Here is a 72,089-nt window from a genome sequence, read left to right as displayed (position 1 = left end):
ATTCATTCTAGGATTCTACGCTAGCACAGGCGCACACTAGTATTCATTTGTAGGGTACATGCTTTGTTAATTATTGAATTGGTTATATCCCAATTGAGCTAGTAGTGCATTGAAAGCTTTCATTCTTGATAAAGGTGGATAACAACTCCTTTTCACTAAGTAGCCGGGATTCTAGCCTCATCAAGCACTGAACTTCTTGCGCTGAAAGGTGGAGGGCCAAAACTCTAGGTTAAAAAAAAAAAAAAAAAAAAAAAAAAAAAAAAAAAAAAAAAAAGAAAAGAAAAGAAAAGTTGCAAAAGCAATAAAAAGTGAGGACTTCTCCCAAAAGGTGAGAAGTGGGAAATGATTAGATGGTTATTGTCTTAATTTGTAGCCTAGTTGATTTGAGCTTGTAAGTCCGTAGGGGTATTTGAATGTCTAATACCCTAAAGCCGTCTGGTTTGGAAGTCATTGACCTAACGCTCGACCTCATGAATCGCTAGAAAGCTTAATAGATCAACGCATTGCACCATGCTTCCATCTTTGATCCTATAAAAAAAATAATAATAATAAATAAATAAATAATAAAAAATAAAAAAAAATATCAAGTGAAAAGAATAAGTGCACCTAGAATAATAAGCTTTAAAAAAAGGTCCACTTTTTGTCTTAATGATCGGTACTAGATTTGTGTACTAGTTTGAGGGTAAGGATGTAATTAATTCTTTAGTTGGCTTAGATAGCAACACATTTGATGCCGGTCCACTCAAAAGGATTTTAGAGTTGTTTTGATTTGCATGATCATTTTCTTGATGTGTGGAGGACCATATTTGCTTGCTTGATGTTGAAATTTTAGGAGATTGCTTGGAAATGTTTGAAACATTGCATACTTGAGGTAGTTTTCTCCCAATGCTTGTTTGCAATATTGGTGCCTCTTTTGAAAGAATGAGCTTAATGTTTGTGGGTATCATTTCTGAAAACCCTCATGAGACTTCATTCGTCCACTAGGGGTAACCTGGGGGTTTAAAAGGCTTATTGCATATGCTAAGTGCAATCGTGTTCCCTATGAAAGTGGCGTTATCCATTTATTGTTTTCTAGTTCATAGTTGTATAGTTGTTCATTTCATTCCTTTACTTTCTAGTTCATTGCTAGGGACTGGCAATATTTAAGTTTAGGGGTGTGATGAGCGCTAAAAAGTGCGTATTTAAACCCCTTAAGCTTAGGCATTCTAGCACCTTTATCTATCTTACTTTACCATTTTAGATTGATTTCGTATTATTTCCATTTTCAGGCACTTATCCCGAAAATAAGCTAACTCAGCCAAATAAGAGCTTAATTGAAGCAATTCTGAGATTAAACAAAGAAATGAGCAAAGTGGAGAAAGAAGAAAGCAAATGAAGCCAAAGTAGGAAGCAGCGAAGTTCGATCGATCCAAGTTCAAGGTTCGATCTATTGAACAATGATCGATCTCAGCACTTCAAGATAGATTCAAGCCTTGTCCCAAAAGCATGAAGTCCAAAAGTTCGATCGATCCAACACCACTCTTTGATCAATGATGCGACCCTAGCTTGTGCACAAAATAATGCACAACACTTTGGTCATTCAAGAAGATAGTACTAATTGTAATTAGAAGTATAGATTAACATAATCAAGCACAAATTGCCTACTTTACTACAGTTAACTAATGACAATAAGCTAATTTGTAGAACAACCCATCAAGATTAAGACTTTATCCATCAAATTAATTAACCATTGTATCAACTAAGTCTCATGCTATAGTCATTAATAAACACAACTAAAAGAAGTATCTAGTGTAGAGTATAATTCTAAATCAATCACACATAGACATGCAATTTTCATATAGAATCAATGGAAGAATTAATTTTCAATCATCTAATGAAGAATAAAATCCCTAATTAATCATATATAGACATACAATCAACTTGGAGATTTCAATGGAAGAATTAATCAATACAAGCCCTGATTTGTCAAATCAAGCATGTATATATAAATAAATCACAAGGCCATATATTTAATTACAACATAATAATTCCCCAAGAAAAGAAAAACAAAGGTTTAGGTTACTTGAACTTAGGGCTCATCCAAGCCCTAAGTGAAGAACTAGCTCATGGAAAAGATAATCATGGTGTCAACAAACTCCATCTCCATCTTTTGGCTCCTTCTTCTTCTTCCTTTAATTGTAGACAAAGCCTCTGTAAAATATTCTTCAAACCCCTAGCTTTTCCTTTTTCCCCAGAGAGAACGTGATATCACGGTATAGAAAAAAAATAAAACTTCATAATCTAATAAATTAAAAACTCCCTTAAATAAAATAATACTAACCCTAAACTAATGGCTCACTGGGCCTTAAGTAACAAACCCTATTAAAGCCCATAAATTACAAAAATAAGCCCAAAATAAGAAAATCCTGTAATGTTGCCAAGTCCTGGGGGATCAATCCCCCATCCTAGGGATTGATCCCCCAAGAGTTAGAAATTTTCTTTAAGCCTTATTTAGCTCCATTTTGGCCCCAGGCTCATTGGTTTGCTTCTTCATCTTTGAGAACATCATTAAAGGCCCGAGATTGACCGTTTTTGAAGAATAAACACACTATATGAGCAATGGGCTGCGACCTCTTTTTGCCATTTTTTTGAACTTTTTCTGAATGTCTTTGCTTGACTCCAAAGAGATTTTAATGGACCATTCTTAGCTCATTTTAACTTTATTGCCCTGAAATACACATAAACATAAATTAGGACTAAAACATGAAATTAAGATAGATGCAAAGACTAAAATACACTATCTTAGGTGCTGAAATGTGCAACATTTAAGCACATATCAATTACTCGAAAACTTTTTTTCCTTATTCAAATGATTGATCCAATCCACAGCTGTACCACCCACTAACCATTTTTATCCTTTTCCCATAAATATCTCCCAAAATATCTCGGATTTGTCTTTTCCCAAAAAGCTCAACCAGTTGGATCGATCCAGCCTAAGTTTCGATGGATCTCAGCCAGTTCGATCGATCCAAGTCCAAGGTTCGATCGATCGAACTTCCTCCAGTGCGAAAAAGTTAAATTTCCAGCTTGTGCAATCTGTCATCTATCCAATCATTAGAGAATGTTCTTTACATGACCCCAGCTCATTTTGTGTGCCACTTGACCTACCTATAAAAGGAATATGATGCACTTTCTGAGCATATAGACTATTCTAGGGTTTAATCTCTTGGAGGGGAAGTTGAGAGGAAGAGGAGGCTAGAGACACCATTGGAGACTCTTCATCAACCAAGGAGCAAATCTCTTCCATGGAGTTAGCCCTTAAAGGTTGGAGCAATATCACCATGAGTAGCTAAACATCCTCTTAGGGCTACAGTTAGCCCCAAGCATGCTTTCTATATCTTAATCTTGTGTATTATTGAGGGATTAGTGTTGTAATTGATGTTTTGACACCTTGATATATATAGATCTTGTTTATTCAATGATTTATGTGGTTTAATGCTTCCAATTGATCATTTCATTCTATCCATATGTCTATGTATGCTAGAATAGATGTTTATATGCTTGTCTCTAGATTTTGTGTTATTGATGCATGTCTATGTGTATTGATGCTATAGATTTGGAGATTGTCAAAATATAGTGCTTAAAGGAATGCTATTGTGATTCTTTTGATGGTTCATACTTATTCCTTGATGGATTGTGCCTCTCCCCTAGTTTATTTTCATGCTAGTAGTGTAGATGTAGTGTAGTGATAGCATAGTGTTAAATGGGAGGACAATCCATGCTTATTGTTTGATAATCCAAGCTTTTAAATGTAAGTAGCATATGTCTCTAACCTTGTGTTGTATTTGGATTGTGAGCTTAATAAAAGGATTAATGACCTATTTTAATCTATTGTGCCTTTCACATGTTGTTTAGACAATATATGCTTCATTACTTAGATATATTGTGCATTTCACATGATGTTTAGACAATACATGCTTAGACAATATATTGTGCCCTTGAGAGAGATATAAGAGACAATCCATCCTTTTCTGTGGCCTTCTCCTCTTCTTTTATAGTGGAGAACAAGTCTCAATCCCCTTTGGATTGGTTTTCTAGCTTTTGGTAACAATTGGGCCTATAAGGAAATAAAGAAATATAATTTTTGGTCATTCCCACATGTATTTATGACTTCTAGGACGTCTAGGCTCGAACTTTAGAGTCCCAGGCTCAAGCATTTAGGTTCAGGCTCGAGCATTTGGGTTCATGCTCGAGCATCACCTGCCAGCAACTTTGTCCGACTTTGCAACTCGATTTTGAACCATTTAGAGTGCGAATTTGGAGATGGCTATTAGAGACAAAAACATCAGGCTTCAAGTCTTCTTTCCAAATCCACTGTTACTCAATTTGGAGTTCTGAATCAAAAGTTATAGCTAAATTACTAAAGTGGGTTCAGAGTTTTTAGCCATGCTCGAGCCCAAAGTGTTGGTGCTCGATCCTCTCTTCATGGTCCTCGATCTCAATGTGTTGGGCTCGAGTTTTGGGGCTATAGGCTCGAGCTTTAGGTGTTAGTGCTCGATCCCTGAGGCTTGGCACGAGATTTGGGAGCTACTCGTCAAATTTCGACGCTTTGTGCTCAAGCTTGGAGGTCAAGGCTCGAGCATCCCTTGTTCAGGCTCGAGCCTCAGGGTGCAAGGCTCGAGCTTCAAAACTTAAACTCTTCCAAAATTCACCATTTTAACTCTCGGCTTGCTCTGAATGACCTGTAACGACGCGGTAAACTTTATTAACATTCTTTTCATCATAAAAGCCCGGTTTTAACCGTTTCCTTGGAAAATCACCTAAAAACACGAAATAAACATAAATCAATATAAAATAGGATAATACCAAAATGATGTGTGTTTTTATTTATCAATAATAATAAAAAACTACTCGCAATAAAACGAATCCTTATAGGATAGGGCTATGTTGAGGGTATCGAACCTCAAGAACCGTGGTGGTTTATCGAGTTTTCAATTAATACTATTTTAATTTAAAAGGAAGATTTGTTGTGTGTTGTGATTCAAAAACCATAAACAGAAAATAAATAAAATAAAGGGATTGAGATCAAGAGAAGAGATACTTAGGGATTGACTTCACCACGAACCTCATACTATAGTCAACTGTTTAACCTTGGGATTTCAATAATTATATATCGTATGGAATTAAACTCAATAACATTCATTTAATTCAGATTAAAGAAAGATGTTTCATGAATTTCAGTTAATAATAACCTATCTTCGGTTGGCACGAATTATCTACCTACCTACTTCTAACTAATTTTATATTATAACTCATTTTCTCTAGGCATAGACTATGAAAACATTCATTCAAGAAAAATGTTTGAACACCATTGCATCATCTCCATTCTTATGTCCGACAGGGCTTCGCCAAATATCGTCCAATAAGAATGGGTTAAATATAATTTAAGAATAGTTAAATCTAAGACAAGGTATTAATCATTCAAAAACTATTCAATAATTAAAACACCAATTGAATTAAGTAATTGCCCAAAATCATGCAATCAAAATACATAATATATTAAATTCCCAAAGTATAGAACAATTAAACCTTAAAATTCGGATTCAGGCTACATCAATGCCCTAAGATAAGAATTAGCTACTCATAACGACGCAAGATATCATCTGTGTTGTTATGGTCTTCATCGCTATAGACCACCAAAACTTTTTTTGGATCCTCTTCTTTAGAACCCTAAAAGCCACCATGAGAGAGATATGAGAGACAATCCATCCTATTCTGTGGCCTTCTCCTCTTCTTTTATAGTCGAGAATAAGTCTCAATCCCCTTTGGATTAGTTTTCTAGCTTTTAGTAACAATTGGGCCTATAAGGAAATAAAGAAATATGATTTTTGGTCATTCCCACATGTATTTATGACTTCTAGGATGTTTAGGCTCGAACTTTAGAGTCCCAGGCTCAAGCATTTGGGTTCAAGCTCGAGCATTTGGGTTCATACTCGAGCATCACCTGCCAGCAACTTTGTCTGACTCTGCAACTCGATTTTGACCCATTTAGAGTGCGAATTTGGAGATGGCTATTAGAGACAAAAACATCAGACTTCAAGTCTTCTTTCCAAATCCACTAAGTTTACTCAATTTGGATTTCAGAGTCAAAATTTATGACCAAAATACTAAAGTAGGTTCAGAGTTTTTAGCCATGCTCAAGCCCAAAGTGTTGTTGCTCGATCCTCTCTTCATGGTGCTCAATCCCAAGGCATTGGGCTCGAGTTTTGGGGCCGTAGGCTCGAGCTTTAGGTGTTAGTGCTCAATCCCTGAGGCTTGGCACGAGATTTGGGAGCTACTCTTCAAATTTTGACGCCTTGTGCTCGAGCTTAGAGGTCAAGGCTCGAGCACCCTTGGTTAGGCTCGAGCATCCTTTGTTTAGGCTCGAGCCTCAAGGTGCAAGACTCGAGCTTTAGAACTTAAACTCTTCCAAAATTCACCATTTTGACTCTCGGCTTGCTCTGAATGACCGGCAACGACGCGGTAAACTTCATTATCATTCTTTTCATCATAAAACCCGATTTTAACTGTTTCCTTGGGAAATCACCTAAAAACATGAAATAAACATAAATCAATATAAAATAGGATAATACCAATAATGATGTGTGTTTTTATTTATCAATAATAAAAAAAAAACCGCTCGCAATAGAACGAATCCTTGTAAGCTATATTGAGGGTATCGAACCTCAAGGACTGTGGTGGTTTATCGAGTCTTCAATTAATACTATTTTAATTTAAAAGGAAGATTTGTTGTGTGTTGTGATTCAAAAAACATAAACAGAAAATAAATAAAATAAAGGGATTGAGATCAAGAGAAGAGATACTTAAGGATTGACTTTACCACAAACCACATACTATAGTCAGCTGTTCAACCTTGGGATTTCAATAATTATATATCATATGAAATTAAACTCAATAACATTCATTTAATTCAGATTAAAGAAAGATGTTTCATGAATTTCAGTTAATAATAACCTATCTTCGGTTGACACAAATTATCTACCTACCTACTTCTAATTAATTTTGTAGTATAACTCGTCTTCCCTAGGCATAGACTATGAAAACATTCATTCAAGAAAAACATTTGAACACCATTGCATGATCTCCATTCTTATGTCCGACAAGGCTCCGCCAGATATCGTCCAATAAGAATGGGTTAAATATAATTTAAGAATAGTTAAATCTAAGACAATGTATTAATCATTCAAAAACTATTCAATAATTAAAACACCAATTGAATTAAGTAATTGCCCAAAATCATGCAATCAAAATACATAATATATTAAATTCTCAAAGTATAGAACAATCAAACCATAAAATTCGGATTCGGGCTACATCAACACCCTAAGATAGGAATTAGCTACTCATGACGACGCAAGATATCATCTGTGTTGTTGCGGTCTTCATCGCCATGGACCGCCAAAACTCCTTTTGGATCTTCTTCTTCAAAACCCTAGAAGCCACCGTGAGAGAGATATGAGAGACAATCCATCCTTTTCTGTCGTCTTCTCCTCTTCTTTTATAGTGGAGAACAAGTCTCAATCCCCTTTGGATTGGTTTTCTAGCTTTTGGTAACAATTGGGCCTATAAAGAAATAAAAATATATATATGATTTTTGGTAATTCCCGCATGTATTTACGACTTCCAAGACGTCTAGGCTTGAACTTTAGAGTCCCAGGCTCAAGCATTTGGGTTCAGGCTCGAGCATTTGGGTTCATGCTCGAGCATCACCTGCCAGCAACTTTGTCCGACTTTGCAACTCAATTTTGACCCATTTAGAATGCGAATTTGGAGATGGCTATTAGAGAAAAAAACATTAGGCTTCAAGTCTTCTTTCCAGATTCACTACGTTTACTTAATTTGGAGTTCCAAGTCAAAAGTTATGGCCAAAATACTAAAGTTGGTTCAAAGTTTTTAGCCATGCTCGAGCCCAAAGTGTTGGTGCTCGATCCTCTCTTCATGGTGCTCGATCCCAAGGTGTTGGGCCAAGTTTTGGGGCTGTAGGCTCGAGCTTTAGGTGTTAATGCTCGATCCCTAAGGCTTGGCACGAGATTTAGGAGCTACTCTTCAAATTCCGACGCCTTGTGCTCGAGCTTGGATGTCAAGGCTCGAGCACCCTTGGTTAGGCTCGAGCATCCTTTGTTCAAGCTCGAGCCTCAAGGTGCAAGGCTCGAGCTTCAGAACTTAAACTCTTCCAAAATTCACCATTTTGACTCTCGGCTTACGCTGAATGACCGGCAACGACGCGGTAAACTTCATTGTCATTCTTTCATCATAAAAGCCCGGTTTTAACAGTTTCCTTGGGAAATCACCTAAAAACATGAAATAAACATAAATCAATATAAAATAGGTTAATACCAATAATGATGTGTGTTTTTATTTATCAATAATAAAAAATCACTCGCAATAGAACGAATCTTTGTAAGATAGGGCTATGTTGAGGGTATCGAACCTCAAGGACTGTTATGGTTTATTGAGTCTTCAATACTATTTTAATTTAGAAGGAAGATTTGTTGTGTGTTCAAAAAACATAAACAGAAAATAAATAAAATAAAGGGATTGAGATCAAGAGAAGAGATACTTAGGGATTGACTTCACTACGAACCTCATACTATGGTCAACTGTTCAACCTTGGGATTTCAATAATTATATATCATATGAAATTAAACTCAATAATATTCATTTAATTCAGATTAAAGAAAGATGTTTCATGAATTTCAGTTAATAATAACCTATCTTCGGTTGGCACGAATTATCTACCTACCTTCTTCTAACTAATTTTGCAGTATAACCCGTCTTCCCTAGGCATAGACTATGAAAACATTCATTCAAGAAAAACGTTTAAACACCATTGCATGATCTCCATTCTTATATCCGACAGGGCTCCGCCAAATATCGTCCAATAAGAATGGGTTAAATATAATTTAAGAATAGTTAAACCTAAGACAAGGTATTAATCATTCAAAAACTATTCAATAATTAAAACACCAATTGAATTAAGTAATTGCCCAAAATCATGCAATCAAAATACATAAGATATTAAATTTCCAAAGTATAGAACAATCAAACCATAGAATTCGGATTTGGGCTACATCAATGCCCTAAGATAGGAATTAGCTACTCATGACGACACAAGATATCGTCTGTGTTGTTGTGGTCTTCATCGCCATGGACAGCCAAAAATCCTTTTGGATCTTCTTCTTCAGAACCCTAAAAGCCGCTGTGAGAGAGATATGAGAGATAATCCATCCTTTTATGTGGCCTTCTCCTTTTCTTTAGTGGAAAACAAGTCTCAATCCCCTTTGGATTGGTTTTCTAGCTTTTGGTAATAACTAGGCCCATAAGGAAATAAAGAAATATGATTTTTGGTCATTTCCACATGTATTTACGACTTCCAAGACGTCCAGGCTCGAGCTCTAGAGTCCAGGCTCGAGCATTTGGGTTTAGGCTCGAGCATCACCTGCCAGCAACTTTTTCTGACTTTACAACGCGATTTTGACCTATTTAGAGTGCGAATTTGGAGATGGCTATTAAAGATAAAAACATCAAGCTTCGAGTCTTCTTTCTAAAACCATTGAGTTTACTCAATTTGGAGTTCCGAGTCAAAATTTATGGTCAAAATACTACAGTGGGTTAAGAGTTTTCAGCCATGCTAGAGCCCAAAATGTTGTTGCTCGATCCTCTCTTCATGGTGCTCGATCCCAAGGTGTTGGGCTCGAGCTTTGGGGCTGTAGGCTCAAGTTTTAGGTGTTAGTGCTCGATCCCTGAGGCTTGGCATGAGGTCTGGGAATTACTCTTCAAATTCCGACGCCTTGTGCTCGAGCTTGGAGGTCAAGGCTCGAGCACCCTTGGTTAGGCTCGAGCATCCTTTATTCAAGCTCGAGCCTTAAGGTGCAAGGCTCAAGCTTCAGAACTTAAACTCTTCCAAAATTCACCATTTTGACTCTCGACTTGCTCTGAATGACCGGTAATGACGCGGTAAACTTCATTATCATTGTTTTCATCATAAAAGCCCGGTTTTAACCGTTTCTTAGGGAAATCACCTAGAAACACGAACTAAACATAAATCAATATAAAATAGGATAAATATATCACTTTAAGTCTTAACATACATATATTAAGGGGCTCGAATATGCAATATTCAGCGCTCATCATGTAGCGTGTCTCTGTTGCTTTACCCCTATGTGATTGGTAGCATATTTGATTGCCCTTGTACACTATGTGCTTAGTTGTAAGGTGCGATATGGTTCATGTGATTTGATTTTGCGAGTGTGTACATTTATTACGAGTTATGACATTGGTCACCCTATATATGTAAGTTTTATGACTATTTGTTTTAATTAGTTCATTCTTTTTGTCATTCCTGCACTGTGTTTAGGGTTGTGTGACCTTAGTTGTCGGGATTGTGTTATATGAGCTATGTGGTGGATTGATGTCTTTGAGGATGTGGTCGTCTCTGATAAGAAGTTTGATTTGATGCTTTGTTTCCTGTGAGTAACCTTATGGTAGTTCTACTTTAGGATGGTGTGTAGAGTTTTCGGTGCAATGTCCTGTAGTGAGAGTCGTTGTGCCTAAGGCAATGATGATGTTGTTGGATTTTGTAGAGGCCGATCCATTGGCTTGAGGGCACAGACTTGTTAGGCTTTGGGTTTGTGGCTATTGCTGTTGACAACGGTATTTTGAGACGTGTGAATTATCAGTTTTTTGTATTGAGGATTTAAGGCCTTAAGCATAGTGGTACCTATGACGTTGTTGTCAGAGTTTAGGATTGGCCAGGATGGTCTGGCCAAACATCTTTAGATCATATCCTAACTCTCACAAAATGCCTGATTTCCTTGGTGCTTTTGGTAATGATCATTTTTGACATTGATGTCATTTGTATCAAGGGGTTTCACGGGTAAGCTTGTTGGGGGCAGGTGATGAATTGGTGCCTTGGACAGTCATGCTACCATATAAGTTGTGTGTGGTGGGTGAGTGCTAGTTACCGTTGATGCTACCTTACATTACCTAGCTAGTAATGTAAGTGTGGGTGGGCACCAAATGCTATCGATCCTGCCGCACCTTGGGTACGTTGTAGGCGGGTTCTAGTCGTTAGTCGTGATGCCATGTTGCCTTTGGTCGTGTGCCTTGTTTCGACGTGTGGTTGCCTTGGTCTCCTTTGGGTGGTTGGCATTGGGTTAGCGTGTCAATTCATTTGGAAAGGTGTATCACGGTTTACAGTTTCGTGTTTCTTTGTTAATCTTGAGGCTTTTGGAGTTGTCCTTTAGTACTTTATGATCAATTCCTTGGTGTGACCTTATGTTCGGTCCTTGCTCGGTTCTTCTTGGGATGTTCCTAATTTCGGGGACGAAATCTCTTTAAGGAGGGTAGGTTGTAATGACTCGGTCATTTTCCTTCCTTTCTTTTTTCCCATTTTTACGGATTTTCTTTTTCCGTTCATATTTTCTTTTACGTAACCTCACTTTTTGTGTTCGGAGTTGATTTTTGGCCTCACGTGTTTTCATTCCATTTGGTTTCCTCGAAATGCGTAGTTTTACTTTTGTAGAAAAGTTTGTTGGTTGTCTCTTTTTCCCGTAGGGGTGTGATGTAAGGTTTTTTCAAAAACATTTTCGTTTCTTGGGGTGTTTTCATAAATATCTTTTGAAGATATTTTGTTTCAGGGGTTTTTAAGAAAGCATCTTTTGAAAGATATTTTCATTTAGGGTCACTTGTACAGTTATCCTTTTGTATATGAGCCTTTGTGCAATTAACGAAAGTTAATTGCAAAGTGTCTCTTTTGAGCTTGGATCCTCGTATAGGATTCATTTTCACATTTCGTCAAGTTGCATACTCTTAGAATTGTCTTCTGGTCGTTTTTCCCAATTTTAGGGTTTTTGACCCTGGTTGCCGCCGAACTTGCTTGGGGCATATCTTCGTGTACGGGACTCAGTTTTTTACACCATTTCTTTCGTTGTTCATTTTTTGTCATGACGGTGCTTTTTTGTTAACGGACTATTTCCGTTTGAGCACGTCTGGACAGTTTTCATTTTTTGGGGCCGCACGAGACCCGTTTAGGGCATTTTTTAGGATTTCTATTAATAGGGAGTAGGAGAGAGAAATATCCCTTCCCATAGCTGCCACCCCTCCCCCTCTTTTTCCTTCTTCCTTCTTTGCTCTGTTTGATCTCCTTTTCCTTGGATTCTTCCTTAGCCGATGAAGGCTTTAAAGTCGGCCTCGGTAAGGCCTTCGATTTCATCCAATTGGAATCCCATTTTGGCCATTTTCGAGCTTGGGTTTTGAGTTCAAGTTTAGATTTTGGTGTTACCGCAAGAGAGTTTGTTGTTCCCTTCGTTATCCCCGTCATGACCCCGAAGTGGCGTCGCATTCGAAAAGGTTCCGTTTTGGTGGCTTTTGAGATTTCATCTCAAATTGAGGTAAGGGGTTGTTGTATGTTTATATCCTAAGTGTTTTAGTATTTTTGGGGCTTAATATATATTGTTTACATGCTTGTTAAATCATAGTCTTGTATATAGATGAAAAGCCTTTGAAAAGATTTAGGGTTTTTAATGTGTATAGCATGTTAAATTGTAACTTATATGTATATTGTATAGCTTATTTCATGATTTAAAGCATACCTGGCTTATATATATATATTGTGTAGAGATATCATGATAATTAGTGGCTTGATGAATTGTAGTTTCTATGCATTATATAGCTTGTTTAATAATTCAAGGCCTTGGAAGCATGTATATCTTGTCGTAAGTAAATTGTTTCATTTGCTAGGTTGCTTAATTTTATAGACTTTTTATGTTGGAATGACAATCTCTTGTAGAATAATACAATTAATTATCTTGTGAGCATGTTACTAACTTGTTGTAGAATTAGTACTTGTGGCCTCCTATAATGGTAATTTGACTTAGCATGATATATGATATCATAGTCTTGTATAGCATTGTTTAAATATATCTTGTATAGGTATATTGTTTATTTAGAATATCACAATTGTTTACCTTGAAAGCTTGTTACTAAATTGTGGCATATTTAGTACTTGTAGCTAGGAAGGTAACTTTACTGGGTTTTTATAAAATATTCTTGTTTTATGTATAAATCGCATATTGAAGTTGTGACATTTCGTATGCCATTTAGACTTGAAATTCTAGGACATGGTTTGTATGACTTCAACCTTACTTGTGCATAGAACATGGGTTGTTGCATTATTTACTTGAATATAAGCTTTGAACTTGTTGATTTTGGAAAGCTTGTGAGGACATAAAATATGTGATGGCTAGGGTTTGGCTTTAGTATGGGAGACGAGAGCCTCCCTATGTCATTAGAGTATGCACTAGGTAGTACATTGTGGGTCGTAATTACCTAGAATAACTGGCTTGGTCTAATGACCATATGTCCTAGTCTTTCTACTACTTGATTTCGCATTCAATTCCAAATTGTTAATCATGGATTACTTGTAGCATATGATTTGGTGCTTGCTTCGTGTATTCAAATTTCACTTAGTATACTGAAAATTGTATATTTGTTTCATGTATTTAAACCTTAACTAGTACACTTGAATTTGTATACTTGCTTTGTGTATTTAGACCTCATTTAGTATACTTGAACTTGTATACTTGCTTCGTATAATTAAATTCCATCTAGTATACTTGCGCTTTGTATACTTGTTCTTTTATTTTGATTTCATTTAGTATACTTGTTTCGTGCCTATTTCGTTTTAGCTTAGTATACTTATGCCTTGTATACTTAATTTATGTGCATTTCGATATTAATAGTATACTTGTGTATGTATACTTATATATTGCAAATCGTGTTCCAATATGGTTTAGTATACTTGTAAGTGTATACTTATATATTGTGTATCTAGTTTCAATATTGTTTTGTATACTTGAGCATGTATACTTATATATTGTCTTTCATTTCAATTGCTTGTGTAGCTTGGGATGATCCCTTAGTTCACCTTGGAACATAGACGTTAGAAGGAATGATCACTTGTAATCATCTATATTGAACTTGCATGACAACTTTAGGGTATACGCATGCACTTCTTCCGACGAGTAACTTGTTTACTCACCCTAGTTGTTGAGATATTTTTCTGGTACGGATACCTTTTGTTTGGGATGCACAACATCCTTAGGTCACCTTATTTATTTTAGAGTGCCTTGATATATTTTAATGAGCATGCAAGTGTTAGCATGTATCGTTTTGCTTTCTTAAGTTGTAATGCATAATTAGGCTTAAAATGTCACTTTTGCCTTGAAACATGTAATGTGTACCTAAGTACACTTTTTAGCACTTATTTTATATGTATGATATGTGGCCAAGGCCAAACTTCATTTGGAATCACATGTATGTACTTCGTGTTAAATTTTACCTTCAAAGGGAATATTATGAAATTAAAGGTTTTGATATGTCGTTTTTGTTTCGGAGTATGCATTGTGTATGCAAATTTACTTTTTAAGGTCCATTTTATATGTATGAGATATGGCCAAGGGCCACACACCACTTTGTTTACATTTATGCACTTTGGAATCGTAATTTGCTTTTGAAGGAAATATTACGAAATTCGAGGTTTTGGTATGTCGTTTTCAATTCGGATTGTGTAAAGTGTGCATAAGCACACTCTTTAAGACTCTTTTAATAGGTATGACGTGTAGCCAAGGGCCAAACTGTCTTTTGAATGCATTGGTGTCCGTTGGTTTCAAGTTTTGCCTTTAAATGACTTATTTTGCAAATTTGAGGTTTGATAGGTCATATTTTGTATCAGGGTTATTTTGATGCTATGGACCATTGTAGCATGTCTTAATAGGTATATTACGTCTGCGTGCATGTTCGCTTTTGCAAAAAACCTCACTTCATGAAATGACCACCCTTTGGACACATTTTGCTTTTTGTTTGTAAAATCTAGTTTAAGAGCATTTTAGGGCTTTTACTTCGAAAAATAAATTCCGGCCTTGACATGGTCACTTAGAAAATGTTATTTTGGAGGGGTTTCTTCACAGACTTTTTCAAGAAAACGTGTCTCGGACACGAAAACCCCATTTCAAATTTGATTTTCTGGTTTAAAGCATTTTTTTCAAAATTTAAAACTTTGGAACTTGGCACTATTCATCGACGTTTGCTCGAAAGTCGTGCCGACCATTCTGGAAGTTCCGGGGGGTCTTGTAGCTGTATTTTAGGGTTGCATTTGCTTTTTGGGCAATTTTTGGACCACCCAAACACACATGATCAGTCCCTTGGCAGTAACTTCAGTTTTTGGCGTCTGGACGCAGCATTTTATGTCCACCCTCGAAGTGTGGTGTCCACCCGCAATGCATTGTTGGCTTGCGTCCACCCACAGACCTTGGCGTCCGGACGCATCCTTCGAGCCTTGTGCATTTGGGCAGCTTTGGCACCCGTTTTCGTTTCGGCCATAACTTTTTCGCTCGGACTCCGAATCAAGTGATTCTTAAGTTGAACTTCGTTCTTTTTATGTTGTCTATCTAATGGTGTGCACAGTGGCACCCCTTTCTATGTGAAAAGACCATTTTGCCCTTGGGGCTACATTTGGTCTATTTTCAACCCTTGTTTTAGGGACTCATCTTGTTGAGTTCCGTTACTTCATGGAAGGTCACTCTTGTGTTTTAGGGATGATGCACATCCATAGAGACCTAGTTTACGTTTTTACTTCCACATTTCAGATCGGTTTCGGATCAACTTTCGGGTCATCACATGACGCACTAAGTTGTAAAATCCAGGGTTATCACACTTATTTGGGGGGTAATTTGATAAGTGTACAAAACTTGCTATTTTATACTCAAAATTAAATATTTAATTAATATTTTTTATTAGTTGAATGTTTTTATCTTTATTTTTCCTATTTTATAGGGATTAATTTTGAAATAAGAAGAAAAGAAGCCAAAATGGCAAAATGGCAAAAAAATAAAATAAAAATTAAAAAAAGAAAAGAAAAAGAATTTATGGTTGCAGAAAGGATAAGAGGTTATAGCTGAAAAAGAGCACCCAAAGCATTGTAGGAGAAATGGTCCAGTACATAACCAACTTTGAAAGAGGTTTCAAGGTCAAGACTTGATTGCAACATAATTGTTTTATTTTTGTACACGGCCAGTCAAATTCAAAATTATCGCTCCATTAAATCAGCAAATATCATTTCAAATTGGAAAGCAACAAGATTTTATGTAATTTCAATTTTTTCATTTTCCCTCCTATATTTAAATTTTCAAATTCTTTTCTTTTTCTCTCCTATTTTCTCCATTCTAAACTCTATAAATAGGACATATGTAGAAGATGTAGAGAGGTACAAACTTAGAGCGATACAGAGTTAGAGATTTTATATTGTCTTGCATTATTTTCCTTGTAATTCTTTTTTTCATTGAATGGAAAACATCTTTATGTCTATATTTTATTTTATTGTTAACATGTTAGCTTAAACACCTCATCTCAAGGGATAGATGAAGCCACCATAGTTGAAATATATATAGTTTTATCTTTTATTTCTTGTGTAAATTTTCCTCTTTAGAACATTATTTTACTATTTTATTCTGTGTTTTATATGCAAAAAGAATAAAAGAAGGATTCTTCGTGTTTGCCAAGTAATGGTAATACAGAGAATGCCTACCTATATTAACAAAAATATAAGTAAGTGTTATTTAACGCTGTAATTTTCCTTTATCTTTTCAAGTTGTAATTGGACTGGCGAATTGATTTGCTTATCGAATAAAAAATTTACATAATAAAAATAAAAATTTTATTTATATGAATACGTGGCGGTGGATTCTTTTTCCTTGAGATTTTTTATTATTTGATTACAAACCTTCAATTCTAGTTTAGTTGTTTCATCGTTCAAAAATTAGAAAATTATTTTAAAAATTCTTTGTCCATCCCTTTTAATTGATGTTTTGAATCTAAATTTAGAATCTAACTTGAGCATGATTCGACCCTGATTATTCTATACATTTTTAATTATGTATTCACAGATTTTTTATTGATTATTATTTTTTATACTAATTAAGTATTCACAGATTTTATTTATTTATTTATTTATTTATTTTGTACGCAGTGCAGAAAACTAACAACACAAAATCTACAAATCTACATTTGTCATATGAAGAGTTCTATCTTTCTAAATTAGAAAGGAAAATTCCACTTCTCAACTCAATTAAAAACTTTCTAAATTAGAAAGGAAAATTCCACTTCTCAACTCAATTAAAAATGTTATGGGTATGAGTACTACGGTTACATTTAACAACTAAAAAAATCCACGCTTAACTGTTTGATAAAATTGAAAATTAAGCACTAAAAATTTTAAGTACTGAATTTTAAGCGCTGAAATTTTAAATGCTAAATATATTAATCTGTAAACTTGTTTGATATTGTACTAATTTTAAGCGCTGAATTCATTAAGATTGTTTGTTAAATGCAAAAACTAAAATCTAATTGTTGTATATATTATACTTTTGCCTTGAGTATCTTCTACACATAATATTATTATAAAAAATATTATATTAAAACATAAACATGTATATAAAATAATGAATTTCACCAAAGAAATATATCAATTTAACAATAAAAATATAAATGTCAAAATTGATCATAAAAATTTCAAATTCAACATATAAAATGAATAACTTTTGAAAATGAAATATTTATGAGAAAGAGATTAGAATTCACGCACAAATCATTTGATTTTTATTTATATAGTAGATTTGCATCATAACAATGGTGTGAGGGTTTTATAGCATGATTGTTGATTATAAACTTGAGTGAACCATGCAGTATATATATATATATATATATATATATATATATATATATATATATTGTTGAATATTATTTATATTTACATTATTTGAGAAGAAAAGTAATATTTGAGAAATTGAAGTAAAATAAAATAAAATCATCAATAGAAATGCAAAGTGGAAATATAAAGTCTATCAATACGTTTAATTTCTAGAGTTGAAAAAGTGACGAAGAACCTAAAAATATAATATTTGAGGGTAATATTGTCATTAATAAAATATTTTAAAATCTAAAATCACTTACCGTCTTTTGCGATAAGCGTTAAGTAAGGTCGGTGACACTTAAAATTTTGGTATGTTTTAAGCTAATGCGTAGTATTTTAAGTGGTAACCTAAACGTTATCAAACATGTTAATTTAAAAAATTCGTTCACCGTGTTCTCTGTGTTATGTGTTAAGCGCTGAATGGGCTTTTAGATAGCGTTTGATTATCCAATTCAGCGCTTAGAATTAAGCACTTATCCAATTAAGTGTGTTTGATAACTAAATTTGAATACCACTGAAAACAATAACCGCCATTTAAAATGGAATAAAATTTCAAGTGACTGGAACATCACTTGTCACTTAATACTGAACACTAAAAATTTTAAAAATATATATATATTTAATACTGAACACTAAAAATTCAAAAAAATATATAAAAATTTTTTTTTTTTTTTTTAATCACTACTTAAAAACTTCAGCACTTAAAATTCAATTTTTTAAATTTTGAAAATTACCTTTGCCACGTCAGGAAACACTATCCCGTTCGTTTTAAAGTTCATGTGAAAACTGAGGTTAGCATCATTCTTTTTTTTTTCTCTTTTCTTTCTACTTTTATTTTATTATATTTTAAAGAAAAGGTATATCCTCTCCTCTCCTCTCGGTTCCCTGTAGAAAATACATGAAACAAAACCTAATCTTCCGACTCGAGATCGATCAAACACGTACAATGAAGGTCAAGGCAACAAACATGGCCTAGTATACAACGGCGCTTACGCCTCGAATGATCTCATCGAGAAGACGAGAACTCTATACAAATTTTATGTAGATTTCGTGGTTCTTCATCACAGTCACTTTTTATTTAGAATTGGTTATGAGAGATGGATTTGTGAGAAATATTGTTTCTGTTGGAAATAAAGGAGTTTTGAAGGACTTTTATTTGTGATAATCAATTGGTGTGCTGAAGAAGATGAAAGAAAATAGTAGAATGGGGTTTTAGAGGTTTTCTTGTGAAAGTTGAAAAGACACAGGAATATAGAGACTTGTAAGAGTATATATCTGTATATTTTCAGTTCAATCGATTTTAAAGTCGAAGTCATTAATTATATCATTTGTTTATCATAATAAACTGGATTGCTTTTAATTTGTTAACTTCATAATACTACTAAATGAAATGTAAGTATTTAGAGTTTTTCAGTTCAATCGAGTTTAATATTGGGTGACTGAAGTAATCAATTATATCATTTGTTTACCATAATAAACTGGATTGCTTTTAAAATGTTAACTTCTTAATAATTATAATGAAAGGATAAGCAATTTTTATTAAAAATATTAGTTAGCATTAAATTTTTTATTTATTATAGTAATTTGAAAATTTTCTACCCCTTGTTTGTCTACATAACTCACATGATAATAATAATACTAAAAAGAGCAGTGCTACACGAACTCGATTACTATTCACCTGACACCAACCGACTATCATTCGTGGCTGTGTGGCAATTTTCGTCTGTTTTTTTTTTTTTTTAACCAGATGCCCTTCTCTCTCCCTCCTCTCTTTCTCTCTCTAACAATGGAGGGCAAACCTATCTTTCCGGCGAACATTCTGCGACCACTGGTGAACCCGTCTTCTCCATCAAAACTATCTTTATCCCTCTCCAATAAACTCTCTCTAGAAACCAGTACATGAAACGAAGACCCATTTTCATTGTCAGAAAAAAAAAAATACAGAGTCCCATTCAGTTTCTCAAACCCTTGATGAAATTGGGGGCGATTGATCTCCATCTACAAATCCAAAGAGCTCAATCCATCACCCTCCATGGCCTCCACTTCAATCTCACCTCAACAACCCAACCAAAAACAAACCCATTGAGGCAAGCATATATATATAGAGAGATTTGTAATTACCTACAAAAATATAGAGATTTGTTGTGCATCTATATTATCATGTAGAAAGAGAGTGAGTAGAGAGAGGGGTTTGGTAATATTGCTGATGCGTCTTTTGGGTTCTTATTTGGTTTTCAAGGTCACATTCAAGATACAGAGAAACCATTGATGGTGGTGGAGGTTTTTTTTTGATAAATGGTGGTCTGGAGGGAGGAAGGAGAAGGGAGAGAGAGAGGAAAGTTACGTGAAGAAAAGGCCAAAAAGTCACGGCCTAGTTGAACCAATCTACATTTGACAAGTGTGTGTCAGATTTTTTCGAGTGAACAGTAGTTGGGTCTTTTAGCATTTCTCTGATAAAAAACTTGTCTACATAACTCACATAATAATAATACACATGTAAGCTTGTATGTATCAGTTTTGTAAATGGAAGCCGCTGTATCTTCAGTCATTTCCAGTGCACGATCCGGTCGTTGTCGTCGCCAAAAATTCTAGTCGCCCGAGTGAAAACCCAGTTTTGATGTCTTCATCGCAGGATGAATCGCGACGATCCTTTCTAGCTGTTGCGGGTTGTGTCATCGTTGGCTAAGTCGTGATCAGAGCTTGTAACAGTCGCCGACACCGAAAGATTTGTGAGTTATCATTCTTTTCTGTGCTGCTTGTAATAGTGGAAAAGATTTGTGGGTTCATCTTCTTCAACCCAAATACAGAGCTTTCTGTTGAAAAAAAAAAAAATCCAAAAGTTACCGCCGATCCTTGCATCACTGGTTTCTCGTTGGCCTAATCCCGTCGGTGCAATCATCCGTGCTCGCCGGAATCGCACTCCTCTACAGCCGCTATTTAGTTCAGTCCATGCAAACAGAGCTTAGCCTCTGTCCTTCTTCATCGCCGGTTTATCGTCGCTGGTAAAGCCTTCATCTTCTCCGAACAACTCTTTGTCATCCTTCATCTTCACTGTCGTTACCATCTGGTGGTCGGGTTGCAGTGGTGGTGGAACGCCATTTGAGATTGCTTATTGTTAGACAGAATTTTTTTTTTTTTTTTTCCTTTGGCTGATTTAGGTTTAATTTTCTTAAACGTTTTGACACGTATCAAATTACGAGTGGTCCACGTGCTTAGTGGGCCTAAGGAGAGCATTGCTCATAAAAAAAAAATAAAAAATAAAAAAAAAATAAAAAATAAAAATAAAAATACACAACTTACACAAATTCCAATGTTCTTATTATTCTTGAAAAAAAAAAAATGTTCTTATTATTCTTTCATATGCTCGAGAATAAAATCAATAACCAACACAACAAATAACCATTCAATTCACAAAAAATAAATCATAGAAAAATACATAAAAAATATACGTGGTTTATCCAAAAATAAAGTTACGTCCACTAAAATAATATTTTTACTAGATTATAAAGTATACAAGGATAGAGAATTATAACCAGAGATATCACTTAATACCCTCAACCCCTTCACGTACCGCTACCACCACAGGGAAAACCTAATCTCTCATTCTCAACTTTCTCTCTGTGTCCTTTTATACACAATAAAAATAGTCCTCCCCTTCAAAATTGAAAGGAATCCTCTAACAATCTCCCGCACCCAGAAGATAAAGAGTTTATCAGCGTCTTCATCACATTAGGTATGTTATAATGTGTATAATGCGGTGGATACCAATAATATGTTCAATGAAAACTCCTTATTTCTCTTAAAAACTCCCCCTTTTTCTATTTTTAAGAAAAAAAGAGAGTGTGTCAGGAGTTGCACCATGTGTCAAAATGCCCTTGAAGTATTGTATACTTTATGTGCGTGTCTATATAATTCATATACCACAAAATATATTAACATCAACAATTTAATATCTTTATTTATCCAATAGAAAGAATTTAAACTATACTACAATATCTTGAGAGCTAGTAATATTCACACTTCATTTTTTTTTTTCTTTTTTTATAAATAAAGTGACATGATTTTCCTTTAAAAAAATACACTCATACTCCACAAATTTATTTATATTTTCTAAATATTCCACAATTATTTATAAAATACTAATATACTCCTCTTTGAGTGGTGATTTTGTTATTTGATTTCATTAAAATTTAAGATAGGTGCAAGAGGAGAGTGGTGTGTGAATTTGAATTCAATGTTAAAATAATCTTTTATTCTAAATTCCCTTGCTTTCTTGTATTGTGATATTATTTTTAATGTTTCTTTTCAATTTTAATATATTGATTGGGTGGATTGCAAGATATTAATGACTAATGGACATGAACAAAAAAATAACTACTAGATCTTAACCCCCAACTCAAACATTGAAGGTAATTTATTCCCCCAAAACCCAAACATTGAAAGTAATTTATTGGTTGGTTAATGAACAATAATATGCACCTAAAGGCAAATTTTACAAAACGAAAAAGTTTGTACTAAGAGTCTATAACAAAGAGAGCAAATGTTTGTGTTTTCGAATAAAAACTTGTGAAAAAACCTCCTAAATTTGTTAAGGTCTAAAAATATTGAGGAAAAAAAAAAAACGGTCTAAAAATATTTTTAAAATATTATATCAATATGATGTATTATAGACGGGTGGGATTGACCCAAGCAACCCCATTCCTGCCTTAAAATTTTACAGGTGTGGACAATGTACTTGGGACTAGGACTGGGTTTAAAATTTAGAGTCCGAATTTATTTTGAACAGAATTTGAAAAAATATTAGTAAAAGTGTCTACATTATATTTTAAATTGAATATTATATTTTGTTATCATGTAATAGGTATTATTAATATTTGTGAAATAAATCTTTCTATACTAATGAAAAAAAAAAAAATTTAAATACAACTTTTTTTACAAAAATAATATGCACATCTTGTAATAAATATATATTATTAAACACTTATTGTTTTCTGCATTCAAAATTGTAACAATAGCAAGTGATAAATGTCATTTTTTATTTTCTTTGAGACTGCAAGAAAAGAACTTACAGCCCGCATCATCGATCAATCGTGAAGAACTCAAGTCCTCGAGGAGACTTAAAGTCTACATGAAGTGATGATGGTCAGTCACATGCATGGTTTTGCCAAACGGCCGGCCTCATTCAAAGCCGGAACAACACACAATCATGGTTTGAATATTTATCAAACGACTTCAAAATAGGCAAAAAAAAAAAAAAAAAAAAAAAAAAAAAAAAAAAAAACAACCACCTCATCAATTAGTGTCGTACCACTAAAGTACACAGACATGGAGCTAACAAAATACAGTATATAACAAAATACAGTATATAAAAAATAGGGTTAATTACAACAAGACCCCTGAGGTTTATCGTATTGACAGGCATATATAAGTTAACTCTTTTTTAAACAATAAGGCCCCTCAAGTTTGTAAACTTTAAACAATGACACCCCAAACTAGATGAAAGTACATGTTTACCCTTTGACCACGTAAAATGACCAAAGTAACCTCAGCCAATATACACAACTACCACTCATTACCACCCTAACCTCAACAACCACCATCTTCTTCATTGTTCCACTACCATCACACAAACCATACAATTCAAAATTACACACATATATCTATATATACATACATACAAAACAATAGGGTAATTACACACATATATCTATATATATATACATACAAAACATAGGATAGAGGCAGCCATTGAACCCAGTTGTATTACCTTCCGAGCTCTCTTCCATAGATCCTTTCGAGCACAGCCATTGAACTCGACCGAGTCCAACTCGGACGAGTCAGAGCCCATCACCGCCGCTATCAGTTAGCTGCGCCCGTCACTGCCGTTCTGAAGTCAACTGAGCCAATTGCCGCCGATTTCGTCCAGCCAAGCTATCCACCAGCGTTCAGTGCTATTAGCCCGTCACCCACAGCCGAGGCCGTCTTCCCGTCACCCACAACCGAGACCGTCTTCATCTCCACCGAGCCCTCACCGGCCGCGCCCTCACCAGCCGCCGCGAGTCCTCCATAGCCGAGCCATCCACAGTTAAGCTCTCCTCCAGTCGAGCTCTCCAAAGCCGAGGCCGAGTTCATCCTCGCAAAATTCACCGCCAACGCATCCTCGCCGGATCCATCACAACCGCTATTCTCGGCTGTTGCTTCAACCTACCAAGTCTCCCTCTTGCTAAAAATAGATGACGGTGAGGGTTCGGGCAGAGGCCATTGCAGGAGACTATCCGGAGTTTTTGTTGGCGACGTTGCAGGGCCAAAATTCGAGCCGGCAATGAGGAATCAGTCGCGATTCCGGCGACGATTTTCTGCTTCACTATTCCTGTAACGGCTCGATGGCATCCTCGTCAGTCCTCAACGCAGAGCTCGGAACTCCGGCGGTGGCAGCGCGACAAGGCGCGGAGGTCGGAACTGCAACGACGGCGGCGATGCGGCACCGGTCATCGAGTTTGGGTTTTTTCGAAGTAAAGGGTAGAGATTTAAAAAGGGTAGTTCTGTCATATGCATATTTTGATATTTTAGATTAATAATTGATATTTTACTGAAGGGTAATCTCGTCTTTTCACAACTTTTAAGGGCTTGTTTGGATTAAAATTTCGAACAAGGGGTGTGAGTGTTCAAAAAATAGCTAACTTATATATGTCTGTAAATACCCTAAACCTCAAAGGGTGTCATTATAATTAATCCTAAAAAATAGAAAAACAATTACTTACAATAAGAAGGAAAAAGTATTCTCTTCCTATGGTGTCTTTTGCCATTTAAACCCATGCATAATTTTATCCTCGAATACTGTACATGCTCTCGTCAGTCATCTTTTTTTAATACATATGTCACATTGTCACGTGTGCTAGGCATTGTTGACTTATTATTTTTGTTACTATAATTATTATGTTATTAGTAAGAAATTCACTTACACACTAACTTTCTCATTTAAAAATTCGAATCAAACTTTCACCACTCACTTTAAAAAGGAGAAAATACCGCTAGTCACAAGATCGTTGGTATGTTATACTGGACTTATAATAATAATTAAGGTTAAAATTATAAAACTTTTGCTACTTTCAAAATTTGATCATAAAATTCCAACTTGTTTCAAAAAATCCCTACAATTTTAAAAAGTGATTACATTGTCCTAATATCCGTATCCGACCAGTTAACCGGGTTATGAAATGACAAATTTAACCTTACTATTCAATATTAAATTAAAAACTAAAAATTATTTTTTTAAATTACAAAATTATGTTTGAAAGAGGGGGGGTGAAGAAGAAGACTAAAGGGTATTTTTGTAAATTTACAAATTAGTTTTAAAATTTTAATTTAACATTAAATAGTAAGGTTTAATTTGTCATTTCATAACCTGATCAACGAGTCAGATACGGATATTGGGGCAATATGATCATTTTTTAAAAGTGTAAGGGTTTTATGATCAAAATTTGAAAGTAATAGAGGTTTTATGATTTTGACCTTAATAATTAATTATATTAATATTATTATTTGACTCACTCCTGTACATTTAGTTTGCCTCAAAGAATTTGAACTCACAACTTTATATTTTGGAAGGCGAGGAAGCACCATGAAATTACCATTTTGCTAACTTATAGTTTATATGACATGGACTCTTCAAAATTAGGTGAAATATTTGTGTCGGACACATTATTCGACATGAGAATGAGATGTGTTCGACAATTTTGGTTAGACACTTTTGATTAGATATTATGAAAATGAAATGTGTTCGACACTTTTGGTATTTAAAAAATATATTCATAATTTAGTTTTATTATATTGTCACTTCAAAATGATCGTAATGCCACTATGTCACCTAAGCACATTATTTTATTTTATAAAATAAAATAAAAATATCAAATAAATAAATATTTAGTAGTGTTCATTTGTCGTCATCTTTAAAGATTTTAAACAATGTGTGATTTGTGTGAATGCATATGGACACTCAACACACTGTCGGAGTTCATATAAAATAGCTTATATTTGTGTATTCTATTATTATTATTATTATTTTACATGTGTGTTTTAGTATATTTGGTACATTGAAAAAAAAAAAATAAATGACAGCACTAGTTTGAAAGACGGAAAAAAAGAAAGAAAAGAGATGAGAGAATAATTAACTAACTATCCTGTTTAAGTGATTAATGAAAGAAAGTAAAAGGAAATGAAATGATCATGTTTTGAAAAAGAAAACTCAAAATAAACTAACTATCCTGTTTAAGTGATTAATGAAAGAAAGTAAAAGGAAATGAAATGATCATGTTTTGAAAAAGAAAACTCAAAATAAAAGAAAACAAAACAAAAAGGAAGGGAAAAAAAAGCACAAATTTGATATTAATAAAGTTCTATTTAAAATGTACTATTTGTTATTTATACTACCTCAGTTTTATATTAATTGTTTACTTTAAAAATTTTGACTCACAATATTTTGTGAATCAAAATTACGAAAATAGACATATAATATGAAATATAGATAATATATAAATACATAAAAAGAATGTAAATAAAAATTATCTCAAATAACTTAAAAAAATAAAAAGTGATAGTAAATAAAAAATTTCAAAATTCACAATTAATATAGAACCGAGATTGCATCATATTTTGTCCCTCCAAATTCTTCATTTTCTTTCCTTTTTCTTCGACATTTCATATCAAACATAATTTCTCATCAACCCTCTATTACCTTTCTTTTCTTTTTCCTCCATCTCCATTATACCACTTGGTACAAGTCATGCAATTGTCTTAAATTTTGTGAAGAAAATTATGCAATCGTACAAATGGAATGATTGACATATTTGACATATGGAAACACAGTGGACGAGGGAGAAAAAAATAAAACAAAAAATCATCTCATTATAAAATAATTTTCAACACTTCATTATTTATTTAGATTAAATATAATGACACCCCCTGAAATTTGAGATATTTACAAACATATATAAGTTAGTCATTTTTTAAACACTCACACCCCTTATTCGAAATTTTAATCCAAACAAGCCCTTAAAAGTTGTGAAAAGACGAGATTACCCTTCAGTAAAATATCAATTATTAATCTAAAATATCAAAATATGCATATGACAGAACTACCCTTTTTAAATCTTTACCCTCTGCTCCGAAAAAACCCAAACTCGATGACCGGTGCCGCGTCGCCGCCGCCGTTGCAGTTCCGACCTCCGCGCCGTGCCGCGCTGCCACCGCCGGAGTTCCGAGCTCTGCGTTGAGGACTGACGAGGATGTCATCGAGTCGTTACAGGAATAGTGAAGCAGAAAATCGTCGCCGGAATCGCGACTGATTCCTCATTGCCGGCTCGATTTTGGCCTTGCAACGTCGCCAACAAAAACTCCGGGTACTCTCCTGCAATGGCCTCTGCCCGAACCCTCACCGTCATCTATTTTTAGCAAGAGGGAGACTTGGTAGGTTGAAGCAACAGCCGAGAATAGCGGTTGTGATGGATCCGGCGAGGATGGGTTGGCGGTGAATTCTGCGAGGATGAACTCGGCCTCGGCTTTGGAGAGCTCGACTGGAGGAGAGCTTAACTATGGATGGCTCGGCCATGGAGGACTCGTGGCGGCTGGTGAGGGCGCGGCCGGTGAAGGCTCGGCGGTGATAAAGACGGTCTCGGTTGTGGGTGACGGGAAGACGGCCTAGGCTGTGGGTGACGGGCTAATAGCACTGAATGCCGGTGGATAGCTTGGCTGGAAGAAATCGGCGGCAATTGGCTCAGTTGACTTCAGAACGGCAGTGACGGGCACAGCTAACTGATAACGGCGGTGATGGGCTCTGACTCGTCCGAGTTGGACTTGGTCGGGTTCAATGGCTGTGCTCGGAAGGATCTATGGAAGACAGCTCGGAAGGTAATACAACCGGGTTCAATGGCTGCCTCTATCCTATGTTTTGTATGTATATATATATGTGTGTGTAATTACCCTATTATTTTGTACGTATGTATATATAGATATATGTGTGTAATTTTGAATTGTAGGGTTTGTGTGATGGTGGTGGAATAATGAAGAAGATGGTGGTTGTTGAGGTTAGGGTGGTGATGAGTGGTGGTTGTGTATATTGGCTGAGATTACTTTGGTCATTTTACGTGGTCAAAGGGTAAACATGTACTTTCACCTAGTTTGAGGTGTCATTGTTTAAAGTTTACAAACTTGAGGGGCCTTATTGTCTAAAAAAGAGCTAACTTATATATGTCTGTCAATACGATAAACCTCAGGGGTCTCGTTGTAATTAATCCTATTTATTTTAATTGTTTATTTTTAAAAAACTGCATGTGTGTGTGATGTTTCCAATGTTTTCAAAGACGTGTGGACATGGATCGTTCAATCGGACTCGGAAGGTAATACAACCGGGTTCAATGGCTGCCTCTATCATATGTTTTGTATGTATATATATATATATATATATATATATATATATATATATATATAGATATATGTGTGTAATTACCCTATTGTTTTGTATGTACGTATATATAGATATATGTGTGTAATTTTGAATTGTAGGGTTTGTGTGATGGTGGTGGAATAATGAAGAAGATGGTGGTTGTTGAGGTTAGGGTGGTGATGAGTGGTGGTTGTGTATATTGGCTGAGGTTACTTTGGTCATTTTACGTGGTCAAAGGGTAAACATGTACTTTCACCTAGTTTGAGGTGTCATTGTTTAAAGTTTACAAACTTGAGGGGCCTTATTGTCTAAAAAAGAGCTAACTTATATATGTCTGTCAATATGATAAACTTCAGGGGTCTCGTTGTAATTAATCCTATTTATTTTTATTGTTTATTTTTAAAAAACTGCATGTGTGTGTGATGTTTCCAATGTTTTCAAAGACGTGTGGACATGGATCGTTCAATCGGACAGACCCTCACGTCGTTTCGGGTCAAACCGTGGAACAGAACTTGCCTAATCGTCTTGGTCAAGAGCATGAACATTCATTCGACGCAGAGACAAAATTTAGAATTTTTTGAGCTAAAGCCTAAAATTGCGCATAAACTTCTTGTGATAGACTACTAGTAGTATTCTACAATTTAAACACAACTCCCTCCCTCATTCTTGTTTGGTGTTTGCAACTCCATAACAGCTCTCTCTCCTCCTGCACTTTCTCTCTCTAAACTAATTGACGAGGATGAAGAGCAGGAGCAGCAGTGGCGGCAAAGTATCTGCAAAATGGATACCCATTTTCTCCATCTCGTTCTTCGTTCTCGGAACCCTTTTCACAAACAGGTCTGTCTGTCTGTCTGTCTGTCTGTCTCTCTCTCTCTCTCTCTCAAATCCTTTTTATCTTTTTCTGGGTCGAAATTGAAGATTGGGTTATATATATTATCAATTATATTATGTATGAGTTTGTGTATGTTGATTTTGTTTAGTGGGTTGTGTAGCTGACATGGGTCTGATTTTGGATCGCGTTACAGATTGTGGGTTTCACTTGAATCTGACAATGATCAGCTCATATCGCGACCTCGACATGACGAGGAGTTGCAGATCGTCTCGGAGGACTGCTTGACGAAGAAGAAGGTGTTTGTTTGTTTGTTGTATTTTAATTCAAAATCCTAGATTCAATTCTTTTGAGCTGATTCTGTTTTGAGTGTATTTGCACACACATCACACAGAACATAGAAATTCAATGTAAATTGCTTTTGAATTTGATTTTATTAGAAGCCTGGACAAGATAAGGATGTAATGGAAGAGATTTACAAAACCCATGAAGCAATTCAGTGAGTATAGAGATCTCATAGTCCCAATTTTGCTTTCTCTCTCTATATAAAATATGCACACATAGATTTTTGAAGTTTGTATTGATAAATTGTATGTTTTCTTCTCTTTTTTTTTTGAATTTTCGGTATGCCTGTCAGATCACTTGACAAATCGGTTTCGACACTTCAGATGGAGTTGGCTGCAACTCGAAATTCTCAGAAGAAGGGGAGTTCTGTTAGCTCTGGTGAAATCTCTACCTCATCTCATGAGGGCCCTCCAAGGAAGAAGGCATTCATAGTCATTGGAATAAACACTGCTTTTAGTAGTAGGAAGAGGCGTGATTCGGTTAGACAAACTTGGATGCCTCAAGGTACTAATTTAATAAAACTATCGTTGTGATTCGTTATGGTTTTGTGTGATCCAAAAATGTATTGACTGGTTTGTTGGTTTGATTAGGTGAAAAGCTTCTCCAGCTAGAGGAAGAGAAGGGGATTATTGTCCGGTTCATGATCGGCCATAGGTAAATCGCCAGTTTATATTGTATAGTGCAAATTGTTGAGCAAATATAAGTCTCATTATCATACTACTGGAAATTGAATCCATTCATGTTCCTTTATACGAGTCTATGGGAAAGTAGGATGTTTTAAGGTGCTAACTAGCCATGGGTTCACTAGGAAAATAGGAATTGTAAGTAAGTGTAAGCCTTGTAATCCTTGTTCAGTGTAGGCCTGTAAGAATACCTCCTTCCAAGGGTTCCAGAATTAGATTGTAAAACAAATTGTTCTTAAAGATGAAAAGAAATTGAAAAACATGAAACACAGTTTTACTCAATCCACATTTCAAGGTGGGTTAATGATGTGTAGCTTCTCCAACACGACAGTTTCAGAGAGCCTCATCTTTAACGGTGATTGAGGAGGATATTTCTTGGGATTTAGGGTGGCTTTTCCTGTATCTACTATAGAATGAGCACACTATTAAAGATGCCCCCTTTGCCCTTGGTGTTCATTGTGTTTTTTTGGTAGATGAGACTAATAAAAGATTCCCATTACACATTAATAAACAAACTAATTCTAAAGAGCAAATACCAAAAGTCCCAGAAACATAGTTGTTAGATATATGGTTATGAATGAGGCTTAGCCAAAAGGGATGGAAAAGGAAATATTTAAAAGGGGGTATTTCGAGAATTTTGAACTGTTTGAGCAGCAAAACTGGGAAAGATAACAATGGATAATGACTCTTTCAGAAAATGTGGTAGTTAGCAAACTACTTTTGATGGAGAACATACCGGATGTCGCAGAAACATAGTTATCTGAAACTTTGTTGTTAAATGTGGGTTAACCAGGAAGAACATAGAAGAGAAAGTTTAATACAGTTCATAAGAAGTGGGAAAGTTGATGAACATTATGGACACTTCGAAAAAGTATAGGAGTAGCTGTAGCTCAGTAAGTGATACTTTGAGATGGTTCAGTCATATCCATTGTACTTGTATTATTAAACAGGTCACAGGATGTCAATTTGAATGTGTTTAGAGTGCTAGGAGGAGGAAATGGACCAGTAGCATATCTGTTTCTAATTAATATTAAAACAACCCTAAGAGGGATAGATGAGCTATATGATTATATCTACTGAATCAGTTCATTGGATCAATAACAACTTAAAATATTTGCCATGCCATTTTTAGTTGCTGCCTAACATATGTTAAGGTAGGATATAAAGCCAGGTGTAAAGTCACATGTTCAACCTTCTGACATTACATGTGACCTTTAATGTGAGGGTATAAAGTGCCATCATTTCATCTACTTTCTTTTGAATGAATACACGGCTTTCCTTTTCTTGTTGAAAAGGCTTTTCCTTGTTATTTTATGTTTGTTACTTTTCTCCTTCTATAGGAATGCCAAAAGAGAGCTGCAAATTCAAAGTAATAGAGTATCTTTTAACTTGAATGGTTCCAAAATAAGTAAGCTAGGATGATTATGGGGTGAAGCTTAGTTGCTTGGAGGAAGTAGTCATGTTGTGGAGCTTATATGAGATTCAACATCTTAAACCCAAGAAATTTAAACAGTTACTGACAGACCATGGGATGGGGATTTAATGTTTGTCCAAAAGGATATTTATAAAAGCTAAGAGATAGAGATATTCAGAGTTGACACACTTTTTGAAATCTTGCAAAGGAGCACCTGGTTGTAAATGGTTTTCTGTAAAATGTATCTTTTAATGCATTTTTTGGTATGATATTGCATTAAATGTAATTACACTAGTTATTTGTGTAAGGCTTTGCATATTGCTTATATTTAAAGCACTAAAATTGATGCTAATTCATCTTCCAAAACCAATAAGTTGGCGCGCTATGGGCTTTAGCGATGATTTTGTGAAATCTGCTTTTGTAATTAAGGGAACCTATGTAGGAAACTCTAATGATTGGGGCCGGGGCACCTTTTGTATGTGCGCGCGCGCTCGTGTGTGTTTGTGACTATGAGGTCTACTCATTTTACCGTTGATGGATGACATAGCTTTGATAATTAGAAGTATGGTAACTAGGGTTAATCTTAGAAAAAGCTGGCTTTATTTATTAAAAAAAAAAACATATCTTTGGGATACATGACTAAAAAGGAAAGTATATCTATCAGTAGCACTACCAATATTTGTTTCATACATGGTTCCCATCTGAGAATGATAGATCAACATTGTATGGTGTATTGTTGCTGTTACATATCAATTGACAATTATAGATTAGCATTCAATGCCGTAATTTTTCTGTAATGAATGCATAAGATCTGACGTGAATAATATGTGTTAATTGATTCAGCGCAACATCTAACAGTATATTAGATCGAGCTATTGACTCCGAAGATGCTCAGCATAAGGACTTCCTCCGGCTGGTAATAAAGCGCACACCAGCTTGCCCTATATATACATATGCATATATGTGTGCAAATTGTGACACTGCACCAAAATTTTGGTCTGTCTTGATTATCCCGTAGGAACATGTTGAAGGCTATCATGAATTGTCTGCAAAAACAAAAACTTTCTTTTCCACTGCTGTTACAAAATGGGATGCTGATTTCTATGTCAAGGTGGATGATGATGTGCATGTCAATTTGGGTACAAACTGTCTCTTTGCATTTTATCTTCTCCTTTATTATTCCATTTCCCTTTCCCCCTGCTATTTGGTCACCATTTACGAACCGTCACATGTTTTAATTCTCTAGGTACGTTAGCTGCAACTCTTGCCCGTCACAGATCAAAGCCCAGGGTGTACATTGGGTGTATGAAATCTGGACCTGTTCTTTCTCAAAAGTAATCCCAGAATATTCAATTATATAACAAATTTTTTTTTTTACTTGCGCTTTAACCTCAGTAGTGTTAATTTACTTATTCATTTACTTCTTTTTCGTTCTCTAGAAATGTTAAGTACCATGAACCAGAATACTGGAAATTTGGAGAGGAAGGGAACAAGTACTTCAGGCATGCAACTGGGCAGATCTATGCTATATCAAAGGATTTGGCCACATATGTTTCAATAAATCAGTAAGGATCGAGTTTGTATTTGGTTTAGCCTTGTATGCAACATCATTAGTTACCATATTAGTAAAAGTCAACCAAGAATGATATTAATGCCAAAAAGAGTTTTGAACTTCTGTTAACTTTGCTAATTTGGTTAAATAGTTTGATTTCAGGTCCATATGTTTTGAGCTGCAATAATACTGCTTCATATGGCAGCTTAAACAAAATTCTTTTTGCAATTTATATTTTCTGATTCCCAAGGCAAAGTTAAAACTCTGGACTACTTCTGTTGTAATTGCAGGCATATTTTGCACAAGTATGCAAATGAAGATGTGACGCTTGGTTCATGGTTTATTGGCCTTGAAGTTGAACACATTGATGACCGCAATATGTGCTGTGGGACTCCACCAGGTACTACTATCTTCAGAAATATATATAATTGAACAATGCCTTTCATTCGAACTCGGACCACAAAATGTCGGTGCAATCGCCATGAATAGGTTTTGGATATGTTTGATACAAAAAATCACAACTAGGTGCACCAGAAACCAGCACAATACCCTACTTATTATCACGACCTAGTGAACTTTGCACAAAAAACTTCCCATCATTTCAACAAATCCTCGACAGCCAGAAAATCTAGTAATAGATTTCTGCTGCTTCTTGTCTTGGCTAAAACTCGACTTCTGTCTGTGTTGATGCGACTTTGCAGATTGTGAGTGGAAGGCACAGGCAGGTAATGTGTGCGTCGCTTCATTTGATTGGAGCTGCAGTGGTATTTGCAAATCAGTGGAGAAGATGAAGTATGTTCACGAAAGGTGTGGTGAAGGGGATGGAACTGGGGCTGCTCTATTTTAAATGGTGGGAGGGTGAATGCTCGGCATAAGCGAATTGAAACCATTCATGTGCAGCCACACCAAGCAATTGGAGGGAGATTTTGTTTCCGTATCAAGCAATTTATACAAAAATTACACATATGAACAACATATTGCCTCCGGTAAACCACCGAGTTTGGAAGCAAGATTTGTTGCATCAGTTATATATGATTATTGTATTTATGTTGTAGTTGTCACTCAAATTTGAAGCGTGTGATTTAGAAAAGTAAAAACTGTGGTTTTAGTGAGTGTGTTTATTTTTTATTTTTTAAGAGGGGAGTGGGGGAGGGATTGAATGGAGGATGTTTTGGGTGTTCATACACAAAGGGATTCATTCAAATTGTAGTTGAAGTTTTACATATTGGTAATTTGGACTCAAAATATTTACAGAAGGCTTGTTTGGCTGCCCTGTCTAAGTCAGTTTTTGGAATTTGATGTTTCAGTTCTAAAGTTTATTGTTGTTGAAATGTTAATGTAGATCTGAAATTTCAGGTTCATTTTACTTTGGAGTGAGCTTAAAGTCTTTACGTAACTCTTAGCTAAAACGAAAGAAAAAAAAAAGAAAAAAAAAAAAAAGAAAAAAAGAAAGGGTTCATTTTTACACAATTTTAAGAGCAACTCCAATAATGGGTGGCTATTTGGGCTGTTATTATTAAAATATAGTATGTGAGTTTAAAATGGATTTTTCAATAGCATGCCAAATGGGTTGTTAAAATATAATTTTGTCAAATGTTATGTCAAATATAACATAACATATAGTTATTGTCAAATTTGCTATTACTTTCTTCCTTCTCTTTTCTCTCTCGCATGGGCTGCCAATTTGGTATTGGACTGTCAATTTAGTGTTGTGCTTATGTATATATATATATATATTAGTACTTGTGTGTGTATATATATATGTTAGTGTTTTTATTTATTTATTTTTAATTAGACAAATAAGCTAAATAATAAAAACATTCACAACAAAAAAAATAAAAAAAAATAAAAATAAAAATAAAAATAAAATTATTGTTGATAATTGTAGTTGGGAATCGTAATTGAAAAATAATAGTAAAAAAAATAACATTTTGGATGAAATGCACCATTGAAATAGAATTACTAAAATATAATATTTTAACATTGTAGTTCCTCTCAAAATATAAATTTGACATGTAAAAATAACATTTTTTTTTTATTAGAGGTGGCCTAAATGCATTTCAAAATTTGACATTCTTTTTTAGAATAGGTATTTGTTGTCACCATATTATATATGCTATTGTAAATTAAGTAATGATACTCGCTGCATGTAGTGAAGTGGGGACCATATGAGTCAGAAAAGTCTCGATTCCAGAAGAATGAGTTGAAGCAACGCCTCCAACTTGTGTGACAGAAAAGTCCTGAAAATGAGTTGAAGCAACGTCTCTGACTTGTGTGACAGAAAAGTCTTCCACCATGTTTGCTGACAGATGAGCTGAGGCCACTTCTTCCATCGCGTGCACCACAAATGATCTTGTATTGCAGTATTGAAGAGGGCTTTTCGAGTATAGTGCTATCATGCATTTTAAAGAACTTAATTTCTAAAAGAGTGGTGATTATACAAGACTTTTAATTGTTAAATCGAGTGATTTTTAATTATTTATTTATGTTAAATATAAGTAAGTGAAATATTTTATTTCTTTATATGTTACATAAATGGTCAATTAAAAATAATAAATTTAACAATTCATTGTAAATAATCAGTGCAAAAATTATTTTTCTTTTTTCTAAAAATAGGACACGAAAACTTATATAAATATAAATATTTATTTATGAATCTTTGTAATAAAAGGATGAAACTCTAAACCTTAGATAGAAATACCCAGAAAAGAAAGGAAATAGATAATTTATGAACATTTTAAAAAGTTTGGTGAGCAAGTAAAGGAAAAACTTGAAGGAAAATTAAGCTCCACTATCAACTAACTTTTCCATAAAAAATTTCTACTAAGAACACAAGAAAATTTTAATTTCTTGAGGAAGTTATATGAATTTAAAATAATACCCTTTGTTTTATTGTAAATTTCATGCTACTCAAACTATAAAATAGAAAATTTTCATAACTTTCTTGAAAATTTTGTATGCTAATCAAATACACTATGAATTTTTTATTTTATTCATTTCACTTTCTTTAGTTTTCACTTTCCACTATTAAATTCCATCTATCCAAATCGGGCCAAGAGAATTAGGTAAAAATTACTGTTAGATACATATATGTCACACACATTTTAGTTAGAACTAAGTCTGAAGTGTCAAAACTTCCCTGCTATATATAGTGAATGTGCAAATACCCCTTAGTATTAAAAAAAAATAAAAAATAAAAAATAAAAATAAAATAAAATGTCGTACATTTTTTAAATTGAGCTAATAAGGACAATTCTTCAATTTGAAGGCCCAAATACCTAAAATACTATTAAGACAAAATAAAAATAAATTAATTTTAAAATATATATATTGTTGAGGGTGAAATTCACATGGTTCGATACGACACCGTTTACCTGCAGGGGAAAGAGGAGAAGATCAATGAACCTTGACAGCACCAGTGTGGTGCCTGCCAAGAGCTCTCCGACGATCAAGTTAGTCACTGAAGGTCTAAAAAGAAGGTAGGGATTTAATAATAGTTTTTTTGTCGTACCTTATTCCCGAGTCGTCGTCCTATTTATCGTCGCTTCCTTTATTCTCGATAAGGGAATTTCATCATTCTCATTCCATGGGACTTATCCCATGGAAATCTTATCCTTAATAAGATTTGTCATCATCCCCATGGAAATCTTATCCTGCATAAGATTTGTTATCATTCTTATCCATGGCAATCGTTACCTTTAATAATAAAATATTATCGTTGGTCACCGAAAAGATGTTGGCAGCTGGTCAACACTTGGTTGCCTCTATCGTTAGGTCAAGATAGGTTTATTTTTTCCTATCAGTTGCCTCCCATTCCAAAGCTTGCTCGTCTAGCTTTGGGAATGTAAGATTTTTTTTTTTTTTCCCTGCCCTGAGAACAGTATCCGCGGGTACTATTCATATGAACAGTAGCTAGCTTTGGGAATGTAAGATTTTTTTTTTTCCCTGCCCTGGGAACAGTATCCGCTGGTACTATTCATATGAACAGTAACAATTTTTTTTTTTCCTTGGCCTTGGGAACAGTACCCACGGGTACTGTTCATATGATTTTTTTTTTTTTTTTTCCTGTCCTGGGAATAGTACCCGCGGGTATTGTTCATATGAACAGTACCATTTTTATTTATTTATTTATTTATTTTTTTCTGGGTACTGTTCCCTTGGGTTCTATTTTTGGTACCCTACTCTGCCCTGGGTACTATTCTTAGTACCCTTGGGTGCTCTGCCCCTGGATATTATTTTTAGTACCTTTGGGTAATCTTCCCCTGGGGTGCTCTGCCTCTAGGTACTATTTTTAGTACCCTTGGGTACTCTGCCCCTGGGTACTAGTTTTCCTCATGTCGTCACTCCTTTAATAAGGGAATTGAACTTTACGAACTTTACTCAGCTCACCTCTTTAGTAAGGGATTTTTATTTACTACCCCTTATTGTAAAGCGGATGTGAATTACGGGATTTATTCAGCCCTGGTCCTTGTACTACAGGACACTCATTTATTATCCCTTATATTACGAGGATATGAATTACGGGATTCATTCAATCCGGGTTCTTGTAATACATGATACTCATTTATTACCCCTTATAGTACGGGGATACGGATTACGGGATTCACTCAGCCCAGGTCCTTGTAATACAGGACACTCATTTACTATCCCTTATAGTACATGGATACGGATTACGGGATTCACTTAGCCCGGGTCCTTATAATAAAGGACACTCATTTATTACCCCTTATAGTACGGGGATACTGCACGTATAAAGATAATTGACCAAGAGTCAAGACAACTGAAAAGAATTTTATTAAAGACCATCATTGCCTCAAGGCTTATTAAAAACAAGATAACACGTGAATGAGTTACCCTCCATTTAAAATGATTAACTAAGATGTCCCCGGTCTTTATTGTGAATTACTTGATAAGGCTAATTCCAGCCGTGAGACAATTTCTAGTCGGTATACTCATCTGAGTCCTTCTCATGATATATGCTATCGCTCTGGCTGAAGAACGATCTCTTATATTTGGTATTATTTTCATCCCTGGCGAGAGGGGTTGGCTTCTTCTTGTCCTCTCCTTCCTTCTGTGCACTCATGGTGTCTTCAGTATTGATGTGTTTTTGCACTCTGATCAGCAACTCTATTATACTGGTGGGAGGTTTTTTTTGATAAGGAGAACAAGAATCTGGAGGTTTAGAGTCCTCCTATGAAAGCGGTCAAAGCTACCTTGTCATCCACCTCTTCTACCTGCAACATCACTGCGTTGAATCGGGTGATGTATTCCCAAATCGACTCTTCCTTTTGTTGCTCCAAGGTAAACAGGTAGGTAGCCGGCCTCCTATGCCTCTGACTTGCAATGAAGTGGCTCACAAACTGCTTACTTAGTTCTTCGAAGGTGTTGGTTCCTGGCTTCAGCTTGTTAAACCAAACTCTTGCTGATCCCTTAAGTGTAGTGGGAAAAGCTCGGCACATGATTTCGTCTGGCACAGTGTGTAAATGCATAAGAGCTTGAAAAGTTTCCAGGTGATCAAGGGGATCTTTGGTCCCATCGAAGCTTTCGAACAAGGACATCCTGAACTTGCTAGGTAGTGGACATTTTATAACGGCGGGGCTGAACGACAAGTTGGTCCTTTGTACCAGGTCATCTACGGCGGCAGGACCTTTCCCTTTCAAAGCCTGCATTACATCTTCCATTTTCCCCTTGAGATCCTCGATTTGTAGGTCGAGATAAGTAACTTTCTTTGTCTTTTCCTTAAGACGGAAAGCTGTGCTTTCAGGAGGTCGGGAACTCCGTGGGAGAGATGGGTGAACCACCTCTCTATGTCGGGTTCCCACCTGGCTTTGTTCCACTTCAGTCTCATTTTGGGGGGGATGATTATCCTGCTCTTCAAGATTTCCATTACCTCCGTTTGGATTTGAGAGATCTTGTCGTGGCAAGTTTTGTTGAACCGATGGAAAAAGATGTTGTAGGAGCGCTGTATTTTGCTGGATCAACTGGTCCATACCTTGACTCAGAGTTTGGACCTGCAGTTCCAACGCTGCAAGCCGTGTTTGGTCATTTGGGACGTCCAAGTTTTCACCCGACTCTACCCTTTGACTAGATCCCTGCGATGGTATTCCTTCGGTAACTATACCGGACTGCAAACGTATATACCCAACAGAGTAATTAATTAATTCAAGGGAATCGTCATTCCCACAGACGGCGCTAACTGTTGAGGGTGAAATTCACACGGTCCGATACGACACCGTTTACCTGCAGGGGAAAGAGGAGAAGATCGATGAACCTTAACAGCACCGGTGTGGTGCCTGCCAAGAGCTCTCCGACGATCAAGTTAGTCACCGGAGGTCTAAAAAGAAGGCAGGGATTTAATAATAGTTTTTTTGTCGTACCTTATTCCCGAGTCGTCGTCCTATTTATCGTCGCTTCCCTTATTCTCGATAAAGGAATTTCATCATCCTCATCCCATGGGACTTATCCCATGGAAATCTTATCCTTGATAAGATTTGTCATCATCCCCATAGAATTCTTATCCTACATAAGATTTGTCATCATTCTTATCCATGGAAATCGTTACCTCTAATAATAAAATATTATCGTTGATTACCGAAAATATCTTGGCGGCTGGTCAACACTTGGTTGCCTCTATTGTTAGGTCAAGATAGGTTTATTTTTCCCTATCATATATATTTTTTAAACTTTTTTCTCTATATTTATCTCTAAACTTTTTTTTTTTTTTTTTTTAAACTTTGAGAATTTGTAGAACAAGGATTTAAATTTTTTGAGATTCAGTTCTGTAATACCCCTAATTTTAAAAGGATAGTCTCGGTATTTATTTATTTGTTTTAATTGTATTGTTAATTATTTAATTGATTATTTGACTAATTACTTATGTGTTTAATTAAATTAGGTATTTCTTGATTATTTGATTATGTGTCTATGTATTATTTGTATTTGTCTATTTGTTAATTGTTTAATTAGATTATGTGCTTAAATGGTATTTTGATTAATTGTAATTAAATGTTTTCTTTTCTTTTATTATTTTATTTTATTTTTCTTTTATGGTTATGGTTAGTAGTAATGGGCCAACCAATTGGGTCCCATGGACTACTTGGATAGGAGGTTGGATGTGTGTGGATTATTACCTATGGATAGTTGTGTATGTATATATATAGATATATTTTATATACATATATAAAAAGGAAAGTAATTTATTAATTACGTAACTTGGGTAGTAATATTTAATCTGATATATATGTTTTATATTTAAATAATAAAAATATACATAGATTTGATACGTGTTATGTTTTAAGTTACTTTATAATATTATGGTAACTTAAGTATTATTGGATAATCCATTAATAAATAATGGAATGTGTATAATTTATTTATTTAATAAACATATACATAAATTATATACATAACATATTTTATTTACATTTTTAATATATATAAAAGGAAAGTAATTTATTAATTACTTTTATGGTAACTTGGGTAGTAATATTTAATCTGATGTATATATTTTATATTTAAATAATAAAAATATACATAGATTTGATACGTGTTATGTTTTAAGTTACTTTATAAAATTATGGTAACTTAAGTATTATTGGATAATCCATTAATAAATAATGGGATGTATATAATTTATTTATTTAATAAAGATATACATAAATTATATACGTAACATATTTTACTTACCTTTTTAATATTTTAATATATATATATTTTAAGTTGACTTGGATTGGGAAAATGGTTAGGGTTATTTTATTTAACCTATAAATATATAACTATAGGTTGTAAAAGGGGGTTAGAAATATTCACGTGATATATTCTAGAGAGAGAGAGAGAGAGAGAGAGTTAGAGAGGGAAGGAGGAAACTAAAGGAAGGAGGAAAAAAAACCCTGTCATAAGAAGATCAAGGAAGAAGAAATTTAACTTTCGATCCGAAAATTTAAGGCAAGTTCTTCTTCTATCTCTTTCCCTTTGATTCGTGTTTCTGTACATGTCTAGGAAATTTCAGGATTTATTAAACACATAAAATTAAATAATTATGTATGTTTAATTGGATTAGAACATAGGTTTAATGAATTTGGTTCATATCTGTTCTTTTGTTATGAATTGATAAATGCATGATTTTGATTTGATTTCCGGTGTGAATTTTTAGTTATTTAAATTATGTATTTTTCATATCTGTGGAATGATGGAATGTAGAAACATGCCTAAGATTCCTGAACATTAAATAGGAACTAGGTTTGGGTTTAAATAAATTTAAATAGACTCAATCATAATGATGCTTGTTATTTGAATGTTTTAAACAAACGAATGAATTTAATCTTTTAATATATTTTAGCAATTGAGATTAAATGTGTAGGATGAATTGGATATGGAGAATGCTTATTTGACAGTATAATAAAATATCATCATATGTATAAGATTCAGTTTATGTAGGACATATGATATAAGAAGCTTAAATAAATAATAAGTCATTCCTATTTTGTGATAACTTGATATCATATTATCATAGTTATTTCTGGATTGTTTGATATATTTCCTTAATCGTTACATTAATTGTTGGATTGTGTGGTTTAATACACCGGTATAGGACGGTGGCATTCTAGGGACGGATTAACTTATCAGTTAAGTCATACCTATTTTATATAAGGGAATGAATTAACTAAAATGTTAAATCCTACTTATATTCAAGTCATGTCAGCTGAACAAGTTGAATGACTTATGGAGGATTAATTTATTATATAAGGGAATGGATTAACTAAAATGTTAAGTCCTACTTATATTCAAGATAGGTCAGCTGAACAAGTTGAATGACTTATGGAGGATTAATTTATACTGAATAGGATGGTTACTAGATTATATATATATAAGTATGGTGCCATGATATGAGTTTGAGTCTCAGGATCAGTGGTTAGGGTGCGTATATCACCAGGGATGTGTAACTAGATATAGTGTAGTTGTGTACCCTAGTAGGTCTAGGTACTCATGCCCACTATATATGCGTTTTGCATGTTGCCTACTATTCAGGTTGAGACAACCCTATAGTCTAGTGAGGTTCCTTTAGTGTGTATATATATATATACGGATTACTAGTTACTGTTGGATTGACTAGGATGTATACGTGTATCGGATCTTTGCTTGGACTATAGTAGAGTAGAACTTGTTTGTGGGACTGACCCACCATTATTTTTCAGGTGTTCGTTAGGAGTAGAGGTTGTTCGTGCTGAGCGGGGATCAGTCTACTTCATTCTTCCGATGCTACATAGGAGTTCCTTTATGATTCAGTTTCCTGATTTAGATAGTTATTGCTGTCATTTGTTTAGTTTGGATTCTCTAGGGGCCCACATAGTATGGATTCCCGAGTTGTATTTTGGAGGATCAGTTGTATCAGAAGAGTTTATTAATTAATGGAAATATATTCTGAGGTTTATTATTAGATTATCATTTTAGTTTCTTGTCAGTATTTTATTTATTCTTCTTTATTCTTTTGTACTCTGTGTTCATTTATTATCAATTTGTTTTGATATCCTCGGGTATTCGGGTGTGGGCCTGGCTAACCCGCATTCGGAAATCCGGGGGTATCACAAGTTTACTATTTTCTACTATTATTATTATTTTTTTTCGTACCAACACTGTTAAACAAGAAAAAAGGGCAAAAAAAAAAAAGCCCTAATATCAGTATGCACTGATTTTAGGAGTTTGGAGTAGATTTTTTTTTTTTTTTTTTAGACTGCACTTTATTTCATTTTTATTTTCTATTTCTATCTTTATTTTTCTTTTATACTTTTATTTTTATTTTTATTTTATATTTTTATCTTTACTTGTCCATTGCCAGCGTCCTCCAATAGTATCATTTTCAGTTATTTTTATATATTTTATAAAATGGTTCAATAAGGGTAATTTAGTCAACTTAGGGTTTAGATTTGTCAGATGGACCTATTTGCATCAAATTAAAACTTTAAGGGTGTTTTTTTGCACATGAGGAGCATTTTACAAAATTATTTATTTTTATATATTTTATAAAATGGTTCAGTAAGGGTAATTTGGTTAACTTAGAGTTTAAATTTGTCAGAGGGACCTATTTGCACCAAATTGAAACTTTAGGAGTGTTTTTTTGCACATAAGGGGTGTGATCGGTTGAGAATTCGATCTATAATAAATCAACCTTCGCAATAGCACGAATCATTGTAAAATAGGGCTATTGTTCAGGTAAGTCGAACCACTGGGACTACGCTAATCTATAGCAACCTAAGTGTTTAGAGTCTTTTTAGAATGATATGGGGTGTTCATAGAGGATTTGTTGGTTGTCACTTAAGTTATGAATTTAAATTGCATAAAACAATAAAGTAAAGAAATAGGGATAATAAAGAAGAGACTAAGGAAGTGACTCCACAACCATCAATAAGCATGCTAAGACATGATTTACTTACGGGAATAACTTATATATACAACCATGGGATGTAACAACACAAAATTATTACATTCCCCTCAAGAAATATATGAAGTCAATAGGCAAGAATAACCTATCAAAGCATTAAATACTTTGGTTACCTAAACTAGAATGCAACCTTGGACATGCTTACTAAGCCAAAGATTATCAAGCCCTTAACCTCATAATGTAAGCACATGAAATAGAATCCAAGAATAATCTATCAAAGGGAGATCCTAAGCAATAGATTATCAATTCTCCTAATTATCATGCCAATAACAACACTTCCATGAACTCATCTCCATTGTCACTATGAAAATGTAGCAATATAATCATAAGAGAAAAACAAACTAAGACAAGAGATTTAACTCAAAATGATCATGTATAGAAATTGAAGTTCATTACATCAAATGAAGTGCTCTAGTTCATGGAAAAGTTACATACATACATTACTCCCCAAAAATAAATCAAAACAAAGCAATGCTTACAAAATGGAGCTTCATCACCTTCCTAGATAGGGAGTTAGTTGCTCATGGATGCAAGAGAAGAAGGTGATAGGATGAAAAACCCCTCCATTTTCGCACCTATAGGATACCCACAAGCCAAGAACTCAAGAACTCCCTCCTTTGCTCCCTAACACTTTCCAAGAAATTCCTTCCATGATCTATAATGAGATATCCTCCTATATACACTCAAAACCTACTCCCCATGCTGAAAATCTCGACCTTCCCCCTCTGGTTCATTCTCCACCACATAAAATGAAGATAAGGGGACAAAAATGATGAAAAAGAGGGGCAGGTGAACTGCCTGTAGAGGGTCGGTGGGCGCCCGCGGAAGCTGCCTGTGCTTTCATTTGTATGATTTTTGCTCATTTTTTTTATGGTCATAAGTTAATAAAATCATGTTGTTGAAAGCAATGATAGTGTAACCATGGAACTTGTTGAAGGTTGAAGCATGTACTTAATACTTTGTGTATAGAAGCCAAGATAATTTTTGAAAGTAAGGAAGCTTTTGAAATAAGCATGTTGATTTATAGTTGGTCTGTATAAAGACTTCAATTAAATTTTCGTCGAATTTCATACTCTTTTATGCTTCACATTGCACATTTGCATACCAGAAACCTAATTGTGAGGCATGCAACCCAAATTGACCTTGATCGGGACTCAGTGATCTGAATTAATGACCCTAATGAATGGATACCCTGGGCATATATATATATATATATATAAAAGAAAAGAAAAAAAAAAGAAAAAGCAATCAATGACCAGTCGAAGTTCGTAGCCCTTCCAGCTCGAGTTATTAAGCCCTAGGAGTGTTTCTACACTTAGCACCCTAAAACCATCTGGTTTGAGAGTTGTTGGCCTAACACTTGTTACATGGGTTGGTTAGAAATGTTAAAGAACCTAGACATTGCACGGTTATTCAAAAATAAATAAATTTGATTCGTCGAAGTTCGTAGCCTTTCCAGCTCGAGTTATTAAGCCCTAGGAGTGTTTCTACACTTAGCACCCTAAAGCCATCTGGTTTGGGAGTTGTTGGCCTAATGCTTGCTACATAGGTTGGTTAGAAAGCTTAAGGGATTTTGGCATTGCACAACCAATTGTATGCTTTCTTTTGTGTTGAACAATAGAGTTCTCAATAAGCAACAAAAGTTGCATTATGAATAAACTATGCCATGGGGACCTCATTTTGAAGGAGATTTAAGGATGTGAAAATGTGTTCTTAGGATTGGAAAAAGAGGGTTAAAGCCGCATATTGGGAATTCGGCCCACCATTATTGAAGTTGGAGTCCATGTTATTCAAGAGATGATAATTGAAGTTTTTATATAGAGCTTAATGATTGATGCATTTAAGATTGAACTCATTTTTGCCATTTTGGTTATTAAGGCTTTATATATGCAAGGTAGTTTGTTTAATGGAACTTCCTCCAATTTTTTTTCATTCCATGTTACATTTGAGCTTCATAGATAAATTTCTTGCTTAATGATTGATGCATGTTGTCATTTTTGCTAGATTCTATATTTTGTTTTGCTAAGGGACTAGCAAAATATAAGTTTGGGGGTGTGATAAGCGTCGAATATTGCATATTCAAGCGCCCCTTCTTGCATTAATTAAGTCCATTATTAGAGGATAATGTAAAGTTTTAATTTAATTATGTATTTCTTTCAGATTTCAGGTTTTGTGCCCGAGAGTGATCAAAGAAACGGTTTTGACATCATTTGTGTTGAATTGCATGCGCCGTGTCGGGAAATCATCTTTTTGATCAAGCCTCTTCTATTACCGTTTTTATGGCGACATGGCTTAGTGTTTCATAAGGGACGTGTGTCATCGCTCCAGCCCGACGAAGATTGCAGAAAATTAAGAGTTGAAGTGCAGCTGCAGCCTCCGCGGGTGCCCGCGGAGCTCCCGTGATGCGCCCGCCAACCCCAAACTCTCTGGCCTCTTTCATAACAGCCGCAGGAGCCCCCGCGCCCTCCCGCGGGAGCCCGCCAAACACTCCAGAGACATCCTCGCGAGCCGCAGCTTCCGCGGGCTCCCGCCGGCGCCTCTCGGGCGCCTGCCGACCCTCTACAGGCAGTTCACCTGCCCCTCTTTTTCAGTATTTTTGTCCCCTTATCTTCATTTTATGTGGTGGAGAATGAACCAGAGGGGGAAGGTCTAGATTTTCAGCGTGGGGAGTAGGTTTTGAGTGTATATAGGAGGATATCTCATCATAGATCATGGAAGGAATTTCTTGGAAGGTGTTAGGGAGCAAAGGAGGGAGTTCTTGAGTTCTTGGCTTGTGGGTATCCTATAGGTGCGAAAATGGAGGGGTTCTTCATCCTTTTTCCTTCTTCTCTTGCATCCATGAGCAACTAACTCCCTATCTAGGGAGGTGATGAAGCTCCATTTTGTAAGCATTGCTTTGTTTTGATTTATTTTTGGGGAGTAATGTATGTATGTAACTTTTCCATGAACTAGTGCACTTCATTTGATGTAATGAACTTTAATTTCTATACATGATCATTTCGAGTTAAATCTTTTGTCTCAGATTATTTTTCTCTTATGATTATATTGCTACATTTTCATAGTGACAATGGAGATGAGTTCATGGAAGTGTTGTTATTGGCATGATAATTAGGAGAATTGATAATCTATTGCTTAGGATCTCCCTTTGATAGATTATTCTTAGATTCTATTTCATGTGCTTACATTATGAGGTTAAGGGCTTGATAATCTTTGGCTTAGTAAGCATGTCCAAGGTTGCATTCTAGTTTAGGTAACCAAAGCATGTAATGCTTTGATAGGTTATTCTTGCCTATTGACTTCATATATTTCTTGAGGGGAATGTAATAATTTTGTGTTGTTACATCCCATGGTTGTATATATAAGTTATTCCCGTAAGTAAATCATGTCTTAGCATGCTTATTGATGGTTGTGGAGTCACTTCCTTAGTCTCTTCTTTATTATCCCTATTTCTTTACTTTATTGTTTTATGCAATTTAAATTCATAGCTTAAGTGACAACCAACAAATCCTCTATGAACATCCCATATCATTCTAAAAAGACTCTAGACACTTAGGTTGCTATAGATTAGCGCAGTCCTAGTGGTTTGACTTACCCGACCAATAGCCCTATTTTACAATGATTCGTGCTATTGCGAAGGTTGATTTATTATAGATCGAATTCTCAACCGATTAATTTTTGATTGAGGGGTCAATTCCTTTCAAGTCAGCCACTGCCCAACCAATAGCTTCTTTGTGGTCTTGTAGCACCGCTAAAAGGTTTGTTTCTTGGTCCTTTAGAAGGTCCGATGCAATGATGACCGGGAGAGTTTGATTTGAACCAAGGAATACATACTTGAGATGGGCCGGGAGCAGCTTAAGCTCAAGTTGTGGTGGAGATTTCAGAGATGGAATCGGAGGAGTGGTGGAGAGCTGAGGAAGCGGCTCTTTTAGAATTTTCCAAGGGGAAATGTCTATGATAGTAGCAACATCAAGCAGAGAATTAACTTCGTGGATAGATTGATTAATGTCAAAGTTTAAGAAGTCGAAATAAGACATGCAAGTTTCAAGGGAGTCCTTGCTTAGAATGAAGGGGAGAGATTCTTCGACCACTTCATCAATGACATCAATAAGGAAACAATCATCCTCATTGGAAGGATGTTGAGTTGCATGAAAGATATGGAGTTTGACTTGCATGTTTCCAAAAGTAATGTCCATCACCCCGGTTCGGCAATTAATTGATGCATTAGCCGTAGCTAAGAATGGCCTACCAAGGATCACGGGAATGTACTTTTTTGGATTGTGGACCGGTTCCGTGTCAAGAACCACAAAGTCTACCGGGAAGTGGAATTTTTCCACTTGGATGATAACATCCTTAGGAATGCCTCGTGGATGCTTGACCGATCTATCGGTAAGTTGTAAAACCATGGAAGTCGGCTTTAAACCTCCCAAGCCAAGCTGTAAGTAAACTGAGTATGGAATTAAATTCACACTAGCTCCTAAGTTAAGGAGGGCCCTCTCGATTTTGTTGTCGCTAATGACACAAGAGATTGTAGGGGCACCCGGATCCTTATACTTTGGAGGAGTGCTGTGCTGAATGATAGCACTAACATTTTCAGTTAACCTCACTTTCTTTGGCAAATGATTTTTAGAAGTGCGCTTTTGAGTGCACAAGTCTTTGAGAAATTTTGCATAGGGAGGGATCTACTTGATAGCATCCAAGAGGGGCAAGTTGATCTTCACTTGCTTGAAAACTTCCCACATGTCTTGAATTTTACAATTCTTGTTCCCAATATGTGTTGACTCTTGAAGATGTTGATGAAACGGAGCTTTTGGCTCATAAGTGGTTTCCACATTTGGGGTGACAAGTTTGGGATTTCTGTGAATGGTATTTGGACGAGAAGAGCTTGGAATTTGATTGGAAGAGCTTGAATTTGGATTTTGCAAAGGAGGTTCTTTTTCATTTTTGTCTCCATCAACCTTATTGTCAACCACTCTACCACTCCTAAGGGTGGTGATTGCTTGAACATGCTCATAACTCGGCCCACTCGATGGAGGGGTTTCATCAATCGCATGCATCCCTCTAGGATTTTCAAATGGTTGAGCAGGAAGCTTACCTTTGTCCTTTTGAAGCAATTGGTTCACAGAGTTAGCTATTTGGCTCACTTGATTTTCGAGCTTAGCTATGGATTGAGTATGAGAGTGAACCATTTGAAGAGTAAGCTGCAAAGATGTCAAGAGTTACTTATTGGAGTCTATAATTTGCTTGTTTAATGATTCCATCATTTGCTTGTTTGCAGCCATAATTTCATCAGTTGGGTACACCGGAGGTTGATTGGAGACATTTGGATTGTACGGAGGATGGTAGCTTGAAGAGGCTGGAAATTGCCTATTTTGAAACTGAGGAGGGGGCTGATTTTGATGCCCCGGATTTTGGAATTGCGAATTCTGTGGGGCTTGTTGCCTCCACAAGAAATTCGGGTGATCTCGCCATCCCGGATTGTAGGTATTGGAATAGGGATTATTCCCGGATCTTGAGAACATGGCATTAGCTTGCTCTTGATTTGGATTAGAAAATTGCTCCAGTGTGGGGTAATCTTCCGTGAGATGGAATGGACTAGTATATGATGAGCATACCGAACTTGCCGAATTTTGAGATAATGAAGGAGAGAGATGTGGTGCCATCAATTGATAGAATTTATGAGCTATGGCATCCACTTGAGATGATTCCTCCCTTATTGATTTTAGTTGACAAGGGTTGGTGTTCTTTGCATTGGTTGAGGTTGGAGCCCTACGAGAATTATGTTGAAGTGAATTTTCACTTAAATTCTCTAATAGGGTCCAAGCCTCATCCGCATTCTTGGACATGAACATCCCACCACAAGAAGAGTCAACCATGAATCTATGGGGTTCGGTCAAGCCAGCATAGAAAGTTTGCACTAATTGCCATTTTGGAATCAAATGATGCGGACATTTTCTAAGAAGATCTTGTAGCCTTTCCCAAGTCTCGTAGAGTTGTTTTCCATCCGTTTGAGAAAAGCTAAGAATGGAACGCCTCTTTTGGTTGGTTTTACTCACCGGATAATACTTTTTAAGGAATTCTTGCTGTAATTGAGCCCAAGAAGTGATGGAATTTGGAGTGAGTGAGTTCAACCAATACTTTGCCCTATCTTTTAAAGAAAATGGGAAAAGATGTAGATGGAGTGCATTCTCCGGGAAACCTCTCAACCAGATGGTCAAACAGATTTCAAGGAATTTATCAAGATGCTTATACGGATCTTCATGATCAAGGCCATGGAAAGATGGAAGCATTTGAATAGTACTTGATTTGATCTCATATTGAGCCGCATCGATGTTTGGCATCACTATGCATGAATGTGAAGCATAGGTAGTAGGGATGAAATGGTCCCTGAGAGTCATTGGCTCTACATTTGGAATTTCGGCCCTATCATTATTAATTCCCTCATTTCTGACATCTCCTATATTTTCAGCTATTGTGTTAAATTCAGTTTTAAGTTCTCTTACGCTAGAAAATTCCCTAAGGTTTCATCTAAGAGTTCTTTTAACTGAATTTATGTCAACTGGCGAGTCAAGAGTTGGTAGGGAGAGTGATCTACGGCCAAACATCAACAATACATAATGCTATCAACGGAACTATTCATCATTCATAACTCCACATACGATGTTCCCATTCTCCTCAATTATCAAGACAGAATTTAAATGGCCACAACAAGGACCGATGCTTGTACACGAAATTTAAACAAGATAATAGCCTCAACAAGGGCTTCAAAACTAAATTATCACTAAGTTTAACACATGCACAATATTCACAATGTCGAAACTAGAAGGTCAAGAGACTTACCTGGGGTCCTCTAAACTTACAAATTAGCTAGCTTTCCCTCGGCGAGTTTCGAGTCCCTAGAATCTCACTTACAACACAAGATGGTCAAACTACACAAGAAATATTCACAATTCATAATATTGACAATCAAACTAAAATTAACCCTAGCACTTCGGTTGCTAAACCGTTTACAGTCCCCGGCAACGGCGCCAAAAATTGATCGGTTGAGAATTTGATATATAATAAATCAACCTTCGCAATAGTATGAATCATTGTAAAATAGGACTATTGGTCGGGTAAGTCGAACCACTGGGACTGCGCTAATCTATAGCAACCTAAGTGTCTAGAGTCTTTTTAGAATGATATGGGGTGGTCATAGAGGATTTGTTGGTTGTCACTTAAGCTATGAATTTAAATTGCATAAAACAATAAAGTAAAGAAATAGGGATAATAAAGAAGAGACTAGGGAAGTGACTCCATAACCATCAATAAGCATGCTAAGACATGATTTACTTACGGGAATAACTTATATATACAACCATGGGATGTAACAACACAAAATTATTACATTCCCCTCAAGAAATATGTAAAGTCAATAGGCAAGAATAACCTATCAAAGCATTACATGCTTTGGTTACCTAAACTAGAATGCAACCTTGGACATGCTTACTAAGCCAAAGATTATCAAGCCCGTAACCTCGTAATGTAAGCACATGAAATAGAATCCAAGAATAATCTATTAAAGGGAGATCCTAAGCAATAGATTATCACTTCTCCTAATTATCATGCCAATAACAACACTTTCTTGAACTCATCTCTATTGTCACTATGAAAATGTAGCAATATAATCATAAGAGAAAAACAATCTAAGACAAGAGATTTAACTCAAAATGATCATGTATAGAAATTGAAGTTCATTACATCAAATGAAGTGCTCTAGTTCATGGAAAAGTTACATACATATATTACTCCCTAAAAATAAATCAAAACAAAGCAATGCTTACAAAATGGAGCTTTATCACCTTCCTAGATAGGGGGTTAGTTGCTCATGGATGCAAGAAAATAAGGAGAAAGGATGAAGAACCCCTCCATTTTCGCACCTATAGGATACCCACAAGCCAAGAACTCAAGAACTCCCTCCTTTGCTCCCTAACACCTTCCAAGAAATTCCTTCCATGATCTATGATGAGATATCCTCCTATATACACTCAAAACCTACGCCCTATGCTGAAAATCTCGACCTTCCCCCTCTGGTTCATTCTCCACCACATAAAATGAAGATAAGGGGACAAAAATGATGAAAAAGAGGGGCAGGTGAACTGCCTGCAGAGGGTCGGCGGGCGCCCGCGGAAGCTGCGGCTCGCGAGGATGTCTCTGGAGTGTTTGGCGGGAGCCCGCGCTGGCGCGGCGGGCGCCAGCGGGAGGGCGCGGGGGCTCCTGCGACTGCTATGCAAGGTGCCGCGAAAGAGGCCAGAGAGTTTGGGGTTGGCGGGCGCATCGCGGGAGCTCTGCGGGTGCTCGCTGAGGTTGCAGCTGCACTTTAACTTTTAATTTTCTGCAATCTTCTTCGGGCTGGAGCGATGACACACGTCCCTTATGAAACACTAAGCCATGTCGCCACAAAAACGGTAATAGAAGAGGCTTGATCAAAATGATGATTTCCCGACACGGCGCATGCAATTCAACACAAATGATGTCAAAACCGTTTCTTTAATCAATCTCGGGCACAAAACCTGAAATCCGAAAGAAATACACAATTGAATTAAAACTTTACATTATCCTCTAATAATGGACTTAATTAATGCAAGAAGGGGCGCTTGAATATGCAATATTTGACGCTTATCAGGTTGTGATATGCACTATAAACATACTTTAGCGACATTTTCTACACTTGACCCTACATAATATCATGCAATTTGCAAAAGAGACATTAATGAATAATGACTATCTTTTCTTTTTTTTTTTTTTTTTTTTTTTTTTTTTTTTTAATGGTAAACAATAGGAGGCAAACAACAAGAAGAACACCAATAATAACCTTGAAGAGATATCCAACAAAGCTAACAAGAAATTCTCTAACGAAATGACCTTAAGAGCAAAGTCCTGAACACTATGTGTAGACTCTAAAATTTAGTAGGCTTTGGTTTTAACAAATGGATCCATTAAATATGGGCCTAATGTTTAATTAAGTTATTTAATTGGTTCAGGCTTGGTCCACTTAAATTATTTAATTAGTCGAACCTAGATAATTAAATGAAAAGATAATTATTCATAATAAAATATATTTGGAATAATTATTTTTAAGGATAATTATCATAACATAATATAACCGGCCTGGCCCAATTATGATTTTTTCCTTATCAGGAGATGACACGTGTTATCATTCTATTAATCCAAGAAGCCTATAAATAGAGGCCTGGGGAAGGGAGAAGGGGGACATAAATTCAGAGTCCAGAAATCCAGAGACTCAGAAGTCTAGAAGGTTCAGAAGTTGAGAGAATCAGAAATCCAGAGGGCAAACCTGAAGGTGAAGAACACCAAGCACATCCAAAGTCGTGCCGTTCTTCACCAAATTCAACAAATTCTTTTCTCTCTGAAGACGACGAACAACAAGCACATTCAAAGACATGTCATTTTTTCTCAAATTTAACAAATCACACAAATTCAGAATTCAGAAGTTCAGAAATTCAGACACAAATTCAGAATTTAGAAGTCCAAAAATTCAGACATAAATTCAGAATTCAGAAATCCAGAATTTCAGAGAGAAATACAGAAACACTGCCCCAACATCCAAACCCAAAGACAAAGAACATCAAGCACATCAAATTGTGCCATTCTTCATCAAATTCCACGGTAATCAACAACAAGCACATCACATCGTGCCGTTCTTCATTCAAATTCCAGGTGATTCAAGATCAAGCTCGTGCAGCCCTTGGATCCAAGCAACCAAAAAAAGGAGATCGAATAAGAGGATTATCTTCTTTGTAAAGAATATTATTACAGAGGATTGTACTCAAATTTTCCAAATTAATAAATTACTATTTGCTCCATATTTTGTTTCTATTTACAGATATACAAAATTTGTGTATACAAATTTCTGGCACGCCCGGTGGGACATCCTCTGCCTCTCATCTCTTTCTCCTACATCAAATTCTCAACAAATTCATCGTCAAATTCTATGACTTCCAATAAGAGTCAGATGAAGAGCAAGAATACCACCAAAGACGTCCCGGTCATGACGGACAACATCAATACCATCACAAAAGGTGGCAAGAAGATTGCAACTTCGTCAAGTGGTACAAACACCTCTGCAAGTTCAATGATGTGGAGCATGGCCAAATCATCCGTTCCTGCCAAAAGACAGCACGATGCGATGAGAGTCAATTCTGCCAAATCTGTCAAAGTAACAACTCAAACTCATACCGCCTTCACCTTGCTAGGGGCAAGAAAGAAGGTTTCTACAACATCAAAAGTTGCTCCAGTCACAAGTTCAAGTTCAAGGCTGGTCCACCCAAGGCCAAAGATTTTTCTGACTACATCACTATACTAGTCATGATGACGAGTACTACTTCGTACGAAAAACAATTGACGACTATGGCCCATGCAATTGAAAGATTACAACACTCTCATAAGGAGCAAGATCTGAAAATTACCTCGTTGACAGAAAAGTTAAAATTGCGTGACGATAATATTGAGTCAAGCAAAGACCAAATTTCTCATTCTAATTCCATGCCAGAGAACACTCCAATTGATGATCAAAATAACGTGTCCGCCAATCCAACAATTGATGCTGCCTCTGTCACCTCACTTTCTATCCAACAACTTCAAGACATGATAGTGAATTGCATAAGAGAACAATATAGTGGCGTTCCTCAAAGTGATCGCATGTACTCAAAGCCTTACATAAAAAGAATTGACATCTTAAAAATGCCGGTTGGGTATCAACCTCCAAAGCTTCAACAATTTGACGGAAAAGGCAATCCCAAGCAACATGTCGCACATTTTATAAAAACTTACGGCAATGCTGGTACAAACGGAAATCTCCTTGTCAAGCAATTTATTCGTTCCCTCAAAAGGAATGCATTTGATTGGTACACAGACCTCAAAGCTAAAGGTATTGACAGTTGGGAGCAGATGGAATGAGAATTTCTCAACCGTTTCTACAGCACTCGTCGCATTGTAAGTATGCTAGAGCTTACAAACACAAAACAGATGAAGGGTGAACCTGTGGTTAACTACATGAACCATTGGCGAGCTCTAAGTCTTGACTACAAGGATCGTTTATCTTAAATTTCTGCAATTGAAGCATGTATGCAAGGTATGCGCTGGGAGCTTCTTTACATCCTACAAGGGATTAAGCCTCGCACATTTGAAGAGCTTGTTACTCGAGCCCACGACATGGAGCTTAGCATGGAAAATCATGGTGCTAGAGAAGATGTTCCTGACATATTCGACAACCTTTAAGAATATGAGAGAAGTGAGTCCGAAGAAGAAGACAATAGACTTCCTAACTCAGATGACGAAATAGCTTCATCTTTCATTATAAGCATCATCTTTAAAGACTTGCATCAAGAAACACACCATGCTACAACATTGACTTCAACCGAAAGTGCAAAATCACAAGGGGCATTAAGTCAAGGAAACCAAGAAGAAAATCCTCAAAGTGATGACGAGATAGTCCGTGCCCTCTAGTATAAGCTTGGATTGTCGTCTGATTCTTGCAAAGTTGAAGAAAATTATTAAAGTTGAAGTGCTCCCAGATATGAGCCTAAACTGTCGATGATACTCTCTGACATGAGAATAAACTGTCAACTTGACAAAAAATGACACTCCATGACACGAGTTTAAACTGTCTACCTAAAAAAAAAAAAAAGAATCAAGAACTCCTTGATACGAGTTTAAACTGTCTCCAAAAAAATAAATAAATAAATAATGACACTCCTTGACATGATTTAAAACTGCATACCTGAAAAAAAATCAAGAACTCCTTGATGCGAGTTTAAACTGTCTACCTGAAAAACAAATCAAGAACTCCTTTATACGAGTTTAAATTGTCTCCCAAAAAGAAAAAAAAAATGACATTCCTTGACACGAGTTTAAACTGTCTACCTGAAAAAAAAAAATCAAGAACTCCTTGATACGAGTTTAAACTGTCTCCTAAACAAACAAAAAAATGACACTCCTTGACACGAGCTTAAACTGTCTACTTGAAAAAAATTGACACTCCTTGATATGAGTATAAACTGTCTATCTGAAGAGAAGAAATCAATACTCCTTGGCACGAGTATAAATTGTCTGCCTGGAAAAAACAAAAAACAAAAACAAAAAAAAAAAAAAAACACTCTTTGACATGAGTATAAACTATCTACCAAAAATTTGTGAACTAAATGATGACTTGATCCTTGTTTAGGGTATGTAGGCATCTTGGAAGTTTGTTCCAAGTTCAGTCAACCTAAAAAAAAAGGGGCAAAGTGTGCTCATCACATGATATCAAAAGTGCTCGTCGCACCTGTCAACTTGGCATGCCACCAAAGTGTAGTTGCAAAGAAAATTTTGGTCTGTCACCAAATTGTAGTTGCAACGAAGAAATTTGGCCCACCACTAAAATGTAGCTACAAAGAAGAATTTTGGTCCCTTGCCATAATTGTAGTTACAAAGGAAATTTTGATCTGGCAAAGTGTAGTTGTGAAGAAATAAATTGGTTCGACACCAAACTGTAGGTGCCAAGAAAAATTCACGGTGTCGCCAAGATATTACTGAAGTAAAAACAAATCACCACACGGAGGCATAGGCATGCAAGCTTTGTTTGTTACATCCTTACAGCATCTGCAACAGAGCTCTATCTTCAAGACAGATATGCACAAGTACACTTACGTAACTTGGTAACTTCATGTCAAGTGACTACTGGTGTCTGGTGCATAAGTAAACTTATACACTGAGTCAGATCTTTTGGTGACTTGGAAATCATTATCAAAACTGATAATGGCTAATGATGCTGGTGGTATGACCACTCGGAGTATGGTCTCGCTCTATCAATGGTTGCTAGATGATCCATGGTTGATGAAAACGTTTTGGCGATGGCTAACAATGCTAGTGGTATGACCTCTTGGAGTTTGTTCTTACCCTCTGAATGGTTGTTGTCTGATCTGTGGCTAATGAAGACTACATCTGTCGTTGCTCTCTGGATTGATTTATGACTGTTGACAACACTGTCTGTGCTGGTGGCATGACCTTTCAAAGTCTGTTCTCGCTCCAAAACGGTGATAGTATGGGGTTTAAAACTCTTGAAAAACACCATGGTTGACTAGCACCCCTTAAAAAAAAAAAAAAAAAAAAAAAAATCAAAAGTGTGGAATGGCATGCATGGAAGATTTTGGTTCCAAAGGAACAATAGGTCCTTACGGACTAGGTGCGTTCCGAAGGAACAATGGATTCTTACGGACTAGTTACATTCCGAAGGAACAATGGGTCCTTACGGACTAGGTGCGTTCCGAACGAATAATGGGTTCTTACGGACTAGATGCGTTCTGAAGGAACACTGGGTCCTTACGGACAAGTTACGTTTCGAAGGAACAATGGGTCCTTACGGACTAGATGCGTTCCGAAGGAACAATGGGTCCTTACGGATTAGTTGCATTTCGAAGGAACAATGAGTCCTTATGGACTAGTAAAAAAAAAAAAAGAGCACAAGAAAAGGAAGAAAAAAAAAAAAACTTGAAAAGGAGAAGAAAAAAAAAAAAAAGAAAGAGAAAGAAGAAAGAGAGAGAGAGAGAGAAAAAAAAAAGGAAGAAAAAAATAAAAGAAAAAAAACCGTGAAAAAGAGGGAAAAAACAAAAGAAAAAACAAAGAAGGGAAAAAAAGAAAAAGAAGCTAGCGTGGAAAAAAAATCTAGCGTGCCAAAAAAAAAAAAGAAAGAAAAGAAAAAAAAAGAAAAGGAGAGTGAAAAAAAAAAAAGTGAGAGAGAGAAAAAAAAAAACATGACAAAAAAAAGAGAAAAAAAAAAAGTGAAAAGGGAGGAGAGAGGAAAAAAAAAAAAAAAAAAACGTGAAAAAGGAAGGAGAAAAAAAGAAAAAAAAAGAAAAAAAAAAAGAAAAAATGAGAGAGAAAGAGAAAAATCATACCGATTATGTGTTCAAGTCTTCAGAGACTTTAGAATTAATGGCAAATCCTATAACATTGATGGTATATATAGGCAACAAAATATTTCCTATTTGTATTAGGATTTGTATAATTTAGTTTAAATAAGAAAGTAAAATACCAATCCAGAGTTGGATAGAAAAGTAAAAGAGGAAATCTTACAATCCAAAGTTAGATAAAAATAAAAATAAAAGAAGAAGAAGAAGAAGAAGAAGTTGGATACTTCAAATCCCATTTGAAAAAGGAGACAAGTCCTGTCAAACTTGGAACTCGAAGTGGGGGCAATTTGTAGACATTAAAATTTAGTAGGCTTTAGTTTTAACAAATGGACCCATTAAATATGGGCCTAATGTTTATGTTATTTTAATTGGTTCAGGCTTGGTCTATTTAAATTATTTAATTAGTCCAGCCCAGATAATTAAATGGAAAGATAATTATTCCTAATAAAATATATTTGGAATAATTATTTTTAAGGATGATTATCATAATATAACCGGTCCGGCCCAATTATGATTTTTTCATTATCAGGAGATGACACGTGTCATCATCCTATTAATCCAAGAAGCCTATAAATAGAGGCCTGGAGGAAGGGAGAAGGGGGACACAAATTCAGAGTCCAGAAATCTAGAGACTCAGAAGTCCAGAAGGTCCAGAAATTGAAAGAATCAGAAATCCAGAGGGCTAGAAATCCCGAGGGCAAACCTGAAGGCGAAGAACACCAAGCACATCCAAAGCCGTGCCGTTCTTTACCAAATTCAACAAATTCTCTTATCTCTGAAGACGAAGAACAACAAGCACATCCAAAAACGTGTTGTTCTTCCTCAAATTCAACAAAGGACATAAATTTAGAATTCAGAAGTTCAGAAATTCAGACACAAATTCAGAATTCAGAAGTCCAGAAATTCAGACATAAATTCAGAATTCAGAAATCCAGAATTTCAGAGAGAAATACAGAAACACTGCTCCAACATCCAAACCCAAAGACGAAGAACACCAAGCACATCAAATCGTGCTGTTCTTCATCACTGATCAACAACAAGCATATCAAATCGTGCCGTTCTTCATTCAAATTCCAGGTGATTCAAGATCAAGTTCATATAACCCTTGGATCCAACCAACCAAAAAAAGGAGATTGAATCAGAGGACTGTCTTCTTTGTAAAGAATATTATTACAGAGGATTGTACTCAAATTTTTCAAATTAATAAATTACTATTTGCTCCATATTTTGTTTCTATTTACAAATATACAAAATTTGTGTGTACACCATGTCTTCTGGATAACTTAGCTACAACATTAGTAACCTCGTTGCCATGTTTATGGGCGTGGCTAAAACGAAACGAGGAGAAACCTACCATGTCTTTCCTTTTTTTCCCCTTCGTTTTATTGGCTTAATGAGAACCATTGGATGAGTGCTGTCTTTTTATAGATCTTTTATGATTTTTGAACATTGTAGGGCTAAAGGATTTGGAGCCTTTACACAATTAGGTTAAGCGAGTCCATCTTGATAAAGGAAGAACACGGTCGAAGTTCCGAACAGTTGATGGGTCTAAAGAATTTGACCCACACCCTTTTTATTACCTTCCGTTGGGATCTCATAGTTCATAGGTTCGACTTGGGCCGGTTGGGAAATTCCACGAGGCGCAATTAATATCCTTGGGTCCACACTATCAAATAGGCATTGAGAAAGATTACTAAAGTCCATATGATTAGGAGGAAGAGCTCCGCCACTATTACAGATCTTGTTCCCCCCACAATTCTAAACAAAGCTTCATTTAGACACATCTAACACTAGAATGACAAAATTCGACTTAAATAATTTTAGATACCAGATGCCAACTTAGGTGGCCCTCTAATCCTTTGTGATACCTCCCTAATTTTCAAATGCGAGTTGATCAGGTCCTCGCCTAAAGATCAGGATATCAAAATAATTAATAATAACCAAACACATAATACAATATGAAATCAAATAATTAAATACTCGTTGAAAGGAAAACTAAATAATAATTAATTAATAAATTCTCTGATACTAAAATTTCAAATAAATCCAATGAACAATAAACCCCATAATCAATGAAGCCTCCAAAGTACAACTCGGGAATCTATAAATGAAGGACCCCTAATATAATCCCATAACTAAAATAATAATGTCTAAGTTTACTAAATAAAATAAATAGAGATTATTCCAAAAAATGGATTTATTGAGGTTAAATGCCAAAATCGTAGAAATCTACTGTACATTGTATTTTTATTCCCAAATTGCCCCTTTTACTGTTGAATCGGGTCTTCTGTTGAATGGCGTTTTCTTGCTATTTCACCTCCTCCATCAACACTGTCCTAATCATCCTCTGCGTAGCAAACTAATCACCACCCCAACATCCACCATCACCACCCATCACAAAGCCTACCCCAATTGAAAAGAAAAGACAAAAAACACTCGACAGTACCATTACAATTTACAACAGCAAAATAACCCCACTCAAAACCCACCATTATCACCACAGCTTCCTACCACAATTGTAACCACCAACACCCATCACCATCCAAATCGGCAACCACATAATTCACCAACCCTAGCTGCCACAACCACCAATCGCAACCCGATCCCACGTCCCTAACCAAAGAACTGAAAACCAACCACCACCGAAATCGCGACACCGCTTTGCCGGCGTTGTGAATCCTTAGTTGCCGTTTTAGTCACACTGCAAACAGACCCTCGTCGCTGCCTTGTTACCGCCGGAATCCCATATGGCCAAGGATCAGACCTTGCTCACCGGTAAGCACAGTACTCTCCAATCCATCTGTTATCGCTGATCAGAATCAGTGCTCTCGTCGAGGATGAAGACGCCATCGGTGAACAGGGTGGCTTCTCCGATGATCCGGGTTCTCATTAATTAGTAATGTTGGTGAAAGGGTAATAGGGTTATTTTCCAAGACAATTGAGGGGTAATTTGGTAATCAAGACAAATTCCATTTTTTTGGAAACATTGACTTTGACTCCATGGATTTGGCATTTGACCTCCATAACTCCTTTTTTATGGAATAATCCCAAATAAATAAATATAATGTCCTACATCATTGACTCCGGAAGAGTGTAGGTGAAGGGTTTTTGATCTGCATGAACAACTTCTAAGATTGGTACTGACGAGTATCTGTAAAAATGTAAAATAGTGGGTTAGACTCACGAGCAAATCCTTTCCACTACAACCCAATCAGAGAACCGATAAGCGACACATCCTTAGCTAAACTCATGCCATAGCTATATAGTTCATACATACATATACACACTAAGACGATCACTGAAATATATGGCAGTCTTAACCGGATAGTGGGCATCTTATAAAAAATCGCACACATGGTGGTTAAGAGTCCCCCTTTATCAGGGCCAACACATCTCCTATATCCAGTTAGTCATCTTGGCAATATACGCCATAATCCTAACCACTGATCCTGAGGCACGAATCAACTCATATCAGGGCAATACATAGATATAACATAATAACATCATCAACAAAGCCATATCTAACAATGGCACAATGTAGTGTGTCTCTACTCCTCAAATTATCAAAACCATATCTAATATATCAAGGAGCCTAGATTATTAGTAATCTCAATGATCTCATCACATACATTCATTAATTCTCAACCTAGCCATATCCAACAACAGCAAAATAGTTTAAACATATCATATCTAAGATCATAAATGCAATAATAAGCATGGTTAAAATCATATTACCATCTATTGCAATGGTTAAAACAATTATAGCAATTATAAACCACATAAACAACTTATAAATCATTTAAAGTCCATTACCCTTTCTATATCTTTGCATATTAAGGTATTTTATGCATACTGAAAATTTACTGTGTCCATTAATATCAATTAGTTAAATTAAAGTGGACCAAAACAAAAATCTGGAAATAATAACAAAAGAACACAAGAACAGGTGAAGTCGGTCGACTGACTCTTCTCCATTTGTCGGCTGAGTCCCTTAAATTGGCCGGCTGACTCTCTACGTTAGCTGGTTGGCTCAACCTGGAAATCGTCTTCTTCGGCTCCAGCCTCTGTTTTTCAGTCCATTCTCATCCGTTAAGGGTCCTAATAATGCAAACTAAGTTCCATATGATCCTATTAATTTATACTAAGCAGTTAAATATAATAATAGCAAGTATAACATGGATTAATTAATTAATTCACAAGTTTATACAAAATATATACCTCTGTTATAGTCCAATATAAAGCATGCAAATAGGTTTAATGTCTCTATTTTAAATCCGTAAAGCCATACTAGAGATGTATAGATAAGGGATCAAAGGGGAAGAGTAGAACAAAGAACTTGCTTTAGGTTTTTGGATAAAAAACCAACCTCCTTCTTCTCCGGTATTCTTCTCCAACGCCGGCAGCCTTTGGGTTGCTGTCGTTCACTACCTTGGCTTCGGTTTCTACCCCACGCATAGTCTCTCTCTCTCTTCCTTGGTCTCGACTGTTTCCTCCTCTCTCGCGGCTTCTCTTCTTCTCTTAAAACCCTCACAATCTCACTATGATGTCTCTCTCTTTCTCTCTGTTACTCAGCCTCTCTAAAACTCACGTAAAACCCTCAAAGGCTAATACATACATACATACATACATACACACATATATATATACACACTACCCATATAATATCCTAACCCTAATCCAAATATAGTCTGACAATGAAGAATAATAATAATAATAATACATAATATGTATATAATACACAATATATATATATATATATATCTCTATATATATACTCATCTATATATATATACACACACTGATAAGCGCTGAATATTGCATATTTGAGCCCTTAAACGTACATATGTTAATGTCTTAGTGATAATTTTATATAAGTTCTTATGTTTATATTTTTTTATTTCCTTTTCATAGGTTTTTACCCAAAGAGACATGTTTCCATGTATTTAGAGCTTTAGCGATGTTCCTGGTGCTTAAGAAAATATTCGGGGCCTTCCGAGTCAATTTGGGACTTAAATGGGCAGATTTGTAAGAATTCAGGCCCTAGAGCTCCAGCACAACTTTCTGTGCTCAAGTATAAATTAGAAAATTCAAGAAAAATGGCTAAGTGTTTAAGAAAAAGACACTTAAGAAAAATTCTGGTCCCAAAGCTCGAGCACAAAACTTTGAGCTTGAGGACAACCCCTCAGAGCTCGAGCATTGATGGAAATTCTGGACATACTTCGTTATTTTAGGCATAACTTTTCACTCAAAACTCCAAATTAGGAAAACTCAGCGGTTATGGAAACAAGACTCGAAGACTGAAGTTTTTGTATCTAATAGAAATTTTGAGATTCGTACTCTAAGTATGTTAAAATAGCGTTATAACGTTAGACAAATTTGCTGAAAGAAAACCAAGCGTTAAGATTGTGCTTGAGCACAAAGTTTTGTGCTCGAGAACAAACCTCCTGGAAGTTAAAAATACATGCAGGAATGATGTAAAATCACCCCTCTTTATAACCTTATGGGCCCAATTTTCCCCAAAAGTTGTAAAACTCATCCAAAGGAGATTATGACTTGTTCTCCACTATAAAAGAAGATGAAAAGACAAATTAAGATCTCTCTCCTCCCCTCCTTCTCTCTCTCTCTTCTCACTCTTGAAATTTTCAGATCTCATGGTGGCTTTTAGGGTTTTGAAGATTGAAGAAGAAGATCTAAAGGAGTTTTTGGTGGTCTATGGAGATGGTTTCTAAAATATCATTGAAGACATCCCCCCTCTCCATGAATAGCTAAACTATATCTTAGAGCCTTGATGTAACCTGAATATAAATAATATGGTTTGATTATTTTTTAACTTTGGGGATTTTCATTATTTATGTATTTTGATTTCATGATTAAGAAAAATTGACTTAGGATTTCTAGTAATTGGAGTTTTAATGAATAAAATTGTTTTTTGATGAAATTAATATCTTATCTTAGAATTGATTTTACTTTAATCAAATCCAAACTATTCTTATTGTTTGAGATTGGTGGCTAAGGGCTTCTCATAATGATTTGAATAGTAATCATGCAATAGTGCTTAAATTGTATTATGTTTGATAATTTATGCCTAGGAAAGACGAGTTATACTGCACCCTAAATTAAAGTAGTTAGATAGACAATTCGTGTTAACCAAAGATAGGTTATTGCTTAACATGAATTCATGATTTAGCTTCTTAAATTTGAATTAAATAGAATGTTAATTCATTTAATTCTTGATCATGCATAAATATTGAAATCCCTAAGGTTGAATCAATTGCCCATATTATGAGGTTCGTGGTGAAATCAAACCCTAAGTATTTCTTTCCTTGATCTCAATCTTTGTTCTAATTGCTAATTTTTACTTTTCATGTTATTTATACACAATCAAAACAACAAATTTTCTCTTTAAATTAAATTAGCAATGAATTTTATACTTAACAATCCACCACAGTCCTTAAGGTTCAACACCCTCAACATAGCCCTATCCTACAAGGATTCTTCTAGTACGAGTGATTTTTACAATTGAAAAATAGACACATTAACTTTCGGCACCGTTGCCGGGGACTATGTGTGGCGACCCTAGATTTTTCAACCCAGTGTGTCCTGGGATGACCCGAAACGAATCTAAAATGCGGAAACAAAACAAAAACAAGTCCTTAGAGATGTACGTCACCCCTAAAACACAAGAGTGACGCTTCGAAGAATTTTGAGACTCAACGGAAGCAAAACGAAGACAAGGATATCAAAATCCTACCAAAAGAAGGACTAAGGGTAAAATGGTCATTTTACCCGAAGAAGAAGGAATTTGACTTCTAACAAGTCAAATGAGATCAAAAACATTCAAAAACATCCTTTGGTAAACTTCACATGAAGTCCCAAGGCCAAAGGAAGTGAAATCCCAAATGAACCCTATCCCGGTTCGAACCAAAACTGACACCCTTTCACTAAAACAAGGATATCTTGAGCTAGGAGACGAATCTAAAGTTAAAATTAGTAACATTGGAAATCTTACTTCGATGCGGTTAGTTTAGATTTAAGAATGGACCAATTCGAAGTTGAAACGAAGAAGTTACAAAAGCTCAAAGTTGGAAGACCAAAGCTGAACCCGCAAAGGGGTTCTGGAGGACTTGAACCAGTTCAACCTCCTTAAATCGGTTCAACATTGGCAATATGCCCATGCTGGACCAAAATCACATCTTGAACTAGTTCAGCCCCTCTGAACAGATTCAACCCACCCAAAATTGAACCCAAACAGTAAAAATGCAGAAAAAACAGAAAAATGAGTTTGAAACGCGGTTTTCGACACCAAGACGACATTTTTCGGAAAAATGCCGTGAAGAAAGTTTCCCCGAAATCACATTTTCTATGTGACACGGTCAAGACCAGAATTTATTTCTCAAAGAAAATTCCTAAAATATCCTTAAGCAAGATTTTTCAACAAAAATGTGAAATGAGTCCATAGGAGGCTCATTTCACTAACGAAAAAGTTTTTCCCAGAAACGATCATGCACGCAGATGTAACTTACCTATTGAGACATGCTACAATGATCCACGGTTTAAAAATACTGCCGATGCAAAATCCGACCCCCTGACGGCCAAAAGGGCGAAAATGCACATGAAAAGGGAATTTTAAAACTTAAAATTATCAAATGGTTTCAAATTATCGTTTGGCCCTTGGACACACTTCATGCATGATTAATGAAACCCTATGAAAGAATAAAAATAGAATTCTCACACCTGATACAAACATGGTAAAGCAATGACTTGATATTTTTAAATATTTCTATAATAATCCTTGAAAGTGAAAATGCATAAAATACAAATTAGACGTCATTGGCCTATGGCCTCATCTGATACATATCAAATACAATACAAAAGGTGTACTTATGTACACATTACATATATAGAATCAAAGACACAAGTTTTGACATACAAAGGTACAAAATGACATTTCATGTTAACATTTGCATGAAATGGAAACTTCAAAGCCATTAGTCATCCAAGGAATGATGAACATTATGAACCAAATTTTCGTACCTGAAAAATGCCCCGGTAACTTTTGGGTGAGTAACATAAAGCTACTCGTAGGAGATGAGCATGTATAGACCTAACATTTTACAAAGTTATCACCTTAAGGTGAAACAATTCAAGAGGGCTCATGCCACCTAACGTTTATATCAAAGGTGAAACTCAGGGAGCATCCTAAGCTATCTTAGATCATTTCTAGCATAAATTACATCATTCATGCAATTCCAAACACAATAAGGGCATGCTATACAAAGCAAAAAGATACAGATTCTCAAAGTTATCATCTTGAAATCTAAAGTGCGAAAACAACTAAATATAACAATTTAGTATAATTAGAATTTCTAACACAACGCATCACGACATAGATTCTATAGTTTATCAACTTGAAATCTAAAATACGAAAACGATAAAAGTGAGTCATGCTACCTAACGTCTATGTTCTAAATGCATCTATAGAATCATTCATAAGCTACATTTGAACATTTGAACATAAATGTACTTAACAACATCAAAGACATGCAATGATTCCTTACAAATCATAATGCACAAAAGTACTTACAACATTAAAAACATGCAATGATTCCTTAAAAATCATAATGCACAAATGTACTTAACAACATTAAATCGCAATTAACCAAAACCACAAGTCACAATTAAACATGATTGTTAACTTGGAATTGAATGCGAAATCAAATAGTGGAAGATTTGGACATCACGTCTCATAATGAACCAAGAACAAAACGGTTATTCCGGGTATTAACCCGCTGGGATGACCACCCTAGTGCGCACTATCTCAATTGGGGAGAACTAATACCTCCCGCATTAGAGTCAAACTCTAGCCATATTACTTGTAACAATGTCCCAATACTCCAAAATACACTAAATAAGTTCACAACTTATACATAATTTATATAATGCACAATATTACCTTCCATGCACAAGTAGGTTGAAACCACACAATTCATGCCTTAGAGTTTCAATTCTAAAATGGAATATATAATGTCAAATGCAAAGTGTGCAATTCATTACCCAAGTCAATCATATATTCAATATTAGAAACAAGTTCTCATGAATATAAATTTAACAACAATGTTATTCAATGCTTAAAACACAAGCAAGTGAATACACAACAAGTCCAACATCCATAATTTAAACATAGAAACAACTTCTACGATATAATTAAATCCATGAAACAATTAGATAGAATTTAATTAAACAAAAATAACTAAATTCTTTAGATTTCAAATCAATTCTAAATGACCTCAAATTAATATATGTTAAAGAACATAGCATAGTCATCACATATTTCATATCAAAAGTGCAAGATGAGTAAGATATCATCATATAGAATTTAATTAATTTAAATTAATTAAATCTCTAAATTTCAAAAGTTATTCAAATGATCCCAAATTAATATATAACAAGCACTAAGTCATGGTCATATCATATCTTAAGTCTAAAATGGAATACAAGCAAAATATAATTAAGTAGAATTTAAATCAAGTTAAATTCATTAAATATCTAGATTTAAAAACTCATCCAAATCATCCCAAATTAATATATAACAAAGATCAAGTCATGGCCATACCATGTACCAAGTCTAAAATGAGTTATATGCAAGCTATAGTAAATCATTAATTTTTCGAATTAATAAAAGACATGCATACAACTTATATTTCATACAAAAGCAAGAAAAACCCTTAGATAATAAACTATGACACCCCTTACCTCACTAGAGAAGTGTCTCTCTAGAATCCAAGGCAAATCAACATAAAATGGCAAACCCTTCAAGGGTTTATGAAGAGAAGGATGAGGGGAACAAAAAGTATTCCCATGATTAAGCTTGGAAATCAATGGAAGGCTCTCAAAAATCAAAGTCAAAGCTTAAGGCTTTAAGCTTCATCTATGGAGGCTAGGGTTTTCTTTACAAAAGAGGGAGATGATGAAATCAAGTGTGATAGAATGTGAGTGGAGGAAATAGAAATCCTCCACTCACTATGTGGTCTTATACCAAAGTCAACACACACAAGTTTGGTTAATTACACAAAAATCCTTCTTTAACAACGTAATTCTAAAGTAGCCAAAAAATAATTGCAAGACTTAATTTGGAGCATACACTTGTCACTCATCCAAGCATCCATTGTAGGCTTAATCCTAAGCCTACACTTGTCAACCATCCAAGCCAACAAGTGCACCAATTCTAGGTCAACAAATGGTTGAATCTCCACCCTCCACTTGTCATCATCCAAGGCATTAAAGTGTCCCCACACAAATGTCAACAAGTGGACTAATGAGAGTGTGACACTTGTCACACTTTTTTAAAAATTGCAAAAAGGTCATTTTTGAAAATATCTCCCAAATTAAATTACAAAATGGTCCCTAAGACGAAAAATAATTACTTATAATAATTACACAAATGACCCCAAAAGGAAGAAATTTTTTTAAAAAGTATGCATCCACACCCCTAAGGAAGAAAGTACACAACTAGCATGCTTTTCTACAAAAGTAAAAATACACATAGCATGGAATTAAATATCGTGGATGCATGCGAAACCGGAATCAAATCCAAACACGAAAAGTAAGGTTGTGCCAATAAAGTGACAAAAGGGAAAAAGACGAAAAGTGAATAGCGTCACAAAAGTGAAAATGACTCGTCCTCAAAGGATATCGTCAATCCAAGGAAAAGAGTCTCGGAAACCATCCCCGAGCACTCAAGATAACAGTAAGTGATGAGAAGCCGAACTTAGAAAAAAAAAGATCAACGAAAAAAAAATATCTGTGAAAATCTGAGAAAAGGAAATGAAAGAAAATGATCGGGTCATTATAACCGTCCCACCTTAAAAATGATTTCGTCCCTGAAATCCAGTCCCAACAAAACAAAAAGGCAAAACCAGGGTAACTACGGAGTATATCTCCGAGTATCCCACACAACATGCTACAAAAGCAATTCCAAAACTGAAAGACAATATAGAAGCCATTATCATTTGCACCCATGTGCTCATGACAGGACAACCTCTCAAAAGAAAAGTGACCACACGGCCAGACAACAAGTCAGAACTCACACACAGAACCCAATGTCAAACAAGGGAATGGAAGACAACAATCGAAAGCATCCCTCCTGACGAATCATCATAAGGAACCAAAAATAACCACCAAAAGAACTCCAAAATAACCACGTATCAAATCAAGGTACCGAACAAGGACAACATGGCAGTACGAATAACGACCAGAACCTGCCCACGATGTACTCAAATGTGTGGTAGCAATGACAGTGCCTAGTACCTGCCCACACTTACTCGTCAGTCAGGTAGTATCGATAACAACTAGCACTCGCTCACAACACACAACTTTGTACGGTAGCATGACAGTATAAAGTATTAGTTCATAACCTTCCCCCCACTAGGTCTACCTATGAAACCTCTCAAAATAAATGACATCAATGTCGCAAAACGATCATGACCAAAAGCAATGTGGGAATCAGGCATCTGTGAGAGTTGGAATATGGTCCAAAGACGTTCCAAACCATCCCAGCCAATCCCAAACTCTGCCAACAATGTCATAGGCACCATTATGATTAAGGCCCCAAATCCTCAATACAGCAAAACCAACATCTCTAGCATCTCAAAATACTCCTATTAACAACATCAATCAAGAATCCAAAGCCTGAAAAGCAAATCGAAACCTCCAAAAATCAAAACAAACCTCACTACATGACATTTAATCGAAAGTCCTTCATATCTCCCTGAAACAGATCAACTACAAGATCACACTGTAATCAAACATCAGATCCACATCCCTATCATGGATAACTAAATCCTCGAAATACAAGTCCACCAAATGGCACACACATCAAAATCCTGACAACTAAGGTCACAAAACGAATCTATTGAAACTGTGCTTGGCATCACCAAGCTAAATCAAAATTCCTCAATTTCCATGGATCTATAAACAACCACTGGAATTATGATTTCTTAAAACTATGCCTAATCATAACTAGGACGAGAAAACTCCATAAACAAGCCATATCCAACAACGATCCTCTAAAACTCCTCCTAAGAGTCAACCATATCTAGGTCTCTAAAACTAAAACAATTCTCCAAAAAATATCCCTAAACAACGTCAAGCTCACACAACGAATCAAATAAATCCTCAATCAAAGGGACACAAGTCCCCGTAAAATGATTTCACACCAATCCACTTACTCTGAGCACCTCAACTCCGTCAACAACCATGGCAAACAACTCTCCAAGGGAAGACACGAAAGAAAGGGAACCATCAGTCCTAAGAAGGACAACACCACCACTCTGTCTCTGAAACGAAAGACAACAAGGTCAAAGACTTCACCCCCTACATGGAAGTAAGTCGACCAAAATCAACCAAATCCTCACCAATAACTCAAGACAACAATGGTAATCCTCACGGACCAACCAACCTCAAAGCTGTGCACAACGCAACGAAGAGAAGATACTTACTCCTTGTGAAGTCCCTTACTCGAACCAAGAAAGGAAAAGAAACCATATTCTTCCACAAATGTCAACACGACAAATACGAAAAGGGAAAACCAAACATGAAAGTTGTGCAAATAATAAAGAAATGCAACTATCAAGAATGTAAATCTACTCACATAGATAAAATCAAGGGTACATGCAGTACGTCTCCATGTAACACAAAAACATGTCATTAAAGTATAGTAACAACATGGCATCTCTAAGCGTATAAAGAAGGCATGATAATGCCACACAATAAGAAAGCAATGTGGACACACTTCCACCTACTCATGCATCACAATATCATAAATCATACTACTAACATGGTAGCAAACGAAACTGTAGAAGATAAAAATGATGCAACAATGAACCCTATGGACATCGCGTCCTAGAGCGTCTAGGTAAAAAGAAAGACCAGTCCTAGCTATAAACTGACTCCAAAAACCAATGCGACAACGACTTGTCTCAAAACAAACGTGAGCCCTTACCGCAATGATAAGACTCTAACAATCCATCTCTGAATCTAGAGGTGACACTATAAGTGACACTAATAGTGCAATGTTCTCTCTACCCGAAACATCAATCAATCGACTTGATCCTAAAAGCGTAATCACGCAAGGAAAACTCAAGGAAAATGACAACTGTATCCATACTAACAACAATCAAATCAATCACTACGACTAATCTCTAAAACAACCATCATCATCATCGATCAAAAGAACAATGCCTATCAAAACAAAACCAACATTGATTCCATCTGAACTACACTTGTAGCTAGCCAGTACGGTAGCATGATAGTGCCGTGCACCCACCCACAAACGTACCCGCCCATGAAAGTTGCAATCCCAGAGGAATCATCCCAAACAACCAAGGATCCTAGGAGGTCCATAACCTCATCATAGCCCAAAACCAACAAATCCAGCACTATGGCAATGCCAAATGACTCACCTCACGAAAGTCTAAACAAAAGGTGACTCACCACCTACCTCAAAACCAATGCAAGGTCCACAACAACCTACACTACCACGAAACTGTAACTATAATCACTATCAACCTTAACTCATGTCTTAATGACCAATCCCGTGTCATGCCAAATATGCAACACAGTTATGCATATACAAATCTAATCTAGTATACATCATATGTCATACTCTTTACATTAGAATAAAATCATGTTAAACAACGATATGCCACATATAGCACATAGGCATATAAACATGTTATCAAACCAAAACATGTCATCATGAAGCATATAAGCACATAGAGTATGGCAACATAAGCATTATATGCACCCAAAATCCGTTGTCCAAGGTATTCAAATCTAGGAGCTCTGATACCACCTGTGACGACCTTGGATTTTTCAACCTAGTGTGTCATGTCATGACCCGAAACGGATCTAAAATGCGGAAGCAAAACAAAAATAAGTTCTTAGAGATGTAAGTCATCCCTAAGACACAAGAATGGCCCTTCAAAGAATTTTGAGACTTGACGGAAGCAAAACGAAGACAAGGGTATCAAAACCCTACCAAAAGAAGGACCAAGGGTAAAATGGTCATTTTACCCAAAAAAGAAGGAATGTGATTTCTAACAAGTCAAATGAGATCAAAAACATCCAAAATTATCATTTGGTAACTTCACATGAAGTCCCAAGGCCAAAGGAAGTGAAATCCCAAATGAACCCTATCTCGGTTCGAACCAAAACTGACACCCTCTCACTAAAACAAGGATCGCTTGAGCTAGGAGAAAAATCTGAAACTAAAATTGGTACCATTGGAAAGCTTATTTCGATGCGGTCAGTTTAGACTCAGGAACGGACCAATTTGGAGTTGAAACGAAGAAGTTATAATAGCTTAAAGTTGGAAGACCAAAGTTGAACCACAAAAGGGGTTCTTGAGGACTTGAACCGATTTAACCTCCTTGAACTGGTTCAACATGGGCAGTACACCCATACTAGACCAAAATCACATCTTGAACTGGTTCAGCCCCTCTGAACCAGTTCAACCCACCCAGAATTGAACCCAAATAGTAAAAATGCAGAAAAAACAGAAAAATGAGTTTGAAACGCGGTTTTTGACACCAAGACGACATTTTTCAAAGAAATTATGTGAAGAAACTCCCCTCGAAATCACATTTTCTAT

At 35.7% G+C, this 72,089-nt stretch overlaps 1 protein-coding gene across 3 annotated transcripts; it reads left to right on the top strand.

The window, feature by feature from the left end:
* The first annotated feature begins 28,686 nt into the window (after positions 1-28,686).
* LOC132273794 (beta-1,3-galactosyltransferase 7) lies at positions 28,687-34,369 on the top strand. Of its 3 annotated transcripts, none has more exons than XM_059774862.1 (11): positions 28,687-29,066; positions 29,255-29,357; positions 29,499-29,557; positions 29,684-29,907; positions 29,994-30,057; positions 32,344-32,416; positions 32,519-32,639; positions 32,747-32,834; positions 32,940-33,065; positions 33,343-33,452; positions 33,754-34,369. In XM_059774862.1, the coding sequence occupies exons 1-11, from the start codon at positions 28,969-28,971 to the stop codon at positions 33,897-33,899; spliced, it is 1,212 nt and encodes a 403-aa protein (XP_059630845.1). In that variant the 5' UTR covers positions 28,687-28,968; the 3' UTR covers positions 33,900-34,369. The 3 variants fall into 3 exon arrangements, with proteins under 3 accessions (XP_059630845.1, XP_059630847.1, XP_059630846.1); XM_059774863.1 differs by having other exon boundaries at positions 28,688-29,066; positions 29,696-29,907; XM_059774864.1 differs by lacking the exon at positions 29,499-29,557 and having other exon boundaries at positions 29,727-29,907.
* The last annotated feature ends 37,720 nt before the right edge of the window (positions 34,370-72,089 follow it).

The sequence above is a fragment of the Cornus florida genome, unplaced genomic scaffold (genome assembly GCF_030987335.1).
Source record: "Cornus florida cultivar Cherokee Brave unplaced genomic scaffold, ASM3098733v1 CherokeeBrave_3.0.0_Hap2_Chr09, whole genome shotgun sequence".
In the NCBI taxonomy this organism is placed as follows: domain Eukaryota; kingdom Viridiplantae; phylum Streptophyta; class Magnoliopsida; order Cornales; family Cornaceae; genus Cornus; species Cornus florida.
This window is presented reverse-complemented; position numbering and strand designations above follow the sequence as displayed.

Excerpts from the sequence above, each read along its gene's own strand:
- LOC132273794 (XM_059774862.1), top strand. The coding sequence starts at position 28,969 with ATGAAGAGCAGGAGCAGCAGTGGCGGCAAAGTATCTGCAAAATGGATA. Across the intron at positions 29,558-29,683 it reads AAAACCCATGAAGCAATTCA|TATGCCTGTCAGATCACTTG; the intron begins GTGAGTATAGAG and ends TTGAATTTTCGG. Across the intron at positions 33,066-33,342 it reads ACATATGTTTCAATAAATCA|GCATATTTTGCACAAGTATG; the intron begins GTAAGGATCGAG and ends TTGTAATTGCAG.